We start from the raw sequence: 72,089 nt of genomic DNA on the forward strand, positions 1-72,089 counted from the left end.
GGTAATACGAGTATAAATAGAATAAACAATTATGTCATATTTTGTTGATATAAATAGTCAATTCTGTTTTAATTTGGTGATTCTGTCATATTTTAATTATATAAATTGTCAACTCTTTCTAAATATTTTGGGGGTATAAATAGGATATTCTTTCATATTTTGGTGATATAAATGTCCAATTGTCCATTTTGTCAAATTTTTAGTGATATAGTTAATTATGTCATATTTGATTCAAAATGTCACATTGATTGTGAATATCTATGCATTATCAATTTATAACATCTCTCAATTTCCAAAATATTTATTTTCTTCTATAGTGTCATTTTAAAAAAAGTACTTGCTGTATAAAGTGTAAAGAAAAATATCGGCTAAATGCAGATATCATCTTAGACCTATTTTTTATTTGATACATGTCAATAACAACTTTTGATGTGGTAATTAATGGTTTCATATAAAGCTATGTTCTTTTAAATGAAAATCTGGATGAAAGACTGTTAATGAACATTAAATTTGTGAAAAAGCTTAAACCCACACAGCATATTTAAATGCATGTGAAACTAAGACAATGTATCGATATTACACTATTGTCGAGATTTGCATGTACATGTACCTGTAATGCACAAATATAGTGACTGTAATTGATGTTTTATATTTATTTTGTCTGTAATATAATGTGTTTTGTTATCAGTGTATTATTATTATATATTAACTGTTTTAACTAATGATGATGATCCATGTGGTCAGCAAAAAGATTTCTGACATAAAATAAAGTAATAATAAAGCCTCAAAATTGATTCGACTACATGAATCAAATACGCCAAACAGTGGGCATGTGTATGACAAAATAACATACATTGTGAATTTGTTATTTTGTAACTGTATGTTAACAAGTTAAACATGCATTATGTTATTAGAGTGAGAATACACATATATAGAAAAGAAATCCTTTGTTTTGTATTTTAAAAAATCGGTAGTAGAATTTGACGACTTGGGTATGACATAAAATAATCCGTAGTTCACTGAGATAATTGCTTAAAACTAGTCATGTTTCTCTTTGGTTGGGTTTCATATCGCACCAACACCGTTTTACGGTAAAGGTCATATGGCAACTTTCCCATTATTTTAGACACGAATGGGTCTCTTGACTAGAACCACCATCATTCTGCAAGCTACCTGGATATATATATATAGCTTCTTCACATGAAAGATTCCAAAGTCCCTGGCGAGATTCGAACGCACAGCGGTAAGAGGCATGACTTTAAGAAAACAACGCTATATCACTTCTATATCCCATGAATTAAAAACAAAAAGAAACCTAGTGAAAGGACATTATTGTGAAATTAATAACAACACTTCGCCAGTCTGAAAAAATCGTGAAGAAAAATATCTGAATTACTTGTAGTAACTACATAATTAAAGAGACAAACCAAAGAAGGAGATAATTAAGATGTTGGTCTCTAGAACCAATGATTATGGGATCGGATCAAAGCTATGTTTCCACACAATTCACCAGTACTGGTTATTTCCCGGAAAAAGTTGTTCATGCAACTATGTTTTTTACCGACATCTGACCAAACCAAATTTTAACAGTATGTACAGTGATTGCAGCATTATCCTCGGATGCCCCTCCCTCTTTTTTAATGCTCCCCGAAAAAATCGGGGGAACATATGGTCGCCGCCTTGTCCGTCCGTCCATCCGTCTTTCCGTCCGTCCGTCCGCTTTTCTTGTCAGGGACATAACTTTGAAACAACAAGATGTATTTTGAACTTTGAACTTTGTCCGGGTCATAACTGTAAAAGTATAAGAGGTATCAACATGAAACTTTGTAGGTAGATAGATCTCATTGAGTATGTTTGCAGTGCAAAAGAATCGTAACTCTGCCTTGCCTAATTTTTGAATTACCCCCCTTTGTTTATTTCACACTTTGAACATTGTCCGGGTCTTAACTCTAAAACTATAAGAGGTATCAACATGAAACTTTATAGGTAGATAGATGTCATTGAGTATGTGTACAGTGCACAAGAACTGTAACTCTGCCTTGCCTAATTTTTTAATTATTCCCCTTTGTTTATTTTTACACTTTGAACTTTGTCCGGGACCCTACTGTAAAAGTATAAGAGATATCAACATGAATCTTTGTAGGTAGATAGATCTCATTGAGTAGGTGTGCAGTGTACAAGAACCGTAACTCTGCCCTGCCTATGTTTTTAATTATTCCCCTTTGTTGTTTTTCACACTTTGAACTTTGTCCAGGACATAACTCTAAAACTATAAGAGGTATCAACATGAAACTTTGTAGGTAGATAGATCTCATTAAGCAGGTTTGCAGAACACAAAACTGTAACACTGTCTTGCCTACTTTTGGAGATATTGTCATTTGTTCATTTTGACACTTTGAACTTTGTCCGGGACATTACTCTACAATTATAAGAGATATCAACATGAAACTTTGTAGATAGATAGGTCTCATTGGGTAGAAGTGCAGTGCTAAAGAATCATTACTCTGCCTTGCCTTATTTTGAAGTTATTGCCCTTTGTTTATTTTTACTTTTTTTGGTTTTTGTCCGGGACATAACTCTAAAACTATTAGATATATCAACATGAAACTGTGTAGGTAGCTAGATATCATTTGATAGAACTGCAATGCTTAAAGAACCTAAACAAAGCCTTGTCTAATTTTAGAGTTATTACCCTTTGTTCATTAACATAACTCTGTAACTATAAGAGATCTCATCAGGAAACTTTATAGATAGATCTCATTAAATAGAAGTGCAGTGCAAAAACATAACTCCGCCTTGCCTAATTTTGGAGTTTTTGCCCTTTGTTCATTTTTTTTTATACTTTTCTGTGTCCAAAACCTTCTCGGGGAGCATCATCCGGTTCAACCGGATCTTGTTATTTCAGAAAAGATCTGGTACCTTAATAGAGTCAGCGACGTTACGCAAGCAAGCCTCCTCATATAAAAGAATCCAAAGTCCCTGGCCTGATTCTACATTTAAAATAAACAGAAACTTAGTGAAGGGGAGTAATTGTGAAATTGATCAAGAGTATAAACTACACTTCGCTAGTCTGAACAATTCGTAAAGAAAAAATGTCTGAAATACTGGAGTAACTACTCAATTAAAGAGCTAATAAAAGCAAGCTCTAGAAGGGCACCATTCTACGATTGATTTGTCTTTTGAATCAAGAATCATGTGCTTGAGCCCTTATCGGATCGTGGCTATGTTTCCAGTAATTGTCATTTCCAGGAAGCGTCAATAAGTTGTTCTTGCACTAAATGCCTTGTAGAGTGCGGTTGTATGGACGTGGAACAGACATTAAACCATATTAAAATGGTGCAAATTTGGAAGGTGATAGTCGAGCACGGTCACCTGCGAAACAGATATCGATGAATTGTCTAACATCCATAGTTCAATCGGTTCCTGGATAATTAGTTATGATTAATGCAAATGGTATGAACACGCCTACAGTTAGAAATACTCTGCAGAGCTTAGCGCCTCTCTCTCTATTAGGATTCCTTTAATAGATTTCACACAAAGAGGTGTCTAGCTAATAAATCCATCAAGACTATAATTAAACGCTTAAACAGCGGTTCAGTCATCCTTAGTCAAGGTAACGTTGCCAGCCTCAAAATGTATCGTTACTCTGACATAGGATGAGCGAACCCTTGTTTTGTATATTGAGATATCCTATTCAGGTGTTGTGTAACATTACTGTTACTGTTAAAAATTGAAACCAATTAATGGAAAAATGGGGCAAACTTATTATTTTTCAGTTATATTGGTCTTCTTAAATGAACATGTTTTTTTTTTATATTTTATGTCATTTTCAAGAGCAGCTCACAACAATCTGTAGAAACACCGAATTCTTGATTTTTATAGTTCATATTTGTTACATGTAATGACTTCTGACAAATATTTCAGACAAACCAAACAACATGATACTACTAATGTGTCTCCTGCAGAATCAGGACTGAAGAGTTACATAAATCAGAAGTATTTATAATTATCCATATTATAACAAGACTTTGGCATGAACGTCCGTTTACTGCTACACTATTGGTTAAGTATGTGACCGACACGGATCATATGGCCACTTTCCAGCTTTACTGGTGGAGGAAGACCTCAAGTGCCCCTCTTTACATTATTTCGGGCACAAACAGGCATAGAACCGTTAATGCTATTGACATCAATACAATCAGACAAGCTTGTAAGAATATGAATTTACTATCAAAAGACATCAGAAGGACAGCATGCTGGACTATTCTCGGTGATTGATAGTAAACAAAACCCTGAATAATATATAATTTTCCAAATTCAAAAAGGTCCATCATTCTGTCAAAATCTGTGTTATATTATGGTCGTTTGAAAAATGCCTCCTACTATGCTATCAAATGATAGTGTGTGAAGTTAACCTATTCCCTAGTTCACAAAACTTCAAATAAACTTAACGGAAGTGTAATGGCGACGCTACCAAATAGTGAAGTTAATACTATTTTATTAGATATAGATCTAGCTGTATACTCTTTAATTAAAAACAAAATTGACAATGAAATGTAAACCAAGAAGACATTTTGTTCATTTAAAAGTCTTCACATTTTTATACATCACATATATAGCACTTTGTCAAACATATAACACAATAATTAATAAGATACATACTTTGTGTATCCTTTTAATATTGGAACACCGACATATTAAGTGTGATCATTTTCAATCAGTATTTAACCAGGCCAGTCTGTAAATTGTACAGTCTGATCAGGCACTGTACGAAACAGTAGTCACTATTACTATTTTGTTAAGTAAATCCTTTAACACAAATGGAGACTGTGATAATTTCCAACAACAACTTAATTATGCCCATTATGCCTCTGAAATTCTTTTATTCTTATTTCTCAAAAGCTTTTTTGTGCACTTATAAATTCAAGTTTCCAAAAAGATAAGATACCAATCGAATTATCATTTTGCTGTTACTTTTTGAGTACAGTAACAGAGATTTAATTGTATTTTGTATGAAAATCAAAATACTACTTTATTTACATTTGCTAACTTTTGACAAGTAATTTCTCATTTAACACTACTTTCTATAAGTAGCAAGCATCTTACATTCTTAAAAACAATTAAATTGTTATAAAGCTCATACCTGCCTTTTTAAAGAAGCAAACATTTGTTTGTTTCTGAGGCATAATGTGCCTTTATTACTGGCTTTCTATGTTATAGCCATTTATATATTGTCTCCTTAGTGCATTAATGGGTTAATTCCTTGTTTGAAACAATACTTGCTAACCCGTAAGGTTAATAACTGTACATTTGTATTATTTTGTATCAACAATATATGTATGTTTTACAAAAGTTTGTTACATTTTCGTACGGCTAATAAAAAAAAATTCCAAATTTAAAAGACACTTGCTCTTGTAACTGACAATAAGTACTTTTTCGAAGTTTAAAAAAAAAACATATTGTCATTTTAGAAATCTTTAAAATATAAAAATGTTTTTTACATACAGGGTAATAAGTAGCTAAAGAGACTTCAGCGAACAGGTTTTATAGTACTGCTAGACCTGTTCGCTAAAGCCAATCCCGTATCGAAAGTCAACCAGAACTGTGACATATTTATGTCATGCTGTAATTCAATTAATTAGCATTATCTGGACAAAACTATTTTAATACATATAATAATATATATACATTGTACACTTTAGTCTATACCTTTGATCAAAGAAGATTAAATTGATGACTGTTCGCTAAAGCCAATCCCGTATCGAAAGTCAACCAGAACTGTGACATATTTATGTCATGCTGTAATTCAATTAATTAGCATTATCTGGACAAAACTATTTTAATACATATAATAATAATATATACATTGTACACTTTAGTCTATACCTTTGATCAAAGAAGATTAAATTGATGACTTGCGAGAATTTAGTTTCGGATGCCTTTGCATGACCTGTGACCCAAATGCTATTTCTAATTGAAAACATGGCTTTGCAATTATGAATAACGGTGTATTTATTCAATAAAAAACGTTGTACCAGAGTGAAGATTCATAAATGATTTATTTGGTATTTATTTAAAATCGTACAGATATAAAATACTTAATAACTTAACTAAGTGATTGATCACCATCATGAGACAATGTGCAGAGGACAATAATTGGGTTGCTACTCTCAAGGTCAAGGTCACACTTAAAGGTCAAGTGTTTAAAGTATACATTTTGTGCTGCTTAAAAATTCAATTTAGTTTAACATAGGTAAAAATTTTGCATACTTCATCATAGTACTTCATACTTACATAATGACATTCTAAGTGGTTGAAGCTACAAATGTTCACAGATTTGTTACATGCAACATTTTCACAGGTACAAATATTCATGGAAATGTATCCACCGTGAAAAACAATAACTTAAAAAAAGCAAAATAATTTCTAGTAATACAGTAGATTGTGCACGTTTGCTATTGATTTTAATGATGTTTATGTTCTTGGAATCTTCTTTCCTTTCAGAATAGGCAGAATAGTATGTATGGATTATTTGCTGTACATATTTTGTGATATTGAGAAAATAATTGATATTGAGATAATAATTGTTAATTTAATTTCAGAACAGCACGAAGAGTGTCTTCTTTCATTGTTTCAAAACAAGGATTATAATGAATATAACGTTCAAGTTATTCTTGCTGCTCATTTGTTTGGACCATTGGCTGGTGGTTACAAGATTGGAAACAAAGGTTTCCCAAAAGATGCAAGAAGATGTCCAAACTGTGGCAAAGATATTAGTGGAAAACTTAAAAATATATCACTTGGTAATTAACCATTTACATGTATATTCTTAGTTTGATGAAATTAGTGTTAATTATTGTCTTAGAATTATATTTCTTGCTAAAGTGTAATATGCTATGTATTAGATCAAGATCTGTAGCATAAGTTGCATTTAGACTAAATCAAAGTAATCATTCTTTAAAAGAAACAATGTAGACTCTTCCTGGCGTAGTACTACATATAAGTAGATCAGCAATTTTTTTTCTTTTTGTTTTTATACTTAACAGGCCTTTTCCCAGTGTCTCCATTCTCAATGGCAATTATACTTAGGTTTACCCTTTCTATAAAAAATATGTCCCAATTAAAACTAAAATTGCAAACAAATTATTTGTTATTTCCTTTGTTCACATATTTAAAACAATTCATCAAATGTTCAATTTGATTCGATTTCAGGCAGCCCGATTGGATTATTTTCAATTAAATAAATTATCTGATTACTTTTTTTGGCCGGGTTGCACTGGTGCAAATCCGGGTTATAGTATGGTGAATGTCAGGCGGCGGGCGGGCAGGCGGGCGGGCGAGCGGGAAAATATTTTCGTAACAGTTTTCTCAGCAACTACTTATCACAGCCTCTTGATATTTGGCATACAGCATTGACACATGGTCCCATACCGTGGGATTCGATTTCAGGTCTGTCGCTCATCCACTTCCTGTTTATCCACTTAGTTAAATTAGTTAGATTTTTCGACATTAATGGTCAATGGTAGGAAATTTTCGTAACAGTTTTCTCAGCAACTACTTATCACAGCCTCTTGATATTTGGCATACAGCATTGACACATGGTCCCATACCGTGGGATTCGATTTCAGGTCTGTCGCTCATCCACTTCCTGTTTATCAACTTAGTTAAATTAGTTAGATTTTTCGACATTAATGGTCAATGGTAGGAAATTTTCGTAACAGTTTTCTCAGCAACTACTTATCACAGTCTCTTGATATTTGGCATACAACATTGACACATGGTCCCATACTGTGGGATTCGATTTCAGGTCTGTCGCTCATCCACTTCCTGTTTATCCACTTAGTTAAATTAGTTAGATTTTTCGACATTAATGGTCAAAGTAGGAAATTTTTGTAACAGTTTTCTCAGCAACTACTTATCACAGCCTCTTGATATTTGGCATGCAGCATTGACACATGGTCCCATACTGTGGGATTCGATTTCAAGTCTGCAGCTCATCCACTTCCTGTTCACATTAATGGTCACTGGTAGGAAGTTTTCGTAACATTTTTCTCAGAAACTACTGATCAATGCCTCTTGATATTTGGCATACAGCATTGACACATGGTCCCATACTGTGGGATCCGATTTTAGGTGTGTAGCTAATCCACTTGCTGTTTACCTACTGAATTAAATTTTCGACATTAATGGGTCAATGGAAATTTTTTTTCGTAACATCACAGCCTCATGATATTTGGTGTACAAATGTAACCCGGCCTTTTCTGTCTTTGACCCATTTTTTGTCTTTTGTTTGCAATCCTTTAAAGGGACTCCACTGAGGTTTTTTTGTCATGATGGGACTGAAAATATTTATTCCAGATAAACGTACCATTTGATGAAGGTTTAGACCACTAATCTTTGTGCAAAATTTCAGATCATTTGCGCACTGCGTTTTTCCACAATAATTATTCAAATTGTAAAAAAATGACGTAAAATGAAAAGGGTTTGAATGCTTTTCACTCCAATTGGGCTAAGAAAAGCATAAAAGTACAATTTTTTAATTTATTTCAAAGTATATTTCTTAACTATCTTTTGCATACCGTATATTTCTGTTTAAAGTGCCCCAGCTCATTTATGTTAGAAAGTCAAATGTTATGTTTTTAGGCTTTTAAACCCTTTAAAGTGAGTGGCACTTAACTTAGTTTTTTTGTTTTGTTTTTTGCATTTCTTTAGTTGTATCACATTATTTCAACTTATTTGACTTTTTATTATTAGAAGTGTTTATTAATCCCATTCCACAAAGCCAGGTTGGAATTATAGGAATGGCCTCCACCTGTCAGTCTGTCTGTTTGTTTGCCCGTCCTTCCATCTATCTGTCCCTCTGTCCATCTATAATACTTTTGTGTCCACTCCATAACTTTTAAACCGCTAAAAAACTTTTGAAATAACTTGGCACAAGAAGGCACAAGTGATCTCCATTATGAGATGATGTGAAGAGCGCAATATTTGGGTTGCTACCCCAAAGATCAAGGTCACAATTTAAGGTCAAGTGATAAAACGTCTTCATTTCGTGTCTGCTCCATAACATTTAAACTGCTGCAATATTTTAAGATAACTTGGCACATATGATCACCATTATGACACCATATGCAGAGCACAACAATGAAGTCACTACCCTCAAGATCAGGGTCAAACTTAAAGGTCCAATTTTAAAACATCTATTTTTCATGCCGGCTCTATAACTTATTTATAATTCAAAGGTTTTAAATGTACTTGGCACAAATGATCCCCACCATGACACAGTCTGCAGAACACAACATACATCCAGGTTGCTACCCCAAAGTTACATCTAGGTTGCTACCCCTATGGTCAAGGTTGCATGTTCTCCATAACTTTATGACCTTTTGGCAGCCCTTTTTGGAAGATTTTGAATAACTTGGCACTTAACAAATAATCACCATCATGAGACTGTGCTTATGATATGCATGGCACAACATCAAGGTCATGGTTGGTTAAAGGTCAAGAAATACTCATTCATATCTGCTGCGAAAGGGGATTTAGCTGTCCTTCAGACTGCCTTGTGAAAATCATTTTTGATTAACTTTAAATTTGAATAAAACAAATTTGTTGTCTCACGTACGGATTGCTGTTTTATTTATTGTTTTAATGGCGGGTATATAGATTCTTTGTGGACTCCATATACTCATCAGGTCAACCTCACCCTTTATTTTCGCTTTGCATATTCAATCAGGGAGCTACATACTAGACATATCCAAGTCTGAAAACAATAAATGTTAATGTTTGATATGCATGTATCTTTAATTAATAAATTAGCTTTAATTAAAAATTAAAATTGGAAGCGTTAAAAATTATTTTCACCGATTGAACGGCTATACAGAAGATATCATACATGTAGGAATATACCTTAAATATGATCAGTATGTCCCTTTATTGTAAAGTTTTAACAAGTTTTATCAAATATTGCTAAATTCAACCACTTTTGCTGTGAATAACTTCACAATCAACAGGGATTGCCGTGTGAGTTTTGTTAGTAAATTAAACTTCATACAATCTCAAAGTTTTTATGCATGTCCCTTCAGCGTTGATTTACCAAAGTAAATTTACCTATATATTTGTATACCATCAGGTCATGGAGATGTGTGGCATGGACATGCAGATATACTTGTGAAAGGAAGTGTAGTCAAGGTAGTATCTGAAGAGGATGATTCCGATGAAGAGGATGGAAGTTCTGAACAATTGCAAAAGAAAATGAGAACTGAAAGTATTGAAGATGATGAAAGTTCAGAGTCAGGTGAAGATTATGACAGCAGTGTTGAAAAAGGAGAGAAAATGAATGCAATAAGTGATCATGCATTGTCACAGACATTGGCGCAAACAATAGTTAATGCATTTGCAGAAGTGAGCAATAATCAAAAGTTGTTCAGTTCCTTTATACCGTCTTTTATTGCAACTTCTAAAGTTATAAGAATAACTATGTACAACTGTAAATTGGATAGTCTGATAATGACAGATTATTTGGATATCTTCAAAGTGATCGGGCCCAAACGCGTCTTAAATTTATCAACTATCATTAGTATCTGGTTTGCCTTGAATTTTGAAAATTATTTTGATAAAACTAATGACCTCTATCCTAAATTTGAAGAGGGACACATAAAGTCAAATTTTAAAGAACATGCTTGTGAAATGTTTGAGATATATAAAGAAAAGTGTACCAAACCTATGTCACAGGCAGAAATGAATGAAATTGTTGAAAAATTTAGATTGAAAAAACAAGGTATTTCATTTTTCTTTGATGTATTAGATAAAGCATTTTCACAGATTTGAAATATGGTAGACGGCTTAACTAATATTATCAGACCTTTTTTTTTAGCTTGACTATTCAAAGAACAAGGAGAGCTGTATTGTACTAACCCAGGCCTCGGCTTCTGTTAAGATTTTGCATGCAAGTTGGTATCTCAAAAATTACTGAAGGGAATCGATGGAAACTTCACACATTTATTTGAGAGCATATTAGGTCAGTGTTTAAGACCAATAGCTCTTATGTGGATTTTGACAAAATTATGTCCCTTTTTAAACATAAACTATAGTCGCACGCATCTTAACTATGATGATTTTTACTATAGCTTGCCATAATAATAAAAATATATGTATGGATTGTACTCATATTTTAACAAAACTCTTAAGTCAGTTATTACCTTGATTTTGATGGTCAAAATATTGTATTTTCACTCGATTCCACCTCAACCCCCATTATGATTGACTATTACTTTGTAATACATGAAATGATTGTCTTTATACTTGGACAAAAAATCTATCTTAAATTTTGTAAATTAGTTAAGTTCATGCAATGTTGCTGTATAAAGCTACATGTAGATGTACACTACATACATATATATAGTAAGATATGTGAAGATTATAAAGTTTTGGCATAATTGTGGCTGCACATACTCTTAAAGAATTTTTTTAAGTGAAAGTAAACTGACTTTTTAGCTTCTACATTTGTTCGTTAACACTCTAGCGGTCACTAGGTCACACCACCCAAATATGGAAAAACCATGGTAACAGTAGTTGACACATTTTTTACTCAATTGTCATCAAACTTGGTCAGGATGCTTGTCTAGGTAATTGCTTGGATGAGTTCGAACACGGGTCATCAAATGATTCAAATATCCTGGAAATTGGTCTGAAAGTTTGTTTTTGATGATTTCTAGGTCAAGTTTGAATATGGGTCAACTAGGGTCAAAAAAAGTTACACAACCCAAATATGGAAAAACCTTGTTAACAATCTAGTGGTCACATTTTTGACTCAGTCATAGTCAAACTTAGTCAGGATGATTTTCTAAGTAATTGCTCGGATGAGTCTGAATATGGGTCATACTGGATGAAAAACTAGGTCACAGGAGCTAAAAATAGAAAAAATTTGTTAACACTCTAGTGGCTACTGTTTTGATCCATATATCCTGGAAATTGGTCTGAAATTTTGTGTTGATGATTTTTAAGCCAGGTTCAAATATGGGTCACCTGGGGTCAAACACTAGGTCACACCGCCCAAATATGGAAAAACCTTGTCAGCACTCTAGTGGTCACATTTTTGACTCAATTGTCATCAGACTTGGTCAGGATGCTTGTCTAGGTAAAACTGAGTAATTGCAGTGTCAAGGTCAAAATAAAATTAAACTCAAGGTCAATTTAGTATTCTTTTTAATGTTTTAATGTCTTCTCCAAAAGATGGTTGTGCGAAGTATGAATACAATCAATTCATATGAATACAATCAATTCTTTACTTTAAAAGTAATAGTCAATATGGCAAAAAAGTAAACCCTGTGAAATACAATAATTTGACCTTCAAGGTCAATGCCATTGATGAGTTATTAATTTAATTGAATGTACCTAAAGGCATTGACCTTAAGGTAGATGAATGACTTTTTGCTGAATTATGGAGTCACAGCTTTGGGCTTTGGACCACATGTACAGTTTTAGATGTTAAAATGATGAACTTTGATATCAGCTGACCTAGATTTTGACCAAGTGGCCTACTTTCTTAGCTATGAACTTTGAATCATGTGCAAAGTTTTAAATGTAAAATTGAACTTTGATATCAGCTGACCTTAATTTTGACCTAGTGACATACTTTGGCTTTTTAGCTCACCTGAGCTAGCTCAGGGTGAGCTTTAAGGATCGTTAAATGTCCGTAGTCTCTCGTCCGTCCACATTTATTCATTAACATTCTAGTGGTCACATTTTTGCCAAAATACAACCAAAATAGATATATTTACCAGGAAAATAAGAATTGATTACATTAAAATTAAAATAAAATCACTGACCTATTTTGTTGTTGTTTTTTTAGCTCAGCTGAGCACAAAGTGCTCAAGGGTGAGTTTCTGTGATCGCTGCGTTTATCGTGCATCAGTGCCGCTGTGCGTACTTCAAAAATGGTGTCAAACTCTTAAAACAACAACTCCTCATACACCAATAGGCCAATATTATTTAAACTAAGCAGGAATGTTCCTTGCATGAGAAATACCCAATATTAGTACTCCCAATGTTTACTCTTTTAGCAAATTTCTTAGCCAAGTATGGCTCCGTGAAAATCCTAAACGGCTTGCTGTGCATTGTGTCTTGTAGTTACCCACAACAAAACACAAAATATATAACAGAGAAAATTTGTTCCATACAAGTTAGAGATTTGTAGAGCAATATATTTTGTGTCCCAAACTGATATAACTCAGATTTTCTACTATACAGAATGAAATTTATGCCTGAAAACTCTGGTCAAACTTGTAAATCAGTGTCCTTATCGATTTATTCCAAGAAATGATATATAAATAGAAGAAAAAACTGTCAACGAAATATTTCTAAAATAAAACCATGCAAATAAACTTCAAGCATAATACATTATACATGTGAGAATGCTATTTAGAATTGCTTCGTGTTATCATAGTGGGCATATAGACAATCATAAGTCGTACCATCTTATTTTCTACAAAACTTCTACAAATAAAAACTAAAAACACTCGAATGCAATATGCGAGAACGCTTGTATTTAGGGACAGTACACAAGATGACATAATAAACGTGCAAATACATGTATAGCATGAGGCAATAAATATTGTAATTGGTTAATAAATTTTATCTCTGCCATATAAATGTTTTGCAAATCGTGGTCGACTCGTCCAGGAAAAACCAAAAAACCCTTTTAAAGTTTTTGAATTGATTTCAGTGTTATTTAAGGGAAAATATTTTTGGAAACCTGTGCCCATTTGCCATCACAGGAAAGTGACTGTCAAATACCACCGAATGTTGGGCCTCATCCTTGCAAAACATTTAACATTTATACAAAACGATGTAAAATGTCTACACTATGTTTCCGTTAAAAATTAAACAATACATTTTATTTAGGCAAAGCTTGTACGCTTTTAAAAATTGTACTTTTCACAAAATAATTTTGGCATTGAATTTGCATGTGTGAGTGTCCCTAAGAGTTGCTCGCTAGAAACTGATTTCCGAATATGAAAACCCCGATTAAATACAGCTCGAATCATTCGAGCGAACAATGAATGTACCACGGATTTATATTACAAATAATAATAATATTAATCCGTGAATGTACATAAACCGGTTTTGTATTAAAAACGCTAGTACAAAGGTACTCATCTATACGTTGTAACGATGAGTACCAAATAATAAAAAGTTTGTATTTTTATTTCTCTTGGATATGTCTCATTAAAAATATTTTTGGTTAAAATCATCAGCAATTAATAGTGTACTTTTTATATTTTTGTTATTTACAAGAGGCCAGAGCACATTGTTTTTATTTTAATTTAAATGTCACTTAAGCACTACAGTGTTTAGTTGTCCTTTTCTATTTCACACTAAATTCCATTTTCAACTTGTTTGCTTCTTACAATTGTAGATCTATAGAATTTCTAAAAGTATTGTATGTAATCCGCTGGTTTATTACATCCCTAATCGCCTGTCCAAAAATCAGCACAGGTGAAGCAGAATCTATTTAAGAATAGCGAAGGTTAACTCATATCGAGACCTAGAAAATATGTAAACAAACCACAAGAATCGGAAAGTAGAACTGATATTATAACTTCCTTCAATAAAGATTACCATGAAAGACTACATGGTGGTAAAGTGTTGAAAAACTCTCTTGTTACATGCATTTTCAAAAATAGATATTTATTCCCTGCGGTCTGGAGGGGTATTGGTACGCGTTTAATTTTTGAGGCATGGAGGAGCACGTGACCTGTTTTTGGTACATGGACAGATCATGTGATCTGTAAACCGTATATGATTGGTTAATTGACCTTTTCGAAAACCCAGCTAAATACCGTTTGCCGGTACGTTACGGATTTACCTGTAAGTCCGAATTATACCTAATTGAGAACAAAAATCTATTACGTGATATTTCTAATTTTCTATAATTATTTTACCGTTTAAGGTGGAAAATTTGAATGGTGTGTTTGAAAATTATCAATGTTTTTTTAATATCTATCTCAAATTTTACAAACAATAAATTGTTTATACTGAAAATCTACAAAATTAAAATATTCGTAGTGGCATCTGCCATTATAAATAGAGATATTTTCTGCGTAAACTTTTGTGTTTACTTTATTTATTTTTTGCTAGGAATTATTCATAAAATGGTAGGCCTATTTAATCATTTTCATAAAAGGAAATAATTGTTTTAAAATTATGTTCGACCTTCTCCGGTCTTCAACGGTCACATGCAGTTTCCAAAGACCTTCTTCTATATTGTTCGATTATTGTCAAATATATTCCTGTTACAAACGTTTATTTATCCCCCCCCCCCAAATAATGTTGAAAATAGTTAAATGAAATATCTTTATATCATTAAAATGTTCACCGCAGGAAACCATTTTACTTGTACTAACCATTGTACTGTATCTAATTTATTGATATCTGCTGAATATTCAGCTAAACCCGCGGTATGAGTCATGAAAATAGTTCTTCTTTTATTAATGCGCGAGTTATTCTAGAGTCACGAAAAACTTTTGATTTGTTAATAATAATGTTTTGTATAATGCAGAAATATTTATTTCCTACTAATAATTTCTTGGAACACAGAGCTTACACTTTTATTATAGTATTAGTTGCTGTCAGCGGTAAATCGTTTCGGCAGTAATTTGCATATTTAGCAATAATACTACGGGACTACAACGTTTTTATCAATCATATACGTTCACATTTTAACTTGGATAACTTAATTTGAAATTGAAAAGGCTAAATATGGAAGATATTAAGATATCCCGACAAAGTATGGGAGTTTTAAAGGATCAAATTCATGTACTATTTCTTGGGCTGTTAATCGGTTGAGGACACCTTGCGCGATTGTAGCCGACGAAATCCCATGTGTAGATGACTTAGCTCTGAACGCGCCTGAGGGCGCGTCCGTCGCAAAAATTGATTTGTGCTTCGGATATTCAACTAATAGAGGACGATTTTCAATGCTGATTGACTGTTCACATCATTTGGCGGCGTCTTTGATGTGCATCATCAACATTTAACTTGTATTATAGTTGTATGATGTGGATTAACATATTTGCAATTTTGTTACTAAACTTTGCTCCATTTAACGACACAATTTTTTTATTTTATGTCGTCTGCTACTACATTTAGTTACTAAGTCTTGTTTACCTCTACTTCGTTTGTCTATGCGTGAAATTAGTCACGACTCAGTTAGTTTCATCACACAAAGTCTCCATTCTCTTAACAAGAAAGAATGCGGAAGATAAAGAGTTTATGTACAGTATCTGTCCAATTTCAAATGTTTTTTTCTTAAATAGGACACACTAAAATATAAAACTAAAATTGGGTTGAATTTCAAAGTAAGATGAGCATTTATTATATTGTCATGGAAATGCCACAGTAACATTTGCGGTGCGCTTGCTTGCATATAATGGCATTATAACGACTGGCGTGTGCGCGAATGCGTGCGTGTGTGTGTGTGCGCGCGCGTGTGTCAGTTTAAGATTATATATAGTGAACTTATTTTTTATATGACAAACCACATGTCAAATAACTAAAAAAAGGTAAACATGTAATCGAAAGAGCATCGAAACACGAAGCTATCTGATTTGTACGAGGGGACATAGCCCCCAAGTATTAATCAGATTGCCAAGTGTTTTGGTGTTCTTTCTCTTTTGTATCATAGTCAAACATAAAAACACGTTCCCTGTTGTCACAATATTAGTTCTGGCTTCCATAACTTTATATGTCGCTTTTATTTTGACGTTGTGCGAACAGGTCTAACAGTACTATAAAACCTGTTCGCTGAAGTCTCTTTAGCTATCACAATATGAAACCCCAGAAAAATGTAAGGTTCCAATGAAGAAGCTGGCTTTCCCTTTCTCTGCCGTCACAATAAGTAACCCCAGCAAAATGAGCCAATCAATGGGCATTCTCTGGAGTGCGGGTAACTAATACCTGCACTCCAGTTAACGCACTGTGCATGATACGATTTAACCCTGACACATTTTCAACAGAAAGGTCCCCAAAATATGATACAATATATTCTAATATATTTAGTATGACTTCAGTTAAGAATTAAATTAAAATAATCTAAAGCATAAACCAAAGCCCACCGTACTATCAAATGGGTAGACAACCGTTCAACGCATCGACAGTCGTACTAGTATTGACGGACAGTAAGTATTGGGTAAGTATTTATCTATTTTTAACATATCCCAACTGTGTTCAAGTTAATCAATGTTATGGATTCATAGTCGACATCTAAAAGAGCCTGTTTACAAAATGTCCCTGTGAGTTAATTTTGATTGAAAATAACTACAATTAATGATGAGATGCGGCATATATTTTTTGTTAATAAAAGTCACATAAATTTACGGTTTCTTATAAAAATAAATCATTTATTTTAAGATACGATTAGTAAACGTCAACACTTTGTCATTAAATATTCCAAACCATACATTCAACAATGCTTTTCTTTTAAAGACATATGATGGGGTATTAAATTTTGAATGTCTTCAAAATTCAAGTAACATCATCAACCGTTTGCTAACATCGACTTGCACAATGAATAAGGCTGTTAACTGTTCAACGAAACATTTTTAGGGCGTTTTGTGCAAAGAGTTAAACCTTTTTTGTTCACTTCAATATACATAAATTCATTTTTTTATTTGATTGCAAAGACATGTGTTTAAAAACAATAATAAAATATTAATGTACTGTAAACAAGTTTTAACCTCGTTGAAGGTAAAATGTGTCATTTTCAGTTGCTTCTATTGTCTATTTTCTATAGTTTCATTGAAGCTGGGTACTCAGACCGATGTGTGCACGTCAATTTTGTGTGACTTTTAAAGGTACTTATTATTATATTTCAGTCAGTTGTCAGATGTCAGTTTTTTTAGTAAATAGTTCTATTTTACATAAATATTCGTCTACAATAAATTACGAATCATTGTTGTTAGGCGACCAGGAATATTTATTAACCAAAAGTAATAAATTTGAAGCTTTTTTTTGTGAAAATTCAAATTCATCTAATTAACCCTTAACCTGCTGAACGATGGACTTTGTTCAATAAAGACAAAGAAATTATTGACAAGCATTAAACAGTTTATTTTTTAACAAATGTATTAACCTTCTTTTCACATACAAGTAACCTTGTGAACGTTTTATAAGGATTATTAGAAATTATAGCTGGGATAAAGAAAAATCACATTTAATTGTGAAACTGATCGAGTTAAACGTAAAACATTTAGGACAATAGCAAGTACATCAGTTAAAATACCTTTTGAACTCTATCTGGCAAGAGGCCAAATGGAAATTCCCATAACATTACGACTCGGATTGGGCAAGTCACTTTTACATCTGTGTGCTATGGAAAATTAAAATGGAGAGGTATATTAACTTTTTTTTACATGAAATAATTGAATAATCGAGTATGTTTCATGTATCTTGTGTTTTTGTACGTTAATTATCGCATGGTGCTGTGATTTTTCTATGATGTTTCTCAACAACATGCTTTATTGACAACGAGGTGATTCTTAACGCACAGTGCGATATCTCAGATACCGCACCCTTCTGTAGAAAAAGTGTGCGTTATTTCATATAAAGCACAGTTATGTTAGTACACTTAATTTATATATTAATAACTGTAACTGAGGGTCACTGGACTGTACCAACATTTAGGCTGAAAAAGAGGAAGTAGAAAAAAAGAGGAATTTATTCAGATTTGGGATAGGTAATGGGGTACTGGGGATAGTGCTTGCAGTGAAGAAAGAAATTTGTCTGGTGCATTATAAACCTTTTAATCCTTTTTCCTGAACGTAATTTGGTGCTTGTAGGCACTCCTCTATAAATCTTTCATGAGAAGGAAGTCCTTGAGAAATATGACAATAATCGTTTTTATTGAAATACATTTAAAATCCATCTCTTGGCAAGTCAGTTAAAATGCTGATCAGAAGGCGGTTAACGTAATACTAGCCCGTCACAAAGATGATGGTATTGGTAGTTTCCACTAGCAAGCCACATTGAATTTACCAAAGCACATGTCAGTCACCGCATCGTTCTTTGACATTTTCATCATCGTGCCACCGTCTTCCGTTGGTCATGCGCAATGGTACATTTTTATCAACACTGTATGCCTTCACATTTTTTAACCCCGCACCCTTTCGTTTTGCATATCTTTTAGATCTTAGTAAAAAATAAAAAAACAAAAGGCAATCGCTCAAAAATTAAAAATAAAAAGTTGTCACCCATATGAAGTTTCAAGATGATACATGTATATTAAATACTGCAAAAGAAAAATTGCCACTATATATTAAGCATATATAAGCATATATTAAATAGTCTCTTATCAATATACAGTATAATGACATAACTGGAAAATTTAATGCGAAGATAACAGGTTTTATTTTTTATAGCTCAAATAAAACACTAAGTATTCTAAACTTGATTTCACTATCTGACGTATCAGAATCTGACATCTTTCTGTATGTGTACTGGTTTTACTGACCGCAAAGCGATGGTACGATGGCACAATGGTGAAAACGCGATGGCACGATGGTGAAAACGCGATGGCACGATGGTGAAAATGGATAAAAGAATATTAAAACGTTAAAAACAGGGGCTGGAAATGTTCGATGTAGGCTACATGGCTGCACTGAACTGCTCTGGGGTAGGGAGTAGGGCTACTGCAGGGGGTAGGTGGTTCCAGTGGTATACCGTCATAGGAAAGAATGAAAATTTATAATAGTCTTAGGTTGCTGTGAATAAACTATAACATAAGGGCTGGCCATGGCGTGATGTTCGGGACAGGTGTGTCAAATATTCTTCTATGGGGATAGCAACCAGAACATGGGGGGACCTTATAGAAAAGGAATAACCTAGCATTTATACTTCTGAGTTCCAGTTTTCTAAGCTTAAGGGAGTGAAGCATGCCCGTGACGCTACAGGTCTGACAATAATCTAGCTTAATCCATCGGGCTGCTCTTCTTTGGACATTTTCGATTACATCTATTTGTGTTTTGGTGTGGGGAGACCATATATCGGAACCATATTCAAGCTGGGGTCTGACTAACGTCTGGTAAGCAATGGACTTAACAATGAAATGATGCACTTCTAATACAAATTACATATAAAATCTGACATATTACTTCCTTATTGAAGTCAACTTGCCATTTACCGTAATTAATGTTCCTAACAAAAATTTATAAAAACATATGATCATTTTGATACCAAACAGGACCATATTATCTTTCAGGAAAAATATAAAAAAATACATATTTCATATACAATATACATGAATTTGAAATGACATGAACATTAAAATACATGGGTATAATTACAATACTAATTAATAAACTTGCATTATAAAATTTACATTATAACAATATATGTATATATGACACACGTTTCCCAAATATATTACATCTTTAATAGAGGACACTATTTATTTCGTAATAATAATAATAATAATAATAATTATAATAATAAAAATAATAATAATAATATTATTATTATTAATAATAATAATAATTATATGGTTTGAAAATCGTCTTTGAATTAAGAAGGAGATATCTTCAAATATTTCCTCATTTTCTGTTACCTGGAGGATTACTCTTTTAAGAGTCAAGAGGGTTTGCACAAATATTTGAGGTAAAACTTCGAAATTGTTTCTTTGAAGTCGACAAAAAAAGAAATTTTTGAGAAATCGAAGTGCGAAATCGTATTGTTTAAAAAAAAAAGGTTTTGCCACAAAAAGCATACCGTGAAAAATCTTTAGGACAAACTCATAGAAAGAAAGAAATATTCAATGATCTATCTTAACTGAACTGTTTTACCTATATTTAAGCCTAAATCCGCATTTTGTCATGTATAACTCGCTCGCAAGCGGAAGTTATATAGCGGACATTTGAGTGTACGGGTGTGAAAAGTAAACAGGCTCGTGACCCACTTGTTGCAGGATGTTAAGCGACCTACTTAAAGCCCTCGTATGCTTTAACAATGTTCAAAATGGAGCTCAAGTGATATACAGACTGTTGTGCAATACAAAAATAAGTAGAAAGTAGACGAATGTACATGTTTATTCAATAGCATAACAATTCGTTCAACAATGCAATTAAGTACAACATATCTTGCATAAAGTTAATGTATTTGTACTATTTATGATACACTTACTTTTGACTGAGAAACTCCCTTTTACAGCTTTACAAAAGATAGCTTGACATTTGAAACAAGTAATTTGTACATGTAGACAAAGCATTATGGAAATTTATTCATAAATCTGATATTTTGTTAAGCACATTGGAGATGCTGAAGGGCTAAAATAGTACTTTAAGTTTGCAAGACCTCATGTTGCGTGACTTTGCCATATTTGGGAGGGATGGCTGATTCTACGCGACTTTTACTGGCGCGCGACGATTTAGCTGCGTGACCTTGCCTAATTTGGAATGACGAATGATTATATCTAAAATTAACTAAGCTGTACCAATGACATAGACTGTTAATGACTCAATTGTTGTACACAAAATGATTAAGAGATAACCAGTTTAAAAATGTTGGCCAGATATACTATCTAAAAACAATACTCCTTGTAGAGGACTAGTTTCAAATTTCACAATATTGTAGCTATTATATATGGTGGCTGATTTGTGACATTCGTGTTTTCGCCCCAGCTATAAGTCGAAAATAAACAAGTTAAAATGGCGGGGCGCGGAGCGAAAACACGCTAATAAGCGAGGGCGCGGGGCGAAGTTTAATAGATAAAACTTCGTCCCGCGGGGGCGCGGAGCGAGATTTAAGAATTAAAACGGCGGGGTCGCGGGACGAAAACACGTTAATTAGCAGGGGCGCGCGGCGAAGTTTTATTTATTAGATTTCGCCCGGGGTATGTACCCCCTCCTGTTTCGGGGGTTTGAAGGGGGCGGCAGCCGCCCTCATCGCCAAAAAGATTTTGGACATGTGAAAGGCTTAAAATGGCCTTCGGGTCGATCGTAAGGTAATGGTTACCAACGCTGAAATTCCCTTTACTCTGTCTCAATCCATTGAGAAGTTGCAACACTTTGAAATCAGTTTTGATGGAAAAAAACAATGGAAAAAAAATAGTGATTTTTGCCAATTTTGAGACGTCCCCAGTTGCCATGGTAAGAGGAAATTAAAGATTGAGCATGCTGTTACAAAGGCTATGGTCCAGTCAACATTTGTGCCAAGTTTCATCAGTACTGAAGCATTTTTCATAGTTTCATAGCAGTTTGAACTTGTAACAGGAGGCTTTTTAATGAAAACGGCCATTTTTCACAATATGCTCATGCGGTGAAGGGTAAAGTAAAGTTTTTTTTTGAAGCGTCCATGGCATGTGCATAACAATGTTTGAAGACTGGTTGTATTAAGTTTAGGCTGTAAATGAGATTAATTTGATACGCAAAAATGGATGACGCCAGCAATAATTCTCAACACTGGAGAGGGCTGATGACTCTCGGTATCCGGTACGCCCTGGGTCGTATATCAATTATTGTCAATGAGTAGGCCCTAATTATATTTCAAGATAAAGTTTAAATCGATATATTGGTCATCATATATATGATAAATTGATCAATTAAAAATTTAAATACCACAAATAACTACAAATATCAAAACCAAAGCAGTTAATTCGTTTCCCTTTATGTATGATACGACCCCGGATTCCGTGCTTTCCGGATCGCAGGTCACGTTATTGTCCTGTACAATCACGTGGTACTAGAAAATCAAATCACTGAGGTATACATTGCTTGATAATATAATCCATTTTTGTCATCAAGGCCATGTTAAATTTTTAACCTACTGATCGGGTCATCTTCTGGCCAAGGTCAATGTCCGTAACAAGTGACTGAAACTAAGGCTTATTTCTTCCAAAGTTATTACGTATGAGGCAAGACAGAAGCTGATAGATGAGCAATAAAGAAATCAGTTTGTGAAACAGCCGTAACTGCAGTATAGAAAATTGAAACACTAATATTGAGTCTTTAGTGATGCTATCTAATGAAAGACAAGACCTGGCTTGAACTCTATACACATTCAAATAATTGAATCATCCTACAAGACTTAATTACCAAATTATAGTACATCCTTTTATATAGCTTTCCATGTTACAGATCTATGTACTGTACTTTGATGCATTATAAAATATATATTCTGGTGTGTTACACATTAAATTTTGAAATGAATTACTTTATCGTTTATTAATATACATAAATGAAATCTATAATCAAATCAATTTAGATGTACTTTAATATTTTCATTGTTAAATAATTGTTACATAATAGTCTGCATATACAACCTTTCCAACAAATTCATTTATATTTGACAGAAAGTTAACAAGTTTTTTTTTTCTCCATAATCAGGCTATTTGACCAACTTCTTAACGCTAGATGAACCATACACAATATTGAGTTAAAACATTTTTCTATTTTTGGCTACTGTGACCTACTTCTGATTTTCAACCAAGATGATCCATGTTCAAACTCGTAGCAAAACCTGTCAGACATATTCTTACCAAGTTTTGAGACAAATGGGTCAAAAGTGTGACCAGCAGATGACCAGTAGAGTGTTAACAACTAAATGTCATCTTTGGATACGCACGGTTGATAACATGTAACATGACATAACTGATAAATGTTAATGGTTCGGCCGTGGGTACTATCCGACGATGCTAAATGTGGATAGACCACAGTTGACATAAGATGGATGACCTGCATTCAATAATTCTATAAGCTAGCCTATTAGTTTCACCACTGGAACCAGGGTACATGTGCATATACTCTTGATATGCGTAATAGTTGTCTTTCATAATTTATAAGGAGTCTACAGTTTCTCCAACATTGGTTCCGCTTGCATGCACAACTTATTTTAGGAAGTAACTAGCCGTACGGGCCCGTACAGCTAGCTGTACGCGTCACGTACGGCTATGCAGGACACCCTGAATTGTCTAGCCGTACGACACTTTTCAAAATTATATGAAAGTCGAAAATGCATATGTTATTTTAGCTCCATGCTCTGGCTTTATCGTCAATATCCCAAGTTCGACGAATTGATATGAGTCGAATGATCGAGTGGCCGAATCGTTATTTTTACCCTTTACTGAATCAGGCAATAAACACATATTTCTTTTCAAAAATCAAAGGGATACAAAAGTGCAAGGAAAATCATGTGTAAAAAGTATTGTAAAAAAAAGCTTACGAAATTTCTATTTTCGAAGCAACGATAATTGCCAAGTTTAAAAAAAAAAAAAAAAAAAAAAAAAAAAAAAAAAACCGGTATACGCAGGTAAATTTTGTTACGGAGCTACGTATAGTAATGGGCGTCCGCGCCGAAGCGCGGCGCCCTTATGGAGTGAAATCAGGGCGACAGCAACTTCTCGAGCCTTATAGTCGGTCATAATAAAAGCCGATCATTCCGATCGGTATGAGGGTGCTTGATTTAAACAAAAAAATGTCTCGATATGTACATTTTCTATATGAGATAAAAACAATAAATATGTACAATAATTGAGAAAAAGGTACATTTCTATGGTATAGATATTACACTATCAACTTTGAAACATTTTATTTATTTTGTTATTCGTGTTTAGTAAAGATGCCCAGGAATTATTCAAGGTTACAAATTAGATTTTATGAATTATTCAATTGATTGATAATTTAAAAAAATGATAAAGAAAAATACAAATGTACATGTACATGGTTTAAGAATAAGCAATATTATATATTGAAAGATTAAGCATAATTTACTGACTTTTTCCAGTTAAGTTTTGACTTATAATCGTCGGTCAATATGACAATCGAATTCTTAAAATTTATTTTACAATTTTAATAAAAAAAGAGTAGTAAACGTGAAAACTCAGTATTAAAATAGCACATAAAACACGAAAAAGAGAGGAAAACAATATTCATAAAATCTGTATTTTTTATATTAAAATAGATATTACAATTATTGTATAATAAACAATTATACTCAACATGATCAACATGGTAATATAACCAGTGTCATATTTTTACTAAGTGTGAACAGATACCTTAAGAGGGGGTCTTCGCTAATAGCGATAACATAATAAGAGAAAATTCCACAAGTGTGGTGTTGATCATGCGTTACACATATGGATTATAAATGATTGTATATACATGTATATCCGTTGCTTTTAATAATCACGATCATAAAGAAATAACAAGTAATATTCTAATCTCTAGCATGCCAATCAAAGTTCATAATGAACAATGTCTTTCTTCCTTTCATTCTGGTAAAAACCAGTTAACCATTGAAAAGTTTATAAGAATATCTTGTCATCATATGTCTACTAGTTCATCTTAACTTTCTGCATTTCTTGCTTGGACGCCCTTTGATGCTTTGCATCAATGCTTTTCTTGTAGTATATGAAACGAGTTAGTTACGAGGACATAACACTGCCTGGGCGACATCAAGGGGTGTTTCTGATAAAAAAAATGTCGAAGCCGTTAGGCCGAGACAATATTTTGCAGAAACATTCCGAAATGTCGCCCCAGCTAGTGTTATATCACCGTAACTGACGAGTTTCATATCCTATAACTGTTTTATCGCATTTCATTTTTTTTTGTAATAGAAATCACGAAAAAAAGATACAAAAAACAAACAAAAAAACACGTGCATTTATCTCTCTTGTGTCCTTTTACTTTTACATCTTTTCACTCTCAGATAAAATGAACCAATACCAGCTAATGATATCGTAAGCTACCTTACAACAACGTCCAATGTTAGAGACGGATTGTAAACTTATAGTTTTTGGGGAAAGTTGTTCGGATTCAAGAGTTATTCGGACTAAAGATTTAAGGGCTTTTTCAGTGTAAATAATTCACTCAGCGGATGTACATTTTGATTTCAGCAATTGCATAATTATATGAGAATAAATTCATTCCAAAAATTTTTTTTCATACTTTTTTTGCTACTGGAAATGTTCGTTGCCGCTGCCCCATTAGAGCCTCAGTGAAAAAACTACACTGATACAAGATGCGAAAAAAATCTCAACTGCTATATAGCGGTTGTTTTTTTTCCCTATATGAATCAATGAAAAACTGTACTGCTATATATCAATACAGTTTTCAAATGTTCATTGAAAGTGTACTGAGTATAATGGGTTATAATAAGTTAGAACAAAGAAAAAGTTCCGAACCATGCGATAAAAATTCTTTATACGTTGCATCCTTTTTATGCTTATGTCAAATCCATGCTTCCTCAGTATATAGACACAACGTGGTATAAGAGTGTCATAGTTAAATCATTTGTTAATGAATTTTAATGTAAAAAATGACATATATGTGATATATGATGAAAGAAAAAACTGAATAAGTAATAGTTATAGTATATGAAACGAGTTAGTTACGAGGATATAGCACTGGCAAGGGCGACATCAAGGGATGTCCCATTGGAGCCTCTGTGAAAAATAAACTCAACCAATATATAGCAGGTGCAAAAAAATTCAACTGTTATATATCAATTGAGATTTTTCCCATATGAATCAATGAAAAACTGCACTGCTGTATATCAATACTGTTCAATTACTCATTGAAGTGTATAAGTGTAAGAGTAAATGGGTTAGTAAGAAAACAAAGAAAAGTTCGAAACCATGCGATAAATACTCTTTTTGCATAAATGTAAATCCGGAATTTTATTTGATTAAATATCTATCTTAGATGTTTCCTCCAATTTATATAATTCTGACGACTTTGCTATATTTATGATGTATTCATTCATGCTTGCATGCGCATGCGTGTATGCGAAGTTTAACGTGTAGGTATATACTACGATTTTATCAATGAACTGTTATTTTTTGTTTTCTGTAAAGGAATGTATTATTTCATGAAAATGAACGATTTGGAACTTTCAAAGCATTTAAACAACTTTGCAAACAATATTTCAATGATATGTAGTCGGAATGTAACAATATTGCAGAATGAAGAACTAGTTTCTGTGACGGTTTTTATCCGGAAGTGGATGTCGTTTGGTAGAGGATAAACCTGTAACGCCTGTGGAGATTTAGTTTATAACTCTGTATACATTGCAAGCAATGTCTTCAAAAACTCGGATGAAGGTATCTCGTAGTATAATATCAGTAGCAGTTGTGTTCGGCGCGTTCATTGGTCACCCCAAACCCTGTACCCACTCTATAACCAACCCATCTTTCCAAAACAATGTAAACTGCAGTATTTTTCATTTGGAATATGTTTCAATATTTGATATATGCTTTTACAAGAAATTCAATTTCCTTCATACCACGCAAAATGTAAAAAATGATAAATATATATTTAGTAAAGATATGCAAATCGCCGCTCAATTTTCAGCACTCATCTTAATGTAAACTCCATAACTCATCAAATTTTAAAATCGTGGTACAATGATTGCCTTTAAAGGAAATTAAGCTGTCATTACAATGATTTCAAGTTATAGTTAGTCGACAGAGATGTGGCCGCTTGTTTTTTTTTGTTTTGAAAATTACTTGAAATGAATTAATGATTATTAGCTGGACTTGTTTTGGAAAAGATTTAGGCATTGCTACGTTCATGTCGGCGTTGCCGTTGCCGTCCGCAAAATATATCTTGATCATAATTCTTTAAGTTCTCAGTGTATTGTCTTCATATCTGGCTACCCTTAGGACAAGGCCTTAAGCAAGCAGACTAATATTGACCTTCTTTATAAGATGACCTAGACCTTCAAGGTAAAATTTTTTATTTTTTTTTCCCATTTTTTGCTGTAACTGACTATAACTTTGTTTGTTACTATTGAATAGAGTGTCTTCATATTATAACAAACATTTTAAGGATAAGGCTATCATGCATTTAAAACTAAATTTGACCTCGTCACTTTTATGACCTTGACATTGAAGATTAAATTCTTGAATTTTCACTGATTTTTCTGTCTATAATTGACTGTAAATTGGTAATTGATAAATTGATTATCTTTATACTGTGATAAAACAACATTTTTGACAAGATCTTCTAAAAGGTTGAACTAACCTTGACCTTTAAAAGATACTGACTCCCTGTCAAGCTCAAATTATTGAATTTTTGTTAAGTTGTCATTATTTTGTTATTTATGTACGGATTTAATTTAAACTTGTTACCAAACAAACATATTGATTAATTTAGTTGTGACCTTGACTTTAGATTTACTAAGGTCAAATTAATGAAATTCTTAAGTTTATTTAGCTCACCTGTCACAAAGTAACATGGAGAGCTCATAAATAACGAAGCCAATTTCATCAAAACTTAACAGGAATATTCCTTGGGTGGTCACCTTTGAAAATTGTTTAAAGAATTGAATTCCATGCAGAACTCTGTGGAAAGAAAAATCTTTAAAAAAAACTTCTTAAGAGTTAAAGCTTAGATATTAAGCATGACACATCTTTTAGTGTGTGTGATTACCAAGTTTGTTCAAATAAATGCCCTTGGGTCAAAATTGGCCCCTCCCTAGGCGCTTTTGATTTTCCTATATGTATGTAGGTAAAACAAAAATAAATCTTCTTGTAAAAACTCGAAAGGGATACAGCTTTGATGTTTAGCTTAAAACGTCTTTTAGTGGTTGTGTACCAAGTTTGTTCGAATGAAAACCTTGGAGTCAAAATTGGCCCCGCCTCCGTGGTCATTGATTGTGTATAATGTGTATAAAGTAAAAAATATATTCTTCTAAAGAAGCTGTAGCTTAGATATTTGGTATGAAACATTGCTTGGTGGACCTCCGCAAAAAAGTTCAAATTATAGTCCTGGGGTCAAAATTGACCCCTCCCCGGGGGAACATAGAATCTACCTATATGTATATGTAAAAACTTTTATAAAAACTTCCTAGATCTACAAGAGTTAAAGCTTAGTTTCCAACTAATGACTTCATAGCAGCCATTGACTTTTCATAGCAAACTGTTAATTTTAATAGCAACCAGCAAATATTAACTTTCAATAGACACGATTAAATGTACCATTGAATTTAACAGCAGGCACTGGTGTCCAAGGAAACCATTTATTTCGTATAGTTAACAGTCACTTTTTAACAGCTTAAAAACTTTAGTTTGCTTCGGCCGATTGACACAAAACCTTTGTAGGTAGCTTCGATTGCTATCCATATGTCTGAGATCAAGGTCAAGGCCACTGTGACTAAAAATAGAAATCCAGTTTCCGCTCGGTAATTTGAGTTTGCTTTCGCCTTTTGGCGCCACTTGGTGTATGAGTAGCTTATAGAAAGAGGCAGCATGGGATTGCTACCAGGTGTCAGTGATCAAGGTAAATGTCACTGTTACTAAAGATAGAAATTCAGTTTCAGCTTAATAACTTGTGTTTGCGTTGGCCTATTGACACACAACTTGATGTGTAAGTAGCTTATATTAAAAGGCAGCTTGAGATTGCAGCCCAGGTGTCTGAGATTAAGGTCAAGATCTCTGTTACTAAAATAGAAATTCAGTTTCCGCTCAATAACTTTAGTTTTCTAGGCCTATTGACACCAAACATGGTGTATGAGTAGTTCATATTATGAGGCAGCTAGGTGTCTGTGATCAAGGTAAAGGTCATTTTTACTAAAAAAAGAAATTCAGTTTCCACTGAATAACTTGAGTTTGCTTTGGCCTAGTGACACCAAACTTGGTGTATAGGTAGCTTATATCAAGACGCTACTGGAAATAACTACCCAGGTGACAATAATTAAGGTCAAGGTCACTTAATTGCTAAAAACAAAAAAGTCAGTTTCTGCGCAATAACTTGAGTAAGTTGTGACATACTGACAGCAGATTTGATGTGTTGGTACCATATATCAGGACGCCACTTCGGATTACTACCCAGATGTCTGTAATCATGGTCAATGTCAGTGGTGCTAACGATAGAAATTCAGTCTCGGCATAATAACTTGACTTAACTTAGATCTATTGACACCATGTTTAGTATGTGGGTAGCTTATATCAAGACGCAACTTGGGGTTGCTATCCAAGAGTCTCCAAACAAAATTCTGGAAACAAAGTGATCCCTCGGAAGCATTAATCACAACAAAATTACATAAGAATTGCAGACTCGGTTTGATTGAGTCTGTACATGAGAGATAATGAATAAGTGCAACATCCCTCACGCCCCCTAGCACCGGCTTGAGCGGTACTCAATTCTCAACACTTAATAGTGCTGGCATCAATGATCCCGAAGGACCAGAAAATATAACAGCACTGAAGTGAAGTACGGGGCAACTTTTTACAGCTGCCATACGGCACTTGACACCTGCTGTTGTGAAGTACAAAATTCTGGAAACAAAGTGATCCCTCGGAAGCATTAATCACAACAAAATTACATAAGAATTGCAGACTCGGTTTGATTGAGTCTGTACATGAGAGATAATGAATAAGTGCAACATCCCTCACGCCCCCTAGCACCGGCTTGAGCGGTACTCAATTCTCAACACTTAATAGTGCTGGCATCAATGATCCCGAAGGACCAGAAAATATAAAACTATAAGGTCACTTTTGCTTAAAAAGAAATTCAAATTTCACGTAATAACTTGAGTTTGCTTCGACCATTTAACACCATACTTGCTGTGTGACAGCTTGGGATCGCCACTTAGATATCTGGGGGCAAGGTCAAGGTCATTTGCTTAGAATAGAATTTTCAGCTTCTACTCAATAACCTCAGTGCACTTTGAACTATGGTTCCTGTCACATCAAAACTTGGTCGTTTTAAACCTTGTTTTGTAGCATTGCGGCGCTTCTTGTCTTTTATTCTCTTCGTAAAAAAGCGTTTCTTTTTACGTTAAGGATAATTTTTACGTGTGTGAATTGACAAAAAAATGAGGTTACATCTTCGAGAATCTGTAAACTTATGGTTACAACATAATCAATCCTATTTTTAAAATTACATAAAAAATATTTCAGCTTTATTCGCTTTAAATACTACGTATTTATGTAGTGTCCAGGTCAAGCAAATATAACTGGCAAGACGAACTTGTTTGGTATGAGATAAAACACAACACTTAGGTTGAATGAAATAGGGCATTTATTAAATGCCATAAATGACAAATGTTACATAATAACAAACATGGCATGTACATATTTGTATCGAAATAACCAAACTGGGAGGTAAAAACCGCCAAAAAGGGAACCTTCCGCCTAAAATCTTATATATGTGACTGAATTTGACAAGATTTTTTGTGTTTGGTAGAATTATTAGTACATGAATGATTATGAACATGAATCATTTAATTATTAAAAAAAACAATAATATCACAAATATTGACATTCATTTCATTCTTCGCTGTAAGGAAAAGGAGTACCTCTGACCTAGTATATAGAAATTATGCAAATAAATGGATATAAAATCATCATAATGCTATTTGTTAAAACCATCAATAATCAGTTTTCACAGTATACGGCAACAAACTGCAATACTAACATAAAATTCAAGTCACTTTTGCTTCCTCTCGCTCGCTTTCATCTTAATAAGTCACTTTCGAATTGTTCACTGTAAGCGAAAGGAAGATATCTGAACATAAATAATATATTGAATATAAAGAAATCATGCAAATCAATGAAGATTAAATCTATATAATAATATTTTTTGGAAACATAATATATTATTAATTTATGAAAATATTCTTGTACAAAATGCAATGTTATAAATATAAAATTCTATATGTACTATTTTATTAGTCACTTTTTTATTTTTCACTGTTAGCAAATTGAAGATTAAATCATGATAATGATTATTTTTGAGAATAAATATTGTAAATATTTGATAAAATACATATACAAACTGCAATATATTAATATATAACTCAATTTAAACACTATATTTGATATTCTAAAGTCACTTTCGATCACTTCCGCAAAAAAAGTCACTTTCTTTTTTTTACCAATGCACAATGATAGACATTGTATTGTGCTATTTTGTGTATTAGCAATATCTCATCTTTACTTACAACAAAATAAGCACCTTTTCTGTGGTGAAATTCACGCCAGAATTTTCAGCAGTAAAAATCGTATTACAATTTGTATTGGAATATATTGTTTAGTTTAATAATTCTAATTCTATAAAGATTAATCATTTCTACATAAATTTCATGTTTTATTTGTGAAAATATTCCTAACATAGTTTGGGTAGAAAAGTAAATACATGTACCATTACAATAAATAAAATTACTGCTAATAACACGTGACATAGTATACACTGTTGATAACAGCACTGCTATGTACGTGGTACTGAGTTACAAACATATCTCAGAAACATTGTACCTTTGGCACGTCTATATATTTGGCTATTGACAGGCCGTGTTCTAGAGGTAAGCTTTGAGAGGTCTGCATGTGTTTCTAAAATAGAAAAAAATGTGAATGACTAGTATTCACGGTGGCATTAAAGTGACATTTGCAAATTTATATTTTCTTTTGTTTTTGATACTATTTTGTTTGTTTTTCGTACATATCTTTTTTTTAAATTTTGCATACATATTTTCTTTAGTTTTGCATGCATATTTTATTTTTGTTTTTCGTACATATTTTTAGCCAATCAAAACAGCCTTCACATCTCATAACAGCCCATAACTGAGAATAAAACGCGGTTACTATAATAGCATCAACGACAACAACAACAACTTTTATTAGCAAACATCGACAAAAGCTTGCCTTTGGCTAATGAACAGAAACAATACTTCAAATATTGATCATATATACAAACATTTAAATCAATTTTACATGAAACTATTATTATCAACAAATATACATATAAAATCATAGTGATCAGAAAATTTTAACATTTAAACATTTGAAAGACATCATTTCTAACAGGCTATGCTTCTTTAAGAAATTAAGTTAATTTACACATAATCAAAACAGTTTTCTTTTAATTTGAACCCATCATACGGTTGAATAAATTAAGTTTGGCCATGAAATATGTGCATGTATTTGGTACGAATATTTGCATATTTTGTGTGACAGGTCATTAGAAAGTGGAACTCTGACTCGATTACATTACAATTGCAATATCGACAAATTTTATTTATTCTATCAGTTCTTATATATCTCCAAGTTTCGATAGCTAGCGAGTGCGCTGATAATCTGAAACAAGTAAATAGCTTTCTCAAATAGTCAATTTCAATAAAATCAAGATATTTTTCATAAACAAATTATTTTTTGAATTTCACATAATAATCAAGTTTAGAAATACTACGAATAGAACCACTCCTTCTTGCTTAAACTGATCTCTTAATCGGCATTTTAAGATTCTTATAGAAATATCATCTTTGAAATTGTACCAAGTAAAGCCGTACCCGAGAGAATCAAGAAGAGATTTAACATGGTTTGCGCAAAATATGCAATTTTGATAATATGTTTCTGTATGTTGCAGTTGAAAAAAGTAATAAATAAGCGAACTTTTGTTTCTGTTTATTTTTATCCAATATGTCAACACTCTCTTTTCACATAAGATTGACGGATATCTTCCCGATTCACCAAGTACAGCCATATTTGTTGTAGACATTTTAACACCTAAAATCTGTTTACAGATCTTCATTTGAATTCTATCTAATACATCTGTATTGTAAATACAGTAAATTCTCTCTATTAAGACCACTTACGGGACTGACTCAAAGTGGTCTTAATAGTGAATTGGTCTTAATAGTGAGTAAGTCACTTTAATAGCTGACGAAGTCCAACTTAATTTAATGTATACCTTACATAGTTTTATGCACATGGCAAATGTACTTAATAAAATGAGTAAAAAGAAACACATATTTTTGAGAAAAAAACAACATTTTTAATGCATGATAATAATTATGATACATCATTAATATAATGAAAATATCAATAAACGGCTAGATGTTAAGTCTCCCCTTTAGAAGAAAAATATGAGGTATTAAATATAGTTATAACTCTCATTATGATTTATACATTAATTACATATCGAAATAAAGCACACATGAACTGATAATTTGGTGTAATTATCACTTTTTACCATACTTGCTACAAATTGTGATGCACAACAAACAATCCTTAATGCTATTTACCTGTTTATTACATCCTAATTACGCTGACAAATTAATCGTTTCTCACACCATAGCTGCTTAGATTAATTAGCCAGAAGTGGTTTAAACTGATCATGTTGACGCTTGAATTCTAAAGATACACCGTAAAGCAAGCGTCTAATCAATCGATGCATATAAATGACCTCATTTGACCCGGTGTATTTGTTTACGCCAGAGGGAAGATTACGACAATTAATTGGGGGGCAATAAACACCAAGTGATGTCTGGCCATTATGTTGCATGGTCGTTATACAGGTTAATGTTTTGATAAGAAATACACACAAATGTCTGACAGAAGTGGTCGTTATGCCGGATTAGAGATGTGGTCGGTATACTGGTCATTTTTCTCAATGAATAAAGAAGGCAAATATTTTGTACTTTTAAAAAGTGCCCGTAATAACGGCGTGGTCCTATTTGTGGCGTGGTCGTTAGGTGGCATTTTACTGTACCAAAAACTTCAGCACAATAAAGTAGTATTGGTTCTACCATCCTGTCAAAGAGCAACAGTTTAGTCTTAACGTCAAGCTTTATTCATACAGGCTGTTTACACCTTTTAATGCGTGCTCTGATTAAAAATTCATTGCATCCGTCATAGACCTATGATACTTAAAGTAAACTACAAGTAACAAAATGTTTCTACAACCTCTGTTTTCTCACCATCAATTAACCAATTTTGCTCATTTTTTGTTTTTCTTTTTCTATATACACAAATATTTGTTATCTTAACATTTATTTTCAGACTCCATTTATCAGAATATTGATATAAACTATCTAGCTGCGCTTGGAGACTTTGTGCATTTGTAGTAAATACCACCATATCGTCTGCAAATAGTAACATATATATTCAGATAATTTAAATCTGCTTCTGATAACGCATTAAAATCAAGGTTTACGGTAACATCTTTCACAAACAATATGAAAAGTATTGGCGTGGTTCCCATTGCTTTCATCCAAGCAATGTGTCTAAACACAAGCTGAGACTCTGAAATATATAGCCTTTAACATATTCACCATTTTGCTGCTAACACCTATTTCAAATAACTTGTACCACAGTGCATCTCGAACAACCGTATCAAATGCTTTTTCGTAATCGATAAAAGCACAATAAAGAGATTTATTTTCTGACAATTTTTGGATTAAGCTATGCAGAATATAAACAAAATCTACTGTGCTCCTGTTGCTACGAAATCCGAATTGCATATCATAAAAAACTGATGCATTTTCACAATACTTGTCTTATCGATTTCCTAAACATAAAGGTAACAGTTTAGCCATGGTACTGATAAGTGAAATTCCTCGATAAATATTGGGATCATTCTTATCCTTTTTATGAATATGAACGATGATGCCCTTTGTCCAACTTCAAGGATAAACGCCTTCACTATACATTTTGTTTAAAATTTGTACTAAAAATGGAGTGGTAGATGTCTTGACATCAATGAATAAATCTGAGACTATCAAATCTTTGCCATGAAGGTGCCTATTTCGAGATAACGAGGAAATGCAATTATCTATCACATTTTCATCGATCAGTTTTTCTGAACTATCTATTACAATATTTAAAAAAATCATCATAAGATAAGTCATTTAACATCGCATCATCATGTGGTGGGTTATTTAAAATAACAGCAAAATATGCAGAAAACTGAGCTTCATCAATATGACTTTTAGGACTTTTGGACTTTTAGTGTTTCTATACCCAGAATTGTTTGGGTGATTTCTGACTCAATTCAAATAAGCTTTGCTTCTCCTTTTTGAAATATTCAAATTAAGTCCTACGTTTAATATAACATGTACAAAAATGCCTTCTGCTCTCTAAAAATGGCATTCTTTTCTCTATTCAAGGGTTTTGGTTAAAGTTTCGTTTTTCATAAAAAAAACTAGCTTTTGCCGTTCTACAAGCGTCATCAAATCAGATTTTTTCGCTTTTCTGACATTATTTGTCACTGACACCGTTTTTCCAAAAACAGAAAAGAGCACTCATACATAATATTTTAAAAAACTGCTATGTTTGAATCTAAAACCTCTTGGTTGTTTAATATATCGTTAGTTTTTTTTAACAAACATAGATTTCGCACAGTGGTTTGGTCACATTTCGGCCCATTTTTGGAATTGGCCCAGTCATTTTCGGCCGGGCAAGTCTGGTTTCGGCCGACCCTTTTCGGCCCACTTTTTAAATTATATATTTTAATATAATTATTGTTTTGTTATTATTAATATATACCATCATATTAGTGTCTATTTGAAAAGGGCTTTTGATTGGTGATCAGTTATTATTCCATGAATAATATGGATAATAACATTCCTTCCTTATGTCTCGGAACAGCTCAAACGACAAAACACGATTCTTTTTTAACCCGCACTCCCCCGGGGCGAGGGAGGTGGTGAAAATGACTGGTGTATTACAATTATGCACAATAAAAGATCTAAATAGGTCATTATACTCCGCCTGGTTTAGAAAATATGCCTAAAGCTTTAAAGGATTTTAATGAAACTTGAATCAATTGTTTAGCACATCCAGATAATGTGCAAAACTTATATGCCGGATCAAGGTCGGGGTCACACATACAGGTCAAAGGATTTAGACTTTGGTTTCATGTCCGCTCCTTATCTCCATGAAGGATTTTCATGCACCTTATGTCAAATGTTAACCACATCGATTTAAATATGTATGTTTGTTATTTTTTTATACCTCCGAAAATGAAAATGTTGGTATTGCAAATGGCGCTTGCAAATGGGGTACAGCAATTTACAGATGAAGTGTTTGAAAATGGTGTTTTACAAATGGCGTAACTATCCAGAGCTTTACTTTGCAAATGGCGTCATGTAAAAAAATATGTACGGTAAACAAAAATAAAAATATGTACGAAAAACTAAAAATAAAATGTATGCAAAACTAAGAAAAAATGTACGAAAAACTAAAATAAAATATGTATGCAAGACTAAAATAAAATATATATGCAAAACTAAAAAAATATGTACATGTATTCAAAACTAAAATAAAATATGTAAGCAAAACTAAAAAAATATGTACGAAAAAAACAAAAAAAAACAACAAAAAATGTACAAAAAAGAAAAAAATATAAGCATCAAAAACAAAATTAAGCAATTGCGAATGCCACCGTAGGTATTTTTATTTTCAAAAAAGTTCTGTTTGCTAGTTTAAATTTTTCTTCCTTTACAAAAATGTATAATCTATAGTAAATGTCTTTTACAATGCCTGGTTCAGTTAATTAAATGTTAATTTCCCTGTTTATTTTGTCAGAGAACATCGGAAACGAAAGTTAGATAACAGGAGGTACTCGTAAACTGGTAAAGTGAAAAAACCAAATAATGAGTCACCAGAGTGAGATAGAGAAAGAGAAGTACAGAAACTGGGTGAAAGGTGGATTAGCATATAAATACCTAAAACAAGGTCTAGACGAGTTTGCTGATGATGTTGTTAAACAAGAACAAAGCAGAATATTACGTTCTATCTCTATACCAGGTACTATCTGTAATCAATGCATCATTGAGCGTTTGCGACCAAAACATGCATGTATAACAAATTATGCAGGTAATTATGAATGCCCCTGGGGACAGCGTAAGTGTAATTGTTTGCACTTAAAGAAGAAAAAATGTCGTCTTGAAGTATGTGATTTCATTATGGAAGAAATATTAAAAACCCACGGATCCACCCCACCAACACCAAACTGGACGAATACAGATATACAGAAATGGTGTACAGAACCGTGGGAAGTCGCCAAATGCTTCATCAATGCACCTGGATATTCGGACAAGACAAAGGCAGCTGATATAGACATATCCGGATTACTCCATGTCTTCATTAATAGCACCAATCTTCATTCTCATTTAGCTTGCTCAATGGCTGGAAAAAATATTTTTATCAAGGTGAGTAAGTAATCGTAATTAAGAAAATAATATCATGAAAGTAAAAAAGCATTATGTTTGTAAAATTTGTACCAACATTGTATTAACAAATACATGTTATATAATTAAAAGATTTGAGGATTTAAATAATGAGCTAAAGGAATGTTCAGTTGAACATTATCAGACTCTTGTGAATACTAGGTTAATTTTCTGTTGCTTTTTTCTTACATTATTGATATAAATAAATAAATAAATATATCAAATTTATTCTTGTTGTTCTTTCTAATATTGTGACTTTTAAGTATTGAAAATTGAGTATCACTCAGGGCATGAGGGATGTTGCACGTTTTCATATTCCTCATGTACAGACTCTGTATGCAATTTTTATTGACGGTTCACGAAATTGTAGGTACGAGAAAGAAGAAACAAACTTTTCCATTCCACTACCATGGAGCTTGAAGATGGGGAAGTGGCTGAATGCATAGATGATATCATTGAAATTCTGGAAGACCCAAAAGAACTCAGAGGAAGACCTGAAGCTCAGGAAGCTGTCAAGAAACTTAAACAGGTAAATTATTTTGCCTTATCGTATGTCAGATGGCCTTTCTTTCGTGACACGACAAGGTCATTTGTGTTTGAGATATGCATTAATGTATTTGTGTTCATAAATATTTATAAAATTATATATCCGATTAAGAAGATATACGTTTTTATATGATTATTTTTAAGGTAAATTTTTACTTTAAAATATAGATAAGATGATAAAGATAAATACTCTTGTAATACGTGTAGAGGTTATTTGAGATATCATATTGTAGAACTTGAAATGTTTACAAAAATACATTTGTTAAAGTAGATCTCTATGTATTCCTTTTTAAAAGTCAAAGACCTTTATATTTATAATGTCAAAAATAAGAACGCTTCTACATAAATTATTATTACACATCTACTAGGCTTAACATCAACAATTCAGTTTCACAAAAGAAAAAAAACACTTTACATTATCATTTCTTGCTGTTAATCATTCAACATCTAAGAAATTGCACTACATATTCAGGTTAAGATTCTACAAAATAACATCTTTGTATTGATGCATGTATACAATTTTTTTTAGTGTGCTGTGCTTATAATTAATGTACATTTTAAAACAACAACAACAAAACATTTTTTGCACAGGCATTTAGAAATGATTCGATTAACTGAAACCATTATTTAAGGTACGAGGAAAAACAATTTGTGCAATTTTAACTCTAATAACTTCCACATATTTGTTTAAAAAACGAAATCTATTTATAGCTCTATCAACAATGAGTTACACATATAAATGTTTATTGACATTTTCACTGTTGATTGCATTCACCTTGTGTGGTGCACCTCTCATGTTAACTATTAGAAAAAAGACAACAGCCTTATGCTGCTAATGAGAACTCCAAACACAGATCACACTTTTCATGCATTTTTGCTTAGTCTCAAATGAAACATTTACAGCGCTTCTTGTACTATAGGCGGGCGATAGTTTTAGCTTTTTTCAAGTACTAGTATGCGCTTTTAAATAAACCAAGCCTTATATAGTTTTTGACCCCAAATGTTCAGGGTCAAGGTCAGTGTTACTAAAAGAAATGATGGATTGTAATATTTTTACATGAATGTTATATGATTATATACATTATAGGTAATTCAAATTTGGCTATTTTAACTTCATACTTCATATTTATCATAAGTTATGAATCACCTTTAACTATGGCTTAAGATTTTGTTATGATTATTTATGTTTGTTGACAGTTGAAGGAAAGCAAATTTGTAATAACAACCAACGATGAAATAGATGTACGTAAAGAAGCAATATTGTTTGTTAGCCAAAAATCAGATGAGTTAAAACAAATGGTTGAAGGTGGCAAAAATGAAGTTAGATACCTTATCGACCAAGAAACGGTTAAAGCTAAGGAAAGCATACAAAAATGTCAAAATGATGCAGTAAAGGAATTCAACGAACACAGGGAAATTCTAAACGAAAGAGTAACAAACCTGGAAACGAATGTACCTGACAAAGTGGAGAAATTAAAAACAGAGGTTTCTAAAAGAGTCGGAAAAGTGGAATCAGACGTTTCTGTTTTGAAATCAGATGTTTCTTCTGTGAAAGAAGTATACCATTTTTGTAATAACATATCACTTACATTATACATATCTATCTTATCCTCATCTGACCGCTGTCAAAGTTAGTGTTTGTGATCAACTGATGCCAGTCTCTAATCATGTTGGCCTGTGTTAACAATTTTCATTCTTAATGACTCTAATCATGTTGGCCTGTGTAAACAATTTTTATTCTGGATGACAACAGTTTTATTTCATATTCAATAATAGCCAAACTTACATAAAAAATACTACCCCAGTCTGCTTTTTCATAAATAAGGTTAATATCAAAGTTTTGATCCCTTAAAAAGGTATATTTGCATTGTATTTGATCCATATAAAAGGTATATTTGCATTGTTTTTTTCCACGTTTTTTGACGGTCTAGTAAAACTTCTCGAGACTATTGTTTTGTTACCATATCCTGTTTCTCTTTTTATTTTTGAAAACTTTTTGTAGCAAATATATCTGTAAAAGGAACAGTTAATATTAATAACGAGGAGATAGAAAGCCCTTTGGTTTGGCAGTTTTGCATGACAATGGTTTCGTAATACATGTATATGTTAGTTTACACACTTGAAATTGTGTCACTTATTTGAGCGATTTATAGCCATTTTGACCATTTTGTTTGATTTACAACTGTTAAAATAACCGTTTAACAATGTTATTAGCATACAAATTCAAATTATTTATAAAGCGTTACTTGTCGTGTAAACAACACTGCCTGTAACAGTCTTACAATATTTTTTTTTATTGTTTAACATATATTCTATTAATTGAAATGTATATGATCATATCTTATGTTGCTTTCAGCAAGTGACTTCATTAAAAAGCAAAGATAGAGAACTAGACAGTAAACGTCAGTTATACAAGAGGCATTCAGATTACGTCAAAGGAAAGCAAGGTAAACATTTCGTACAATATTAGCTATGTTTTTTGAGAAGTAGTTCTTCATGATTAGGACGCACGTTTAGACAAAATATTTTCTCTTTAGATATGAACTTGGAATTTACATTTTTAGCTTACAGGTATAACCTTTATCAATAATATTGCCTGCCAGCTTATATGTAAATAGCTATCAAAATTTTAAGGCATTATTAATCAACCCACACTATATAGCAACTATATTTTTGTATTGATATTGATAAGTACAAACAACAATTATTAATAAAACCTTTTATTTTATGCTTTTCAGTGGATTACTGATTTATCCGTGAAAATTATATTTGATTATTTCACAGTGAAAATTATCAAAATATAATTTCGCTTTTTTCAATGACGAAACTACTTTTTTAAGATTTTCCCCATGTGGTACCTCAATTTTATTTTTACCGACAATTCTGACAATGTCAGGCTGTTAAAAGAAATAGCAAAGCTGAAATAGATAAATAACTTAAATGTCAAAAGTAACACAGAGAGAAAACTTACTTCTATTCCTTCAAATTCCAATCACCAAATTTTGTCTCTAAATTTTTTTTGTTTCGTTTTTACAGTCTGAAAAATACATTCCTTCCCCATGCAAAACGGGCTCTTGATGACATTTGGGCATATTAAAGTATCCTACGAGCAATAACTGCCGTATGCTTTATGAAAAATTGAAAAGCATTGTCAGCCATCACTCGTAAAATAAGTTAAAACAACCCAGCGTTCCTTCAGCAAGCTTCCAATTTTTCCATTTTCCTAGCTCCTTTTCTGAATGTTTTCACTTCTGTCAACACTTATTTTTTGTCTGTTACAATCCTCAAATAAGTTTTCTTTCTTTTAAAAAGGTGTATGACTAACAAATCCAAATTATATCCTTCTGAATCTTACACAATTATTTTCCTCCCATGAAATACACAACTTTAAAAAATGGCTGCCGTTTACATTTTAGAAAGCCAGGTCTAATATAAATTCGCAGTAAGTAACAGAAATATGGATGGATGGTTGGAATTTTCTCCTGCAAGAATTGTTTGTTTTTATTATTAAAAGAAGCGATCATTCAAATTTTTTAATAAAATGAATAAATATCACCGTCATTTAACCTTGATTGGCGGACTTATTTTTCAGCTCAAGACTTCTTGTTTTAAATGAGAAATTCCGTTTAAATGGGGCTCTCAATGGGGGAAACAGATTTTAATATTAACGTTAAAATTATGGAAATTTCGTTTTAACTTGTTTTTAAGCATAAAATAAAAAGAAAATTTGTCTGTTTGTTGTGTAAGATGTAATTTTATTTCATCTCGTGAACTTTAAAAACAGTATTCTCACTCGTGGCTACGCCACTCGTGAGAATACTGTTTTTAAAGCTCACTCGATGAAATAAAATTTCATCTTACACACAAACAAACAAATATCCTCTATGTCACACAGTTTGAGAAGTAAATAAATTATTGCCACGATAATTTAAGAAAGGAATTCTATTGAGTAGAAAATCTGGAATATGTCACGTTTTCATATAAACATATGATAAAATGAAATTGATCTAATACATTTTATTTAAAAGTTTAATGTACATGATAATTCAAAAAAGTAAATTTGTTGGAAGTAAATAGCCGAATAATTATAAATATGATGATATTGCTGATTTGAATGCAAGATTATTCACAAAGAGGGAAAACAATATCCCATTTGACCATTTTTTGTAGCTTATATGCTTTTTAAATCATGCAAATTTTCGATTGTTTTTGTAACAAACACTTTGAAATTTTGCCTTCTTTACTGAAACATATAACAATATTCTTAAAATTCGCATACGAATTTTATTTCTTTTCAACGAATCTCTTTACTTAAATTGAAAAAAGTTTACCAAATATTACATGGCATTGCATAAAATGTGACCAAGTTGTAGAAACATATATTTTCTATCCTTGAAATGACTAAGGAAGCAAATAATAAACAAAACCGAGATTAGCGAACCCCAAATTTTTTCCGCCTAAGCATTTATCTTTTTATATTTCAAGATAAAGTTGCTATATTTTTATGCAACAATGTTTTGTATGACTACATTAATATTTGGCAAGAATATTTTATAAAAGTCGGAATATATTATATGCCTAGGGCTTCATGTACAAACATTTGAAAGGCCGTTTAACATTTAGATTAACTTTGTGTTTCAGCAGATGTAATGCAAAACAAATCTTACAGTTAACATTGATTGTTTTTCCGATTATTAAGTATTTTGAAGCAACACAAATATATACCAAAATTATTTTTCTGCTATTTCTTAATAATGATATACTTTAAACATCCGGGCATATTGATGTAACAATAAATATACAATAAAGTGACTTCCATTGAATTAACTATTTACTTACTTGAGTTGAGCATTTAAAGCATTCCTTTCATTAAAGCAAATAGTTGACAAAGTCACGTTTTATTTCGACAATTATGTAAATAAACACTTAAAAATAACTGCCAATTACCTACGATCTTATATTGTCTGCACTGTCTAGGAAGATTTTACTTTTTCACAGAGCTACAAGCCCAACTTGTTAAATATTACAAGAAGCATTATGTGAAGACATCACTTTCACCTTTGAAACAACAACAAGATACCATTAACATTGAAGATATATATGTAACCCCCAAGATAGAAGTCACGGAGGAAGAAAAATATGTGAATATTGATAAAAATACGACAAAGAAGCCAGAGAAAAGATACATACAAGGATATCATGAACTCTTTCAAACAAAAGGGCAGCAACATAAAAAGATATATATATTAGGCGATGTTGGAACTGGAAAGAGTACTTTCTGCAAAATGATGATTGAAAACTGGTGTAACGCTGTTAGTGGTAGAAACAATAAATCGGTTCTAATGAATATTCTACGAAGATTAAAAACCGTATCAAGTCATATAAATATGACAAATAATGATGTCTATCAGATGGGGAGGTTTGAATTTCTTTTCTTGATCCCACTACAATATATGTCAGTGTTAAAGACTGACGTCACTGTTGATATGATTAAAGAATTAACAAAAGATCTCACTTCAGATAAAGATTTGATTGACAGAATATTTCAGGAAGACTCAATGCGTTGTCTTATCATTATTGATAGCTTGGATGAATGGACGCCTCCTAAAGATATTGTGCGTAAACCACATGTAAGTTACGGGATTCCAAACGGAGACAGGGCTAAAGACGCAACAGTCATTACATTATCAAGACCATCAGCAAAAGGAATTCTTAATTTAAAAAACTCAGAAATTGATCTTAAGTTACAGTTATTAGGTTTATCTAGTAGCTCATTGAAATCATTCATAGATCGATATATCTCAAACACAACCTCAACCGAAAAGTCTTACAATGAATTCATTTCAATTATGAAAAAAAAGCAAATTGGTCATATAGAGAAAACACCGTTGCTTTTGCAACAAATACTGTGGTTATATTGTAATGATATGGAACTTGGAAAATCTGTAAGTGAAACTTACTGTCAGATTTTTAATATCATGTGCGGTTGGTCAGACCACAAAGTTGACGGAAATGACGTACGAAATGATGCAATAGGAGATAAAAACATATTTTTGCCTGAAAATGTGCAAATATATCCTAGATTTAGAAACAACAAACGAGTTTTATTTCTAATGGGTGCTACTGCATTTGACATTTTGACTTCCGGCTCGATAAGAAACATATTTGGGCGACAGCATCTTCTGGATAAAGGACTATCTGTAGATGATGTCACTAAGCTAATACAATTTGGTATCTTAAAAGAAAGCAACTGCTTTGACCAAACACAGGAAGACACACAATTTTCTTTCATCCATATGTCTTATCTTGAGTTCTTTGCCGCTTTGTATGTGACCTCAAATGGTAACATAAAAGAAACCAAATGTTTGAGAGAAAAAGAAGATGAAAAACAGGAAGTTTTAGAAAAGCTTTTTGGTACATGTGAATCTGCTAGTGACATATTGCAGTTATCTAATGTTATTAAAATGGTATGTGGTTTGTCTCCCATCCTGATTGGTGATTTGTCTCAACGTATATCATGTATTGTGAATAAGGATACGCATATTTTACATCTAAGAAGACATGGGTATAAAACATTATACAGAAATGACGAGATTGTTCAGATACAACGTCTTATGGTAGAATGTCTTGAGGAGTGTGGCTCTTGTGATAAGGCACTGATCAGTATAAGCGACCTCTGCATAAGTGAACTTGAACCCATTCCATGTCTACAAAGAATCAACTCAGATGATGTGATTTCTCTGAATTTTGAAGAAACATCAGATAAAAATATAGTAGACTTTATCAAACAATGCAAACACCTGCAACATATTTGTATTAAATATGTTTCCTTCAAAAATATGGAAGAATTTTCATTCTTGTCTCAACAACTGTCTGTTAAACAAATAACACTGCATTTTGTTGATGTTTTAGATACTCAAAGTTTTCATGAAATTGATTTCTCTAAGCAGAAACATCTTCAGATACTTGAGCTGTTTTCCTGTGAAAATATAAGAATTTCTGACCTCGCCACTGAACAACTTGAATTTGTTCATATTGAAGACTGTCCTGGTATATTAGATTTTGGACATTTACAAAATGATAGCAGATTGGCAGAACTTTACATTGAGAATTATGATGTTGATTTGGTATCTGGGCATAATTGCCAAAGAATTGACCTGTCCGATCACAATCACCTCAAAAAACTTAAATTGATAAAGTGTCATGATATGTTAGTTACAGGCTTCAGTATTGACCAACTTGAACATATGTACATTAAAGACCTGCCTCATACATTAGATTTTGATCTTTTATCAAAAGCTAGCAGACTGACTGAACTTCACATTGAGAATTGTGCTGTTGATTCGCAGTCACAGCATGCACGTCATGATATTGATCTGTCCAGACAAAATCATCTCACAACTGTTATGCTGCTTGACTGTCCTGATATAGTAATTACAGGTATGAATACAGAGAAACTTGAACAGACATACATTCGCGGATGTAAAGATACACTAGGAGATACAAATATGTTTTCATATTCAAGGAAAGACATGGAACTTCATGTTAATTGTATGACGGTTAACACAGCAATTCTGAAACCATTATTACAACAGACATCTTTGAGACAAGTGACCTTGGATAATGTAAAATGCTACAAGAATGAATTTCTTCCTGTTGATTTGTCTGCACATAATCAGCTCCAAAACATTAAGCTTGTAAAGAGTCCTCAGATACAAATTTTGAACCTGAACACTGAACGTCTTGAACAAGTGCACATTGAACACAGCCCTGATAAAGTTATTTTTTATCTTTTATTAAATGCCAGAAGACTGACTGAACTCACCTTTCTGTGTAATTTATTCAGAAAACAAGATGGTGATGTTGTACACACTTTACATAATCTTGACAAACTTCATGTAAAGTTTAACTATATAGATACAAATGCTCTTACTGTGACACCAGATATGAGAAGACTAAAAACGATTAAACTGGAATATGTAGACATGTGTATAGACACGTGGCGTACATTTCTTGACAGTCTTCTGACTCTTCATCAGTCTGTTGAGGTTAACATAAAAATAAAAACAGACAATACGAATGATGCATTTGTGTCTTGGGCTTTTCCAGAAATCAGACAATTATATTTTTATGTTGCTCTCAATCCAAAGTTTAAAGTGATATCGGGACATGACGATTATGAGTTATGCTTTCAAACAAAAATTGCAGATTCCTTTTGTTTAATGCATTGAAATAGAAACAACGTATTTCATGTTCAAATGTGTAAAGGCTATGTTGTTTCTGCGAGGCATAGTTTTCATGCTAAATGGTTGCTTATAATAGTTTGACTTTGTTCAAAGGCACATTATGCCTCTTAAGCAAAAATAAATAAAAGCAATAAATATATACTTTTTTTAGAATGGACACACACTAAAATTTCAAAACCTTTTAATAATGATTTTAGAGCTATAAGCTGTTTTTTTGCCTGATGAAGATAGCGCTACATGTGATGCTATTTGTCATAAAAGAAGTAAAATGTAAACTACATATGTAAGTAGTATTTTGACTTCTGTTTAAAATACTAAATCGCAATAAAAGGTATTAATTGCGAAACATTAACAGAAGCAAAAGAATGTTCAGATCATAAGCCAATGAAAAACCTTTTGGAAATTATAAATGTAGACCAAAAATAAAAAAAGCTTTGTGAAATAAAAATAAAATATTTTATGTGGCAAAAATAAAAGATTTCTTGTATAAATATCATTGACGAAACGCATTGTTTTTCCTTCTAAAATTATATTAATAGTATATGATAATTCCTATAGAATTTGATAAGTTTTCTATGAATATAATTTTAGAAAATTATAAATGATATAATAAACATGTTGAATGAAACTATTTACTTTGGGAGACAGTGGATATATAGTCTTGAAATATATTTTACTAGGACAAAATCTTTTGTTGTACTTCAGATGTGTTAATTTATATTGAATGTCCTTTATTTGACCTTTAGTTATAGTGCCATCGACAGAGGAAAAGTGTTTTCAAAAAAATTGGCAAAAACTGTAATAATAATATATAGTTTGTCCGTAAAAACGACCCGGGATATCATTTTATTTCATGATGTGTTGTGAATGTTTTGTAATGTAGCGTTTCAAATGATTTCCGTTCAGTAGAACTGCAATCAAATGAATCGCATGAATCGTAGCACATTTTCACTTTAGTCAAGAAAATCGACTGTTTATAAATGTGATCAAGTGTTCATTAGTAAGCAGTTACAAACTTAAAATTTGCCCTGAACAGTTTGAAATCTTACTACTGAACACAAACACAGATGTATAAATAAAGTATATAACAATGACCCCCAACGTCATACAGGTATACTATGTTCAAATTTGATATTAGAAAATATTGGTTATTGCTACACATTCTTTGTTAATATAAAATAAACATGTTTTGACTTTACACAAAGTAGTTGAAAATCCTCCACACCAAAGGTGGTCTTAATATGAATATAAAGTGTCATAAATAAAAACTGGCAGTTTCTTTTAGAGAAAAGACAAACTTTACTTGATAAATCATAAAGAACGCAGCTTTCCGAACATAGTTTATTTATTTATTTATTCATTCTTTTTATACAAAGTAAACATATTTAGCAAGAAATTTATAGATTTTAATATATCTCAAATATTTTACTCAGAATTAAGCAAAGTACCAGTATATCTTAAAAATAGGTTAGAATGTTGCTGATACAAATATTTGATTCTCTCATATTTCGGTGATAAACAGACTACTTTGGTAATAAAAAGTAAATTATAACATATTTTGGCGACATAAATAGTAAATTATGACATATATTTTTGGATACAGATAGTAAATTTTGGTGATATAAAAAAAGCAAATTCAGACATATTTTGGTGATAAATTGAATTATTTCATGTTTTAGTGACTTGATTAGTAAATTATTTCATATTTCGATGATTAAAATAGTTATAAATTTCCGTATATTTTTCTAACATCTCTCAATCTCTGCAAATTTAAATGTTCATTATTTATTTACTTTTCCAGAGGCGTGCCACTTTTAAAAGTATGTGACAAAAAAAAAACAATTAAAAATTAATAGCGGTTGAATGCAGATACGGTTTATATCTCTATTTTAATTAAATAACATAACTGTTATTAAGAAATCATTTGAATTACTTTTGACATATTAGTTCTTTGATTTTATTAAGTGAAAATTTGGATGAAAGACAATGAACAGTTGTAAAAATCAAATCTTTGAACAAAAGCTATGCCCACTCACAAAGTATTTTATATAATTGTTGTTTAAAACTACATGCCTCCATATGAGCCAAATCAAGACAACCAACCTTAAGAACTACTTTAAGCAGTTAACGATTCAATTTGCAGTATTAATAAATATATATCTACTGCATTACTAACGCTAATTATGCATATTCTGACCTATGTTTGGTAATTTTTGTAGATTTTAAAGTTTGCAGTGTGTAAATTACTTTATTTGTTCAGTGGATAAAATTTTACATCTTAATACATGTAATAATGTTCATGAAAAATAGCATGAATATATAGGCATGCTGCTTTAAACAAGCCTAACATGTGATTACATGTAAGGGTTATTCATTTTATTCCAAAAATAATTCCAAATTTAGAATAAAATGTATTAATATCATAATTTATCATTTGTTAGTTTTGCCTAATCATATAACCACGAAATGTCCGGTGAGTGTTTACAATATTTGTTTTGTGTATTTATGCTTAGAAAATATATCTTTATTACACTATTGTAAAAACTTGTATGTACTACATATATATTGACTGTAACTAATTTATTGTATAAATTGTCTCATAAAACAGGTATTTTTATCATATGACACTGATGTACTATGATGTATTAACTGTTGAAATGATCCATGCGATCAGCAAATGACGTAATTTTCGAGTTTCCCGGTCCAGTAGTTCAGTAGTCAAATATGTGTCAGCTTGTTTAGCATTACAAGAACTTTTAAATAAATAAGTTTACTATGCTGATCACGATAAAGAATTGATCAAAATATTTTTGGAATAAAATACATGTAGTAATAAAAACTCTTAAAAATCGATTAAGGACCATGTGAGTCAATGCAAAACAGTAACCTGGTATAATGATGAGCTATTTCGAATTTCTTATTGTTTAACTGTATGTTAACCAGTTAGTCATGCATTATATTATCTGAATTGGAATACATATATATAGAAAAAAATCTTTTCTTTTGTGTTTAAAAAGATTGTAGTCGAATTTAGTGTGTACATCTACATCCTCATTGTAGCAAAAAGAAAACAGGCATGAAATAAAATAACACAAACTTCACCTAGTTGGTTGCTTAAAACTTGTGATGTGCACCAACACGGTATAGATCCTATGGTGAAATAACTGGTAAATGGAAGACGTCAACTCATTTGGTTTTCCTGCATTATTTCAGGCACGAAACGGACTCTCGAGTAGAACAGCTGCCGTTCCGCAAGCTAGCTGCACATATAGTTTCTTTCCATGCAAGAATCCAAAGTCCCTGCCTGGATTCGAACCCACAACGGTGAGGGGCAAATGGTTTGAAGTCACCATTCTATCACAAACTTGTACATAGCATGACATGAAAACTAAAAGATATACAGCGTAAGGGCGTAATTCAGCAATTCGTAAAAAAACTAAATACTCGAGTTACTACTCAATTAAGGAGCTTAAGACGGGCTGTGCATGATCATGGTATAGGCCATTATCTTGTCGTGGCTAATTTTCTCACGTGTCATCAGTACTGGTAATGCCAGGAAGTGAAAACAAGTTGTTCTTGCACTTGATGGCTGGCAAAGTGCAGTTGCATGGATGTAGAAATGACATCAGACCATCTTAAGATTATACAAATATACTATGATGGTCATATTGCGACTGGCGGGCTTTACTGGTTCAAGAAGACCTAGAGTGCCCCTCTGTGCATTATTTCAGAAAAGACCAGGCACCTGAATAGAATAACTGATCTTCCTCAAGCTACCTTGATAGATTCCTAACATGTAGTCCAAAGTGCCTGGCCGGATTCAAACCCACAGCGGAGAGGGCATGTAAATTAAAGTGAACAATATACCACTCTCGTCTACATCATATGAATTGCAAATTAACAGATACATGTATTTAGTGCGAGAGATTAATTGTGCAATTTATATAAAATATCAACTATACTTCATCAGTCTGAACAATTCGTGAAGAAAAATGTCTGAAATACTGAAGTAAAGCACAATTAAAGAGTAAATACAAGTAATACCCATGGGCGTAATGTCGCACCCGCTCTCTTAATTCAACTCCGTACATATAAGCCTCAGATCAATGAGAAAGATGTATACACAGCTGAGATGTGCGCAACACATCCTCTTTATACCCAAGGCAAAATCTTGACATTGCATAATCTTAAGCAATCCAAACACAATACTACAAAGCATAATCAAGATACAGTGATGACAACCAAACTATGAAATTTGTATTTGAACCTTGACCTCTTTTGACGTTGACCATCATTTTGCGCAAGACGACTCACCATGGGGAACATTTGTTCTAAGTTATATCAAAATCCATCCTTGTATATAGAAGTAATACAATTGAATGTTTTAAAATTTGTTATTTGACCTTTGACCTTGAAGTAAGACCTTTGTCGCAGACACCTCATTTTTTGCATGACACTCCGCAACTTTAATCAAAATCCCGCCATGCATTTAAAAGTAATGCTTCGGTTTTGGCCTACCCCTTCCCAAGAGTGACCTTGACCTTTGAGGGGCGGACCTGGGTTTCCCGTGTGACATACTACCCCATTATGGTAAACATTTGTATCAAACTATGTTGTAATCCTTCAAAAAATGAGCAAGATATAGAATGTACACATCTTGAAGAATGCATGTCCTGACCGACGCACAAACACTGAAAAGCAAAAATTGGCGATTAAGTCAAACTCACAACAAGCTGGCTCAACAATTTCAATATCCTCTGACCACTAAACATAATGCTTCAAGCATAAGCAAGATACAGCGCCAACAAACAAATGTTAATATTATATTTAACCTTTGACCTCTTGTGACCTTGACCTTTATTTTGCAATAGAGAACTCAACTCATCATGAAGAACATTTGTACTAAGTAATATCAAAATCCATATATTGAAATCCATCTATATAATTATTTTCTTCGCATGTAGGAGATATGCTCTAGACACATATCTATATTTAAACATCTTTAGTGAACTTGACCTTGCATATATTAACCTAAATTACATGTTTCCCATTTGTAGTCATGTTAATGACCATTTGTGTTTCTGTTCCTCAATAAATGATGACTAAATGGTCCATATCACATTTCATATTTTCATATTAAATGTGATCCTTATGTGTGACCTTGACATTGGCCCCTTGGACCATAATGTTTTACAAGACACTCTGCCTTATAACGATGAACAGTTGTGCCAAGTTATATTGAAATCCCTCGATGCATGTAGAAGTTTGCTTGGGACAAGCATTTTTCAATGACCTTTAAATGTGACCTTGACCTTTGACCTAGAGGCGTGGTTCATGTGCCTGACACAGCTTCTCAAAGGGGTTAAGATTTCTATGAAGCTTCATCAGAATCCCATGTATGTAGGAGATAATTATGCTCAGGACAAAATCTCTATATTGTCATCATCATTGTATATATAAACCTTAAATAAATGTTTCACATCCGTAGTCATGATATCAGATAATGACCATTTGTTTTTCAATCCCTCAATAAATGATGACTAAATGGTTCGAATTCAAATTTCATATTTTAATCTGAACTTTGACCCCTATGTGTGATCTTGACCTTGGAACCTGAATTGTGCACGTAACACTCCACCTCATAATGGAGAACATGTGTGCTAATTTATATTGAAATCCCTCTAAAAATGTAGAAGTTTAGCTTGGGACAAGCTTTTCTCAATGACAAGATACCTGAATCATGCGTGTTGCATAGCTTCTCATAATGGTTAACATTTTATTAATTTTCATTAATATTCCTCCATGTATGTAGGAGATATGCTACGGACAATATTGGACACCACTTATTTTCAAGAGCAGATCACTTCAATCGTTAGCAACAACACTTCATTTTAAATTTATTTTTATAGCCCATATTTGTTACTCGTAATTACTGCCGACAGATTTTGTTATTAAGTCCTAGATATACTTAGTTGAATGTAACACTGGTGTGCCTAACAAAAGAATATTGGTCCACACAGGACATTTATCACAAGACAGTCCCTAGAGAGTGTGTATAATTTAAATTGAAATTACCTGCACTATCCTCGTATTTTAATGTTACAGTGCTAGTTTTGGACATAATGCAAAACTCATAAAGCTCTTCAAATCAAAATTCAATCAAATGGCATTAATTCAAATATCTATTCATAATTCAAAAAATTTTAAATTACAGATTAACAAGCCATATTCAGTGGCAATGCAAACCAGTGCAAAAATGCTTAAAGGCGTCAAATTACACGTTTTTTAAATTGCAAAATAAGGTTAAGCTAGCGGTATATACTACTTATATATCTGTTGCAGATTCAGGAGTAACATGAATCAGTATTGACAATAACTTTTATAACTATATTGATTCTGACACTAACATCAGTATTTGCTACACTGTTGTTATATGTCTTTCCAGCTGCACGAGAGACTATAGCTATGACAAGATATTTTTGTACATCATATCAATGTGATATTTATCATATGACCACTTTCCAGCTTTATTGGTGGAAGAAGACCTTAGGTGCATCTCTGTACATAATAAAGCCTGGTGTATGAATATTTTACAACAAGAGCTGTCAATAGGACAAAATTCTGTCAAAATACATTTTACATGTTATGGGCATTGGAAAGTGACCTTTTACATATATGCTCTAAAATATGGGGTCTAAGTTTCAATCTATATATTTCCTTCAGCAGTTTTGGAGAAAGCGACATTGCAACGCTACGTAATATTGAAGTTATTATTTTATTAAATATAGCTTTATATCCTTTAATTAAACTTTTCACTCTTAAAACTAGAAATGTGTCTATAAGACACGAGTGTGTCTATAAGACACGAGTGCACACACATTCCACTGCTTTGTCAATCTTCTCACTCGCGGCAAAATGGTTTTGGGCTACATGTGACAAAAACTGAAAATTTTACTTAGTCAATGACAAAAAACTCAAATATTGAATAAATCCACAAACAAACCCCAATGTGTATTATTATAATAACACATGCTGATCAACATTCTTGTTTCTTACTTTCATGACTGCAGGTCAAATACTTTTTAAGCTATGCATAAACAAGTCTTTAATTTATACTAAGTCAAGGGCAAAAACTGGCAAAACTGCAAATTATCCACATGCAAAACAACAGGTGCACAGCTTCTATGTAGTGTTGATCATCATTCCTGTAATGTTGGTTGATTTCTGACTCAAGCACTCAGAGTACATATAACTTAACATTTTGGAATGCTCCTTATTAAGTCAATGTCAATTACTCTACAAAGACTACAAATCCACAATCAAACAAGGTACACAACTACATATGCAGACCAACATTCCTGTAAAGTTTCATGACCCAAGGTCAAATACTTTTTGAGATATACTCGACACAAGTTGAAAATTGCAAATTGTTACTAAGTCAAGGGCAAAAGCTCTAGAAATACTAAAAAAAATCCACAATCAAAACCTATGCTGCACAACTACACATGCTGAAAAACATTCCTACAAAGTTTCATGACTCTAGGTCAAATACATTTTGAGATACGTGCTACACAAACTGAAAATTTGATTATTTTACTAAATCAAGTGCAATAACTCTGACAAAAGAAAATCATTTCACATGCTTGTCAACATTTCTTTTCAGTTTCAAGACTCTAGGTCAAATATATTTTGTGTAATGTGCGACACAAGTAGAAAATTTTAAATGTTTACTACGTCAAGGGTCATAACTATGACAAAACAGAATGAATCCAGAATTGAAACCCCAGGTGCACAACTTCAAATGCTGAGCAACAATCCTTTAAAGGTTCATGACCATAGGTCAAACACTTTGTGAGCTATGTGCGACACAAGTTGAAATTGCAAATTTTAAATAAGTCAGTTGCAATAACTCTACAAATACTGAATAAATCCACATGCAAACACTCGGGTGCACATCTACATATGCTTTATAATCTTATAAAGTTTCATGACTAGGTCAAATATTTTTAGCTACATGCGACACAAAAGAGAACGGACGGACGGACTGATGGACAGACAAGAGTAAATCTGCCCCCTCCCCTTCTAAAGTGGGGATGCAAAAACAAAATTAGCAAAGAATTGTTTACAAAGAAGACATTGTATTCATTTAAAAGTCTTAACATTTTCTTATATCACATATATAGCACCTTTATCAACCATATAACAATAATTAAAATATATACTTTGTTTAATATTGGAACATCAAAATTGTGATCATTTGCAACCAGTATAAAACCAGGCCTGTCTGTAAATTGTACAGTCAGATCAGGCACTGTACCATACACTTCTCACTATTACAATTAAGGAAATCCTTTAACACAAATGGAGTGTTCTAAATTTAAAGCAGGGCAAATCTGTTCAATATAGTCAGCACTGTAAGGGTTTATTAAGAATTTAGATATGAACACACACACTTACATATAAGTAATCTCCTTAAAGATGTACAGTCTCGTTTTTACAAGTACCGGAACATACAATGTACTGATATGCAGACAATTAAAAGATACTGTGATAACTTCCATCATCAACTTAATTATGCCCATTGTGTCTCTGAAATGCTTTTTTTATTTCTCAAAAACTTTTTAATTTTGAAACACTTTTTAAGTTACCCATTGGCCAATTTTCTATACTATCTTTTTTGTTTTAACTTTTTATTATAAAATATACAGTAACAGATATTTAGTACTTTGTATAGGAGTCGAAATACTACAGTAATTTTGTTTACATTTTGTCTCTTTCTTCAAGTAACGAGTATCTAACATTTAAAATTCTTTAAAACCATATAAATGTTAAAAGCTCATTTCTTTTTTTAAAAAAAGCAAAGATAATTGTTTTCTGAGCCGTGCCTTTATTAAAAGAACTGGCTTTCTATGGTAAGATTGAGAAAATAGGTCAACCATAGGTGACAACACTGAATGCATTGAAGGTTTTATTTTTTCACTTTCCCATAAGGTTTTGCCTTTCTTTTTCCGTTTTGCCTGAATCGTCTCAGATTTGACTGACATTTAGTCTTGCGGGCATAAATTCTATCAAATTCCATTATGATGTAGATTGTACAAAAACTACAAGGAGAGAATTCAATGCATACTAAGATTATTGGATATGCCAGTTATTTCCCTCAGTTCAATAGGCAAAAACATTGAAAGATAGAATTTAAACGTGTTATTGTTAGATTTGTGTTTATTTCAAATAACACTTTTATATAATAAATTTCAAAATTGCTGTAGTACTGGACACTAAATTGAGTCCTAAATATAACCACATATGACCCAGTGTAAATACTTGTTCAAGGGCATGCTTGATTATTTGTCTCGTTAAGAGCTACACATGGCCCCTTGGGAAATACCTAATGTTTACCCTGTTATCAAGATGTTTTTGTCTCCTACAAAGTAACGCATAGCCTCATAAATTCTAAACGACTGAAGTAATAGACTTTGAATTGTCTCTTGTAATTAGCCACGTATGGTCTCGTATATAATCTCAAATGGCAGCAGTAGTGGACTGTCTATTTCCTTGTGAACAGACAAGTATGGCATCGTGCTAAAACTTAAATGACTGCAGTAACGATTCTTGTCGATTACCACTTATACGTAAATAACTACAGAAATGAGGTGTATGTTTCCTCTTATCGCATGACCGCCATAACTTTCCTTTGAAGATCGGCGTTCTCTAAAGTTCGGTATTGGAAAACTTTAGGGTGCTCTAAATGAGGTATCAGTACACTTTCTCGCGCATGCCCAGTTTATCATTTTATTTCAAATAATAAAGCGAGCACAAATGAAAAAGAGCAAAACAAAACATTACACAGTTGACAAAACTATTTTTGTAAATATTTACATATCATTCCGATCTTTTTTTCAAACCTGAAAATGCAGTTATTATTATAATGTTGACTCCAGTGGAAAGTCATCGCCATTTTCTGCATCCTGACCTCTAGGACAAATCTGAAACAATGATAAAATTATACATTTTTTTACTTAAAACAATGCCTTCGTTTTACAGGAGATTCAGACCAGTAAGCCATTCAGTAAATCACTACACATTTTAAATGAACAAAATATTCTAGCGTAATTAAAAATAGATGGAAGTACTGAGTGTTAAGTAAAAATTACATTATCGTTAGTTTAAAAAAAAATACGCGTACAAGATATACCTCTGAAATATATACCGGGATTCTTATCGACAATATTTCCTAAAAATATATTTTGAAAATGAGCTGGTAAGATGATTAATATTTCGCATGAAGAAAAAATGCGTCAACTTACCGCGTCAAATGGTTATTTATGTCCAGTTTCTTTCGACGGCACCTAATGAGTGTATTTCTGTGGGTATGTCTAAAAATATTTATATGTTTAAATAAAGCAAATATTACGAGGGAGCGTAAATCTCCAAGTGATCATGCGTTGCTATATGGATCTCATCTCCAAAGTTTGTTATCAACAAGCACCAAAATGTTCAAAATACGGCTGCCTGTATTATTATTACTACACCGCGAAACTGCCACATAACCCCTGTGTTAAAGCAATAACATTGGCTTCCTGTGCATATCAGAGTCGAGTACAAAGTCCTTACATATGTGTTTAAGGCGCTTCATGGACAGGCACCTACGTACATACGACACATGCTAGACATTTAAATCCCTTCCAGACAACTTAGGTCCCAGGATGATTGCTTAGCACTTGTTGTACCGCGTAGTAGGACTGTGACTTATGGTGACGTGCTTTTATGACGGCAGCCCCTAAACTCTGGAATGCCCTACCTAGAACACTTAAAAGCTGTGAAACTATAACAGTGTTTAAGAGAGCACTTAAAACTCACTTATTTAAGAGGTTTTATTTTGACTGATTATTTTTTGGGTTCGCTTTTTTTTTAACAATTCTTAAGTCTTACCTGTATTTTATTATTTATGTGGGTCTTTTTCAACTTTTTAAACTACATTTGATTTGAATTTGTGATTTGAGCAATATTGATGTTTTAATTTTGTTTTTTAAATATTGTATCATTTATTTGGTTATACTGTGCAGTACTTTTGAACGTGTCATTGTGCATGAAAAAAGTGCTTAAGAAGTTTGGTATATAATAATAATAATAATGATAATAATAATAATAATGATAATAATAATAATACCCAAACAGTCCAAATATTTACACAGAACAATGTTTTGCTATGTTCTTAATAAACTATAAAACCTGACCTCGGAAGCATTAATCACAACAAAATTACATGAATATTGCAGACTCGATTTGAATTTTAAAGTCTCGTCTCATGTCATGCGAAACGTTTTATTTTCTCCTAATATTTTGTTCCATCGGATATACAAAAATATTTAAACATACTGTCATTAAATATACAAAAGGAAGATCAGAAAAGATACTAGTAATATGAAAACAAATTTAGTGCATGTGTAATTAACACTTGATAGACAGCGCTTTATTGTCATAAAACAAAGCCAAAAAGGACTTGTATACACTGAATTGTATAGGATTGCGAAACATGGTATAGTGATTTTGCTTACTGGTCTTTTTCCATCACAGGAGTACAACTATCGGAGTTGGAAGCAGATAGATCACAGAGGGACACATGCAAATACATTTAAAAGGGGTTTAACAGTGTCTATTCTAGGAGGGGGATGGTGAAAACACTTTCATATTTTTGAGAATTCCCCCCTATTTCTTCAGAGGCAGGGGGAATTTTAAAGAGAGAAAGAAGGACGAGGATCAACAAATGTAATAAATTCTCACTTTTCAATAAAAATCCCCCCTTTTTCGAATGTTCGTGAAGTTAGCCAGACAGCCGGAACAGCCGGAGCAGCCGGAACTTATTTTCGTCTACTCCGGCTGTCCCGGCTACTCCGGCTAGCCGGAATCCGGGCTTGCCAGAGATGATACAGTAAAACCTGTGCATAAGACCACTGGCTAATTCCATAACTTAATGTCAAATTTCTTATCAAAACGATATCCGGCTATTGTGTCCGTCGGGAATACCAGAGTACATAGGGGCCAGCCGGAATTGGCCAGATATGAGCTGTCTAGAACGATTTTCGGCTCAACGTCGGCAAAATACCAGAGTATTCCCGACTGACACACCTATACCCGCGGACACCCGGTCAGACCCCCTAACCAACCCACCATGTGCGATTATGCGTAATTGAATCTGGTCCCCACAGGGGCCAGCCGGAATTGGCCAGATATGAGCTGTCTAGAACGATTTTCGGCTCAACGTCGGCAAAATACCAGAGTATTCCCGACGGACACACCTATACACGGGGACACACGGTCAGACTCCCTCACCATCCCATCATGTGCGGTTGTGCGTTATTAAGTCTGGTCCCCACAGAGGCCAGCCGGAATTGGCCAGATATGAGCTGTCTAGAACGATTTTCGGCTCAACGTCGGCAAAATACCAGAGTATTCCCGATGGACACACCTATACCCGCGGACACCCGGACACACAATGCACGACACATATATTCTGCAATCTGCTGTCGGATTTTTTTATCTAATGTAGCCTTGTTTTTTCTGGCTAGCCGTAATAGCCGGAGATCGTTGTGATAAGTAATTTGACATTACATTATGTAATAAGTCAATGGTCTTTTGCACAGGTTTTACTGTATCATCTCTGGCCAGCCTGTATAGCCAGACCCGGATTCCGGCTAGCCGGAGTAGCCAGAATAGCCGGAGTAGACGAAAATAAGTTCCGGCTGCTCCGGCTGTTTCGGCTGTCCGGTTAACTTCACGAACATGTTTTCGAATCCTAGAATAGACATTGCTTTAAAGGGGAAACGTTTTTAGCTATACAATACACCACCCAACCTTCCGATGGCCCCTTTTGATTTATCTTCAAAATATTTATTGGTAATAGCTAAGAAAAAAATTCAGAAACAAAATCGTACGCATAAAAGCTGCTAATGGTGAATCATCCTTCATTTCTCATGTTCCCCAGTGTGAAATTTCATTCAACACAACTAAACAATAAAAAACCCTTGGTCGCTCACTAATGCTCTTTTAATCGTTAAATATTAACTTTAAAACGAGCTATAACTGACTGAGCAATTAAACATTGAATACACTATACGTAGAATGGCGTTACTTCCCTTTAAAATGTTGTCCAAGCTAAAATCGATATACAATGTTCTTATTATGCAACATAAGCATATGGACTACTCCGAATGGACGGGGAGCATTATGAAATTACAGAAGACGGAGAAACAATTAAAGCAAGCAAGACTTATATTTAAAATTATGGTTGACATAAAATGTATAATGAAGAATAAAATATTTGCCATTTTGTAATTAAACTTTGCTCCTTGTTTCCTTAATGCATACTGTTTTTTGTCGTCTGCTACAAGTAACCTCGTTTACCTCTGACCTAATATTAACATATCTGCGCGTGAAGCACGTCCTAGTGAGTTTCAACAAATCTAGTTCTTCCTTCCTTTAAGATTGAAAAATGAGAAAGATAAGTTTATGTTATAGAAATAGCGCCGTTAATAATAATTGATTGTTCATATTAGTCTGTGAATTCAGATGTAAATACCGCGCGTGTGTATGTGTGTGGAGGGGGCATTTTCCGTACTGTACAAGGATGTTCCTTTACAAATAAAAACAATAACAAGATCCACACAATATTAAAAATGCATATTCGACACACCATGATATCTATATACCATATATGTACAAACGGTAAAAAATATGTTTTTCATCAAAGGAACATTATAATCAAAATAGGTAGGGTTATTGATTTTCGTAAGATAATGTCTAATAACGTTTTATGTATAAAACTAAATAGTTGATCATCATGAAATATTTTTGCCCTAAGATATAGTTACATTTTTGAGTTTAAGATTTCACACGATTAGCATTATATCTTGCGTTACTAATTAGACAAAAAGATTGTTTACGTAAACGGACCGTCGCTCCTTACCCTGTTATTGATATAGAACATTAATTTACAATATATATAGGTGACATGGGTTGCAATTTCCATTTTAAATTTTGCTGTAGTGAGACCGATAAGTCAATTATACTGTAGTTAAGATTTTAATTTCATTTATTGGGTAGTCAAAATTGCAAAATAACACAAGTATTTAAGAATTTTTTCTTTGAGAATCGTTCAAATCGTCGGTATAATACAAAGTTGTAAAAACGTACGTACGAATACAAATCATTCGTCTACATCATCCCTCCATGCATGTAAAAGCTAGGCTCCGGCCAAAAACTTATTGCAAGTGGTTAAGGTTCTTGACTTTAAATACTTACCCCTCACCACTGCGGATTCGAATCCCGTAAATGATTTTGGTTTATTCCGTATTGAAACTATACAGGTAACGTACGCATCGTCGGAGGTTCTACTCGGGTACACATTCGTGCCTGGAATAATGCATCGGAGGGCACTTAAGGTTTTCCTCCACAGTGAAGCTGGAAATTCGCCGTATGAACTGCCGTGGTGTCGCCCGCCCATCTGTCACGGGAGAACCCTTATACATCTCTTTTTATTTATCTTATTTTATTTATATATCTTTATTTTTCTTTTTAAAACTGTGCTAGTAAAAAGGTAACACATTAAATTTTAACATATCGTCAGTTTAAAGTACAATTAAAATAAAAAAATGAACACATGAAACAGAAAACATGCCAATAAAATAAGTATATTATTTTTTTAATTGAAAAAACTTAAGTTAAATATGTATACAGATTTTGAACTTACATTAATCTCGCTTAAGGTAACTTTATACATAATCAGATATATCTATTGTTCATTTTCTATGATTCCACTGAAGTGTACACATCAATATTTTAAAGTGCTTAAAGGATATTAATCTTGTATTTTACATTTTTACATTTTTAGTCTGGGAAAAAAATCCCTCGGAAGCATAAATCACAATAAAACTAAATGAGAATTGCAGCGAGAGACGGCCATATAAAATTATTAACCAAAAGTTATGAGTATTTTGAAAATTCAAATTCATGTCAAAACGCTTAATCTTTTTTAAATGTTTCGATGTAAAGTCGGATAGACTTCATGCAAACTTCAAAAATACAGTGTAAATACTTATGTATCAGGATGTATATCTATGAAGATAAAGAAAATGACAATTTGCACATTTAACAAATGTATTAACAGAGTTTTAAAATAAACATGCACTAAAGGCGCCAGAATGACGTCATATAATCTTTATTGTTGAAGTAATGATTGTAAAAATCATTTTTGAAAAAAAGATATATTCGATTTTTCATAATTTTATTACATTGTATTTCGTTTCTTTTTCACTTTAGCGACAGAAGGTTCCAGAAAGTATTCTCCGCTTGAAAAATAGCATAAGTAATCTGCTTTATTTTGCCATGTTATCTTGAATCGGAATAATATCGAAATGAACGGTGTTTATAGGCTGTTTAACACCCAGTTTGTCATTTTGATGCAAACTACAAATTATCCACTCTGGCCTACGTCCCCAGAGGTCCAGTCCAACGCATCAGAACTCCTAACCATTGTTAAATAGTTAAATGAATGTGTATGACATTGTCAAGATAAGATGAAGTACCTTTAAAACTACAAATGGCCAAAATGAATTACCTGTAACATGACGATTTATGTATATGAAAATCGAAGTGCGCATGTCAATATTTGGTGTCTGTGCGGAACATTAACATGGAGAGGTATATGAACTTATTTTATATACAATAATTATAAATGTTTCATTTTTATGTTCGATACAGTCAATGAGTAATGGTTTACAAAATTAACTTTATATTTGCAAATAATCACAAAATAGTATAATGGATCTCAATCAATAAATCTAATCGGAACTTAGCTTATAACCTACAATTTTGTGTTCTTCTTATCTTTGTTGTGAACAGATATTATTACAGTTGGCAAAGTGACCAAAAATATAAAAGCCGGTAGTCTCAACGAAGAGTCATAATTTCACGAGTTCGGACCGAAAATCACATAATCAATTCAAAAATTTTGATACATTTTCGATTTCGGAGGTCCTTTAGAAATTACAGTTATCTAGTATAATTACTTAATGGGAATCAGCTGCTGAATGGCTAAGGTCGTTGATCTTAAACCACTTGACCCTCATTGCTGTGGATTCGAATCCCGCAAGGGATTTTGGAGTATTTCAAGCGTGGACGCTCTCTGGCTTGATTACTGAACGTCGGTGGTTCTACCCATTCGTGCCTACAATAACGCAGGGAGGGGCACCTGAAGTCTACCTCCACTAGTTAAACTGAAACGTCGTCATATGACATTTACTGTGTTGATGCGATGTCAAACGAAACAACCCAACCAAACAAACAATTAACTAACTCCTCTTGGAACACAAAAAATGTTAATAGATTCCGGGTTGTCGGGCTCGTTTTATACAAGTTTTAATTGGTTTAAAGACATTATAGTTGCTATTTTTTATTTTTAGAGTTCATCATTAGTTCTGTACCTCTGTAGTTAGTCGCACCTTTCTAAGTTTCTCCTTGCAACTTCCTTTTCTATTCACGTCTTTCATATTTGGTAGATAGATACCAACGTTGGTTCTGTAACTGATAATAGATGTGCTACCTGTTATTTTCACCTGAAATTTTTGTTCTTACATCCTTTAATTAATGATGTCTTCCATATATGACTGTTGGGTTTTTACATTGGACGAAGTTATGCTTATCTAGAGTCAATTTCACTAGTTACAGAGTTATTTTTACACAAACATACTTTATTTAATGGCTTTTTATTGTTTGGCTATTTCTACATCCCGTTCCCATTCACGTCCCATAAACATTTACAATGGTCATTTGTTTTATATTTCTTAATGGGGTGTCTTCTTACTTGGACACAACAATCCTTTGAACAAGACCTGCATGTAGACCAACTTGACCTTGACTCATAAAAGAAATTGACCTACAAAGTCAAATGTATGAATTTTACATGATATTTTCTATATTTGGATATTATTATTATATTATTATTGTTATTAACGAAATAATTGTTTTCACAGTTAAACACTTTTTGTCTTGTCGACCTTCAAGTAAATTGTATGACTATGACCTTCACAATGACATTAAAGATAAAAATATAGAACTGTGATATATTTTTTCTATAATTGACTATAACATTTTTTTGTGTTTTTTTTATGAATGAATTTTCTCATTATTTAAACACAGCTGCATTTAGGAAAATGTTTTTAAGGAGATGAAGCTTATTTTGACTTCACCTATAACTTAACTTGAAGTTCAATTATTGTTATTTCCCAATTTTGCTATAAATGGCTGTAACTTTGTAAGTAATGCATGAAGTGGAACAACAAAACTTTGGATAAAACAATAAAGAAGATTTAATTGAACTTTACTTTTATTTTACCTTTGCGCTAAAGATAAAGTTTGGCTATAGATGTATTTGTTAATGAATTTGAGCTATACTAGGCAAACGAACACTTAACAATGAGATGTTGAGTAATAAATTTGACCTAGACCATTTAAATGACCTTGATAGTCAAGGTCAAGTTATAGAAGTTAGTTTAGATTAATTTATGCTTGGACAAAATAACCCTTATATGACAAAATCCAGATATTAAATCATTCAATAAAACGTTGGCCTTAATTGACAGTGATCGTCAAAACAAAATTATTTATATATTTGTATAAATTTCCTTTCATAATTTTATTTACAGATTTGATCTATATTTGGAATCAGGAAATACGTATGACAAAATCCGGATATCAAATCAGTCTAATATGACCATAACCTATAACCTTTATTTAACTATTTAACTTTTTACGACAGAAGTGTGACTGAAAAACTCAAAAATTTCTACCAGCCGCGAAATTTGATATAATTCCAACATAAAATATCGTGGATTTAAAAGTTGAACATAACTGGTAAAATTTCTCGCGACTTCAAAATGGACGCTACCGGCCAATATACATAACAATAATAAACTTTCCATTGCAACTATGGAATTTTTATCAACCATTGACTTGTCCTTGATTACGCATGACTTATAAATGTAGCGACAATTTACTTTAACAACATCCGGTGATTATAATAGCAACTGGTGGTACCAATAGCAACTTTTAACTTCTATAGCAACCTGTTGCTTCAATTTTAATAAACGTTTCGTAGCAACAAGTAACTACGATTCATACATTCATTTTCCATAGCGACCAATGACTGACAGAGCAAATTGATGTTCCAAATCAACCAAAGCAATTTCACATCAACCAGTGCTACAATAGCAATCAGTGATTACCATAGCAAACGTTGACTTTTCTTACAAACGAGTGACTTCCATAGCAACTATTTACTTCCAAAGCAGCCAGTGACTTTGATAGCAGCCAGTTACTTTCATAACAACTTTTAATTTTTCATACCCAATATCCATAGCAATCATTGACTTTCAAAAACAACCATTAACTGTACAAACAACTAATAACATTTTATAGCAATCCATCATTGGAATTAGATAGAAAAAGTATGCGTTGCTTCAATTAGCAACAAATGACTTCAATAGCTGCCATTGAATTAACAAAGCAAGCTATTACTTTCACGAGCATTGGCCTTCTTTAACAACCAGTGGTTTCCATAGCAACGAGTGGATTTTTTAATCAGTGACGCCCAAATCGCGCACTGAGTTTCCATAGCAAACAGTGACTACCAAAGCAACTATTGACTTTTCTTAACAACCAGTAAATTCATAGCAAACATTGAGTTATCATAGCAAACAGTGGTTTCCATAATATACCATTTACTATGCATAGCAAAATTTCTGTTTCAATCGAACTGATTTTAATAGCAAAACCTGCGTGCCATTATAACCATTGTTTTTTCATGGCAACTTGTGCCTTTACATGACAACCAGTGACTTCCATAGCACGCATTGACTTTGCAAAGTAACCTGTGACTTCCATATCAACCCTTGATTTTCTATATTAGGGACTGAATCTACCATTGGCTTTCAAAGCAATGAGTGACTTCCATAGTAACCATTGATTTTGTATAGTAACTATTGACTTTCCTCAGCAAAAGAAACCAGTAACATTATCATATGCACTAATTCAGATGCAGATATGGACTTTGTAATAATCAGTTTCAGATTAAGACATATTATGTCTGTTTATAATATTACATTATACTAGTCATTTAGACCCCTAATAATCAGATGAGTGATATAAAGGGTCGTAATGATCCTCTTGTTTCACTTATTTGTGACAAGTATGGGTCTCGTATAAATATAATGTCCAACAAATTATTTAACCTTGGTAAAATGTTCCTTCTTTGTCTTAAAAAGTTATTATATCTTGAGTGATTTATTAACTGTTATTTTTATGCATATTTTGGTAGAGAACATCGAAAACAAAAGCTAGATAACAGGAAATACTCGTAAACTGATTAAGTGCCATAACCAAACAATGAGTCACCAGAGTGAGATAGAGAAGAAGAAGTACAGAAACTGGGTTAAAGGTGGGCTTGCATACAAATACCTAAAACAAGGTCTAGACGGTTTTGCTGATGATGTTGTTAAACAAGAACAAAGCAGAATATTAAGTTCTATTAATTTCACACCAGGTACCATCTGTAATCAATGCATCATTGAGCGTTGCGACCAATTCATGCATGCATAACAAATTCTGCAGGTAATATGAATGCTTATTGGGGTCAGCGTAAGTGTAATTGTTTTGCACTCAAAGAAGAAGAAAAAATGTCGTCTTAAAGTATGTGATTTCATTATGGAAGAAATATTAAAAAGCCATGGATCCACCCGCCAACACCAAACTGGGCAAATACAGATATACAGAATGGTGTACAGAAGCCATGGGAGGTCGCCAAATGTTTCATCAATGCTCCTGGATATTCAGACAAGAAAAGGGCAGCTGATATAGACATATCTGGATTACTCCATGTCTTCATTAATAACACCAGTCTTCATTCTCATTTAGCATGCTCCATGGCTGGACAAAATATTTTTATCAAGGTAGTAAGTAATCGTAAGTAAAAAAATATCACGAAAGAGAAAAACTGTCTGTTTGTAAAATTTGCCTTAAAATTTTACTAACAAATACATGTAATATAATTGAATAAAAAAAAAAATAATTAGATTTCTAAATTTTTGTTCTATTTTAATGTTGTGAAATTTTTAAAATATTTTTTAAAAAATTTAGTACGGGACAAGGGCCCGGGAATAGGGTACTAGGGGGGCGTGGGGGTTTTTGCCCCTTTTTTTATTATTCCTCATTTTACAGGCTCAGGGAAATGAGTTGCAAGTTTTTGTTTAATTTTTTCTGTTCTAAATGTTCCCAGGGATCAAAAATTTTCCCGGGTATTAAACATAACGACTCTTTAAAGAAAATTTCCCAGGTAAGAGAAAAAGAAACAAAATTATTTTTCCCTTCCGGTACCATGGAAAAATGAAGAAAAGGGGAAAAATTTGGGAGAATGCCAATTAAAATGAAAATCGTTGAAAAATTTTTGGAAGACCCAAAAGAACTCAGAGGAAGACCTGAAGCTCTGGAAGCTGTCAACAAACTAAAACAGGTAAATAATGTTGCCTTATGATATGTTCATATGGCCTTTCTTTCGTAACACGATTATATAATTTGTTTTAAAATAAAAATTAATGTATATGTTTTCTTAAAACTGTTTAAAGGTATATCTTATGATTTAAAAAAAAATATGATCGGTAAAATTATATTGTTTCCATTATCTTATGGTAGATTCTTAGTTTTTAACATAAAATGCATCTGGTATTTAACACACATGAATACTGTACCTAAACAGAATACGTTCCGGAAAAAAAAATATTGTGCTGCTTTTAAAGGAGGGCTTTTAAACGTATAACTATGATTTACTGTATGCGCCATTTGCTTTAAGACAAAATACTACCATATTCCTTTCCAAGCAAGCATTTTGGATGATTTTTTGTTAAAAACAAAAAATTTGCTTTTTGTTTCCCTTTTTTTTTATTGGCGAAAAAAACAACTTTATAACTTTTTAAATTTTTAAATTTATATATGTAAAAACACATATTTTGAACGAAAACATAAACTTTGATTATGTCTTTTTAATTTTTTTTTTTTTATTTGGGCCCCAAAAATAATAATAATGCATACTTTTTTTGGACAAAAACAAGAATGCTGCTGTCCCCTGCCCCCTTTCTAAATTTTTTTTTTCGAAAAATTTTTTTTGTTATATAATTTTTAAGGTTTTTTTAAAAATATGTATTGAGTCAAAAATCACAATTTGTAAATAAATTTCAAAATTTTTTTTAAAAATGACAGGGGCTATGTATAACTGCCCAAGGGTTTTATAGCAATTTTTTTCCCCTTAAAAAGAGATATTGTATTCAAAATTGGGTTTTACATTTAATCAATGATGTTATATTTTCGATCCTTGTAGATCGTTCAGCAGGACATTTGTGTTGTGTATACATGTTTTGTGGTTTCTTTTAGTTTCTCCTATTTGGCCATTTTCAACTTGGGTGGTTCCAGTATTCCTACTTGAATACTGTATAATCACCCTTAGGATATGTTGCCTGATTTTTAAATTTGTCTTTTGACGTCTTATCTGTGATATGCAGGCTTCATAACCTCAGATCACCTTTTCAAAATTACATTTTATTTAGTTTCGCTCATTGTTTTCTCGTTTAGGGCAAAATCAGACCATACGCCGCTTTCCATGGAATGGCACTACTGTGTCACATTGAAGGTTCCATGATAACCGCCGTATGAACACATCTGCGGATGTGTCTTAATTCTAAATTTCACCATTTTCGTGTTAAAATTTTGAATTTCTGGCTTAAGCCGGTGTAGGGGCGTGGACGGAAAATTTCTTTCCCTTTCCAGACCGTCCATAACAGGCTCTCACCGAGCCTGAACATTTTTTCAAATTGGCCTGGTGTTGGACTTTCTTTAGGGATTCTGTTTTTCTCTCTAACTATATTATTTTGGTATACAGCAAGCTTTTATGGAGACACAGGATTGGATTGCCTTTGGTTCCCTGAAATAAAGGATACAGTCACTAAATATTAAAGCAAGCTTTTTAAAGAGAATTGTGTTGGATAAAGAGTCAGTGTTACTAATGTAATTTAATTTTTTTTACATATATGTAACATGATTATCAACAGGCTTTATTCAAATTTGGCTATTTTTTCTACATATTTGTCATAACTTATGAATACCCTTATTGATGGCTTTAGTTTTTGTTATAATTATTTTTTGTTTGTTGTCAGTTGAAGGAAAGCAAATTTGTAATAACAACCAACCATGAGGTAGATGTATGTAAAGAGGCAATAATGTGTGTAACCCAAAAGGCAGAGGAATTGAAACAAATGATTGAAGAAGTAAAGGATTTAAATGAAAGAGTACAAAACATTGAAACAAACATGCTTGAAAAGGTGGAGGAATTAACAACAGACCTTTGTAAAAGAATCGGAAAAGTGGAATCAGACGTTTCTGTCTTGAAATCAGATGTTTCTGCTGTGACAGAAGTATACCATTTTCTTATGATATCACTTACGTTATACATTTCTATCTTGCCCTCATATGACCACTGTCAAAGTGTTTGTGATCAGCTAATGCATGTCTCAGACTCTTATTATTAGTGCATTTACAATTTTCATTCCGGATGATAGTAGTTCTATTTCCTATATATTCAATAATAACTTAATTTACAAAAAAAGAAAAGAAAAAAGATTACTACCCATTAATAAGTTTGATATCAAAGTTTTGAGACAGGATTATTTGCATTGTCTTTTCCACTTTAATTTCTTTTACTGGCTAGAAAAAAAATCGTCCAGATCATTACTTTGTTTGCCATATCATTTGTCTTTTTGAAAACTTTTTGAAGCGAAAATATCTGTAAAAGGAAAAGTTAATATCAACAACAAGTGAACAAAAAGCTATTCACATGAACAATCGTTTCGTAATACATGTTTATGTTAGTTTACACACTTGAAATTATGTTACTTAGGTGAGCAGGTTTGAGCCATTATGACCATTTTGTTTAATTAACCACTATTTAAATAACCATTTTTGGTAGAACCATGTTATTAGCTATTATTATTATCATTATTATTAAATTATTTATAAAGCGTAACTTGTCGTGTAAACACGTTGCCTGTAATAGTATCTTAATATTTTGTTAAAAATACATATATTACATTTATTGTCTTTATTGAAATTAATATGATCTTATCTATAATCTAAAATGACAGGTTTGTCTTATGTTGCTTTCAGCGAGTGACGTCACTAGAAGGCACAGTTAGAGAACTAGACAGTAAACGTGATATATACAAGAGGCATTTAGATTACGTCAAAGGGAAACAAGGTAAACATTTCATACAATTATTAGCCATATTTTGGAGTAGTTAAACACAAGTTTAAACAATATATTTTCCCTTTAGATAAGATTTGTTTTGGAATGTACGTTTCTACCTTTTAACCTTCATCAATAATATTGCTTTTCAGCGTATATGTAAATTTCCATCAAAATTTCAAGGAATTATTAATTAACCTAAACTATGTAGCAACTGTATTTTTTCGATTGATATCTTTGTAAGGACAAACAGCAATTATACATAAAACCTTGTCATAGTTTGAGAAGTAAATAAATTATTGAAACAATAATATAAAAGAGGAATTTAATTGTGTACAAAATCTGTAATATGTTACATTTTCATATAAACAGAAAAGAAAAAATGAAAATGATTTAGTACGTTTTATTTTAACATTTAATAATTGAAATAATATGATAAAAGAAACATTTTGAAAGTAAATCTGCTTACCATTTCTTAATACTGATATACTCGAAAACATCCAGGCCCATATTGTATAACCCAAAATATACATTAATGAGACTTCCATTGAATTAACTACAAACTACTTTGAGTTTAGCATTTAAAGCATTTGTGTCATAAAAACGAATAGTTGACAAAGTCTCGTTATATATTGACAATTATCTAAACTACACTTAAAAATAACTGCCAATAACCTACGATCTTATATTGTCTGCACTATCTAGGAAGATTTTACTTTTTCACAGAGTTACAAGCCCAACTTGTTAAATATTACAAGAAACATTTTGTGAAGACATCACTTTCACCTTTGAAGCAACAACAAGATACCATTAACATTAAAGATGTATATGTGACCCCCGAGATAGAAGTCATGGAGGAAGAAAAATGTGTGAATATTGATAAAAATACGACAGAGAAGCCAGGGAAAAGATATATACAAAGATATCATGACATCTTTCAAACAAAGGGGCAGCGAAATAAAAAGATATATATATTAGGAGATGTTGGAACAGGAAAGAGTACTTTCTGCAAAATGATGATTGAAAACTGGTGTAATGCTGTAAGTGGTAGAACAAATGAATCGGCTGGCAATGAGAATAATCTAGAAAGATCAGAAACCAATTCGAGTGACATAAATATGGCAAATGAGTTTGATGATGTCTATCAGATGGGACAGTATGAATTTCTTTTCTTTATCCAACTACAATATATGTCAGTGTTAAAGACTGACGTCACTGTTGATATGATTAAAGAATTAACAAGAGATCTCACCTCAGATAAGGATTTGGTTGACAGAATATTTCAGGAAGACTCAATGCGTTGTCTTATCATTATTGATAGCTTGGATGAATGGACGCCTCCTACAGATGTTGTGCGTAAACCACATGTTAGCTACGGGATACCAAACGGAGACAAAGCTAAAGATGCAACAGTCATTACATTATCTAGACCATCAGCAAAAGGAATTCTTAATTTAAAAAACTCAGAAATTGATCTCAAATCATATTTATTAGGTTTATCTTGTAGCTTACTGAAATCATTCATCGAACAATATATTTCCCAAACAGCCTCAACTCAAAAGTCTTACAATGAATTCATTAGAATTATGAAAACAAAGGAAATTGGTCACATAGAGAAAACACCGTTGCTTTTGCAACAAATACTGTGGTTATATTGTAATGATATGGAACTTGGAAAATCTGTAAGTGAAACTTACTGTCAGATTTTGAATATCATGTGTGGTTGGTCAAATCAAAAAGTTGACGGAGATGACGTTCGAAATGATGCAAACGGGGATAAAAACATATTTTTGCCAGAAAATTTGCAAATATATCCTAGATTTAGAAACAACAAACGAGTTTTATTTCTAATGGGTGCTGCTGCATTTGACGTTTTGACATCCGGCTCGATAAGAAACATATTGGGCGACAACCATCTTCTGGAGAGAAGGGGGCTATCTGTATTTGATGTCAAGAAGCTACTACAATTTGGTATCTTTAAATGAAAAAGCAACTGCTTTGACCCCAACACCAGGAAGATACACAAT

At 32.6% G+C, this 72,089-nt stretch overlaps 3 protein-coding genes across 3 annotated transcripts; all 3 read left to right on the top strand.

Moving 5' to 3' along the window:
- Positions 1-6,504: 6,504 nt before the first annotated feature.
- Positions 6,505-12,730, top strand: LOC132734025 (uncharacterized; the record flags this gene model as incomplete). Its single annotated transcript, XM_060720726.1, has 2 exons — positions 6,505-6,803; positions 10,127-12,730. Coding segments are annotated over 2 exons (997 nt in total), but the record flags the coding sequence as incomplete, so codon positions are not given.
- Positions 12,731-18,315: 5,585 nt separating this feature from the next.
- On the top strand, positions 18,316-47,496 carry LOC132734022 (uncharacterized). The gene is made up of 6 exons (XM_060720724.1): positions 18,316-18,387; positions 37,289-37,914; positions 38,303-38,461; positions 39,676-40,035; positions 40,835-40,925; positions 43,477-47,496. The coding sequence occupies exons 2-6, from the start codon at positions 37,357-37,359 to the stop codon at positions 46,707-46,709; spliced, it is 4,401 nt and encodes a 1,466-aa protein (XP_060576707.1). The 5' UTR covers positions 18,316-18,387; positions 37,289-37,356; the 3' UTR covers positions 46,710-47,496.
- A 19,689-nt stretch (positions 47,497-67,185) lies between these two features.
- Positions 67,186-72,047, top strand: LOC132734021 (uncharacterized). Its single transcript, XM_060720723.1, has 4 exons — positions 67,186-67,284; positions 68,978-69,235; positions 69,984-70,074; positions 70,789-72,047. Exons 1-4 carry the CDS (start codon positions 67,186-67,188, stop codon positions 72,045-72,047), a joined length of 1,707 nt encoding a protein of 568 aa, XP_060576706.1.
- The last annotated feature ends 42 nt before the right edge of the window (positions 72,048-72,089 follow it).

This window comes from Ruditapes philippinarum, unplaced genomic scaffold (genome assembly GCF_026571515.1).
Source record: "Ruditapes philippinarum isolate M1 unplaced genomic scaffold, ASM2657151v2 ctg2241_1_1_1_1, whole genome shotgun sequence".
Lineage (NCBI taxonomy): Eukaryota > Metazoa > Mollusca > Bivalvia > Venerida > Veneridae > Ruditapes > Ruditapes philippinarum.

Excerpts from the sequence above, each read along its gene's own strand:
- LOC132734022 (XM_060720724.1), top strand. The coding sequence starts at position 37,357 with ATGAGTCACCAGAGTGAGATAGAGAAAGAGAAGTACAGAAACTGGGTG. Across the intron at positions 37,915-38,302 it reads GAAAAAATATTTTTATCAAG|GTACGAGAAAGAAGAAACAA; the intron begins GTGAGTAAGTAA and ends ACGAAATTGTAG. Across the intron at positions 40,036-40,834 it reads ATGTTTCTTCTGTGAAAGAA|CAAGTGACTTCATTAAAAAG; the intron begins GTATACCATTTT and ends TGTTGCTTTCAG.
- LOC132734021 (XM_060720723.1), top strand. The coding sequence starts at position 67,186 with ATGCCAATTAAAATGAAAATCGTTGAAAAATTTTTGGAAGACCCAAAA. Across the intron at positions 67,285-68,977 it reads CTGTCAACAAACTAAAACAG|TTGAAGGAAAGCAAATTTGT; the intron begins GTAAATAATGTT and ends GTTTGTTGTCAG. Across the intron at positions 70,075-70,788 it reads TTACGTCAAAGGGAAACAAG|AGTTACAAGCCCAACTTGTT; the intron begins GTAAACATTTCA and ends ACTTTTTCACAG.